Source organism: Nicotiana tabacum, chromosome 12 (assembly GCF_000715075.1).
Source record: "Nicotiana tabacum cultivar K326 chromosome 12, ASM71507v2, whole genome shotgun sequence".
Taxonomy (NCBI): domain Eukaryota; kingdom Viridiplantae; phylum Streptophyta; class Magnoliopsida; order Solanales; family Solanaceae; genus Nicotiana; species Nicotiana tabacum.
In genome coordinates, this window is record NC_134091.1 from 34662305 (window position 1) to 34734393 (window position 72089).

The window sequence follows — 72089 nt, forward strand, 5'->3', positions numbered from 1 at the left end:
GAAGCAAAATCTGGTAGAATATCCGGTCGTAACTTGGGCCGATGTGCATAACCAATATCAGTCAAAAATTAGAGTCGGAGATGATCAGCTTGGGGCCCCTTATGGGTCTGTTTATCCTGTCCGAGCTAGTGACAGACCCAAAAGAGACATTGATCGTGAACCAAGGTCAAATGGGGATCGATATTAGCCGTATAACGGGGATCGAAAGGGTAACGGATATGGACAAAACCGTGTGAGAAATGAAAGGAGAAGCGATTGGAGTCAAAATAACTGGGGACTCATGAGAAAAAACAATTTTGAGAGGCCCATCGGACCTAAGGAAGTACCATGGTTATCAGAGTATAACTTCAACGTCGATGCTGCTGCTACCGTATCTGCCATCGGACGCATCAGAGACACCAAGTGGCCTCGACCTCTACAGTCCGATCCAGTCCAAAGGGATCCTAACCTAATGTGCAAATATCATGGCACACACGGCCACAGAACAGAGGATTGCTGACAATTAAGAGAGGAAGTAGCCCGGTTGTTCAACAACGGACATCTCCGAGAGTTCCTGAGCGATTGAGCCAAGAATCATTACAGGAATAGAGATTCTAATAAACATATCGAGCAGGAGGAACCTCATCACATCATTAACATGATCATCAGTGGGTTCAACATTCCCCAGAGGCTGATGCTGAAACGCACCAAAGTATCCACCATAAGGGAAAAATGGGCTCGGGATTATGTGCCAGAGGGAACCTTGTATTTCAACGACGAGGACACTGAAGGGATCGTACAGCCTCACAATGATGCACTGGTAATATCTGTACTCGTAAATAAATCGCGAGTCAAGTATGTGTTAATTGATCCAGGTAGCTCGGCCAACATCATCAGATCGAGGGTTCTGGAATAATTCGGTCTACAAGATAAAATCATGCCTACAGTCCGAGTTCTAAACGGATTCAACATGGCATGTGAGACCACTAAATGGGAGATAACATTACCGGCAAACACCGCCGGGACCATTCAGGAAATGAAGTTCTGCGTGATCGAAGGGGGCATGTGGTACAATGCCTTGTTCGGGAGACCGTGGATTCACAACATGAGGGCAGTGCCCTCGACGCTGTACCAGGTGTTAAAGTTCCTGATGCCTGGAGGAATAAAAATAATTTGCAGAGAACAAGGAGCCATAAAAGAGATGTTCGCGGTCGACGAGGTGGTCCCGATATCCGCACTTTCTACACCAAAGGATCTGGGTTCGGTCACTAAGGAAGAAACCAAATATCAACTACTGACACCGGCCGCGTCCCAACCGGAGAAGTAGGAGATGGGTGAGGATGACGACTACGGGCTTTTCAGGTCTTTCATATCCCCCGATGATTCCGACACTACCAAATCAACAATCGAGGAACTGGAGCAAGTCGTACTGATCGAGCACTTGTCCGATCGAAAGGTGTACCTGGGCACTGGGTTGAGTTCCAAGCTCAGGAAAAAACTCATTCAATTACTTATAGCTAACATAGATTGTTTCGTTTGGTCCCACCTTGATATGACAGGGATCCCGCCGGAAATAATCGCTCACAAGCTAAGCATGGACCCGAAATTTCACCCGGACTGGTTAGCAAATATAGTAGTAGTCCCTAAAAGGGAAATAAATTAAGAATGTGTGTAGACTATAAAGACTTGAATAAAGCTTGTCTCAATGACTCTTTCCCTTTGCCTAACATCGATCGCATGATCGATGCAATAGTCGGCCATGAGATCCTCAGTTTTTTCGACGCTTATTTTGGGTACAACCAAATTCGGATGGACTAGGGTGATCATGAAAAAACTTCCTTCATCACTAAGTACGGCACTTACTGCTATAACGTGATGCCATTTTGACTAAAAATGCCGGTGCCACTTACCAACACCTAGTAAATCTAATGTTTGAAGAACAAATAGGAAAATCAATGGAGGTTTACATTGACGATATGTTGTTTAAGTCCCTACGAGCATAGGACCATTTGAAACATTTGTAGGAAACCTTCAGCATATTGAAGAAGTACAATATGAAGCTGAACCCGGAGAAATGTACATTCAGAGTTGGGTCCGGGAAATTCCTCGGGTTCATGGTATCCAACCGGGGAAACGAGATTAATCCCGATACGATCAAGGCCGTCGAAGATATCACTGTTGTGGACAATGTCAAGGTCGTTCAAAGGTTAAACAGATGCATAACCACCCTGGGGCGATTCATCTTGAGGTCCTCCGACAAGAGCCACTGGTTCTTCTCACTGTTGAAGAAAAAGAATAACTTCTCATGGACCTCGGAGTGCTAACGAGCCTTGTAAGAACTCAAGCGGTATCTATCGAGCCCACCTCTGCTTCATACTCCGAAGATAGACAAACAGTTATACCTGTACTTAGCTGTATCCGAGATAGCGGTAAATGGAGTTCTGGTCCGGGAAGAGGAATGTATGCAATTTTCAATCTATTATGTTAGCAGGACTGTAGGTGAGGCCGAAACTAGATACCCTCACCTAGAAAAACTGGCGCTCGCTCTGTTAAGCGCCTCTAGGAAGTTGAAACTATACTTTCAATGTCACCACATATGTGTTGTAACTACTTACCTATTGAGGAATGTAATGCATAAACCCGAGCTCTCGGGACTATTGTCCAAATGGGCTGTAGAGATCAGCGGGTACGATATCAAATATCACCCCTTGACCTCTATTAAATCTCAAATTTTGGCAGACTTTGTGGCCGACTTTACGCCGACCCTAAAACCCGAGGTGGAAAGAGAGTTGTTGTTAAACTCGGGGACTTCTTCGAGAATCTGGACCCTCTTTACGAACGGTGCCTCGAACGCAAATACGTCCGGACTTGGCGTCGTATTGAAGCCACTAATAGGAAATGCAGTCAGATAATCTATTATTGACTAACAACGAGGCCCAATATGAGGCCATGATTGCGCGTCTTGAACTGGCCAAAAGCTTGGGGTAGAGGTGATCGAAACTAAGTGCGACTCCCTCCTTTTGGTGAACTAAGTTAATGGGATGTTCGAGGTCGGAGAGGAACGAATGCAAAGATACCTGGATAAGCTACAAGTAACTTTACATCGGTTCAAGGAGTGGACTCTACAACATGTACCTCAGGATCAAAACAGTGAGGCCGATGCCCTTGCTAATTTGGGATCGTCGGTCGATGATGATGAGTTCAACTCGGGGGCAGTCGTTCAACTCATGAGATCGGTAGTGGAAAAAGGTCACGCCAAGATAAATTCAACAAGCCTAACTTGGGACTGGAAAACAAATATATAGAGTATCTGATGACCGGAAAGCTGATCTCGTATCCTAAAGAATCGAGGGATCTGCGTACTAAGGTGACCCGGTTCAGCTTGTCCGAAGACGGTACCCTATTCAAAAGAACATTCGATGGCCCACTCGCAATATGTCTAGGACCGGGAGATACCGAGTATGTTCTGAGGGAGGTCCATAAAGGCATCTGCGTAAATCATTCAGGCGCCGAATCATTAGTTCGAAAAATAATCAGAGCAGGCTACTACTGGATCAACATAAAAAGGATGGGAAGGAGTTCGTACGAAAATAGACGAATATCAAAGGCATGCTCCAATGATTCATCAGCCTAGGGAGCTGATGTATTTGGTCTTGTCACCCTGGTCGTTCATGAAATGGGGGATGGACATCGTCGGACCCCTTCCATGGGCACCCGGTAAGGCTCAATTTATATTTTTTATGACTGACTATTTTTCTAAGTGGGTGGAAGACCAGGCATATGAGAAAGTCAGGGAGAAGGAAGTCATCGATTTCACTTGGGACCATATAATATGCCGGTTCGAAATGCCGGCCGAGATCGTGTGCGACAATGGAAAATAGTTCATCGACAACAAAGTAAGCAAGTTTCTCGAAGAAAATAAGATGAAAAGGATCCTATCAACACCTTACCACCCTAGTGGGAACGGGCAAGCAGAGTCCACCAACAAAACCATACTCCAAAACCTCAAAAAGCGATTGACCGACGCCAAAGGAAAATGGAAAGAAGTTTTGCCCGAAATCCTATGGGCATACCGTACTACCTCAAAATCTAGTATCTGGGCCACCCTCTCGTTGGTTTACGGCTCCAAAGCTCTAATACCGGTCGAAGTAAGGGAACCGAGTCTTAGGTTTCGATATGTGACCGAGGAGTCAAACGATAAGGCCATGAATACGAGCCTGGAACTACTAGCTGAAAGACGCGAGACCGACCCTCATCCGGATGGCCGCCCAAAAGCAACGAATTGAAAGGTATTACAATCGAAGAGCCAGCCTTCGACACTTCGATAATGGGAACTTGGTATTAAGGAAGGTGACATTGAGCACCCGAAACCCAAACGAGGGGAAGTTGGGGCCGAAAGGGAAGGTCCATATCGAATTATCGAGATCACCGACAAAGGATCATACAAACTCGAAGCAATGAACGGTGAGCGACCACCGAACAACTGGAGCGTGACCCACTTAAAATGATATTACTATTGAGGTACGATGCCATTCATTTGTTTTATTTACATATTAGACTAACACTTGCAGGTAACGATCAAGGGACGATACGACTATTAGGCCCGAAAGCACGCGCTGCACTCTTTTTTCTTAGACCGATTTTATCCCAAATGGATTTTCTGGCAAGGTTTTTAACGAGGCAACAATGGATCATGCTAACTTAGAATCGAAGACCGGAGTCAAGGACCACATCAGCAGTATCTAAGGCCTCTCTATGATCGGCCTCCGATACTGGGGGGCCATCACCCTCGTATAATAGTTTTGGCAAGGAGAGAAACTTTATGCTCGAACTACCTAGGCTCGGTGGATAGGATTTATTGTAAGAGCTAAACGGTCAAATGAACCGTACCCACATAGACCACCCAAACTCTAACACGAAGCATGTACATATTTGTAACCTTGTATAGAAATGAATGAAAGTTTCTCCTTGCGGATAAATATTTTGTCCCTTAAAAATTTCTACATTCGGTCCCCTTGAAGATATCGAGCCCAAGGGCAATCTATGTCCGGATCCAAGAAGTCACCCTCACTCGGGGACTATCGTCCGAGGCAGGCTCGGGTGACTCGGGGTATCAAAGCCCAGAGACACAGAGCTTATTAGGCAGTGCCCAAACTCTAAAGGCCACGGCAATCCCCATTCGAAACTATCATTCTGGGCAAGCCCGGATAACTTGGGGTAATGATCCCATTAGGCAATACCCGAAATTAAAAGGCAACGACAATCCAAGAACGGCTCGGAGACATTCGAGATTCATAACCAAAATATAAGGCATTCAAAATTTTCTAAACCGGTTCGAAGGCTACCCTTGATAAAATTATAAAAAAAAATCCTAAATGAACATTTTGGGGAAAGTTTCCGGTTATACCAAGCCCCCCACCAGCCTTAAGCAAAATAGTATCGAAAATGAACAATGTTCGAACCTCCGAATAAGACCTAATTATTACATGCTAAGGCATCCAAAATCTTGGCAATCATAAAGAAAAAGGAAAAAGAATCAAGCTTAAAAAATTGACGAAGCAATATATTATTATTTTCTATGCTATTAGCTCTTTCTCTTGTTCATCAGTGTTGGACATAATGAGCCCGGATCGAGGGCGAACACAAAGCAAAATATTACAAGGTACCTAAGAAGCCTAATCATCATCGGAGCTCGCCTCATCACCGGGCCCGTCGGAATCTTCCCCGTCCTCGGACCCGTCCGAACCCTCGGAATCTTCCTCATCCTCGGGGTACGCCAACTTCTTAGCCTCGGCCTCGAGCCTCTTAACATTTTCAAGCTCGTTCGATAAATCGAACCCCCAGGAATGAACCTCTTTGAGAGTCTCCCTCCGGGACTGCCACTTCGCATGATCAATTATGGCCTTTAGGCGCTCCTGAGTTGCCTCAACATCAGCTTTGTACTGGGCCACCATATCATCGGCATCAGTGTTGGCTATTTCAGCCACTGACTTGGCTGCTTTAAGCTCCTTGGCGAGGGTTTCAGGATCGACAACAGCCAAGTTCAGCCGAGACTGGAGCTCCTCAATTTTCCGGGATTGTGCCTTTGCCTTTTCCTTCATCGATCGAAGTTGGGCCTCCGCTGAGGCCAATTGCTCCCGGGTTGTTTCCTTTTCAAAAGACAACCTGTCCATCTTGCCTTTCCACTCCTCGACCATGGCCTTGACTTTGTCCATCTCAGCCCGGAGTTGGTCAACCCGATCTATGTTCTGCTGGACCTGTAGATTCTGACCGTTAGACACTGTGTCTAGCTCATCATCACTAACTTCAAAAAATTCTACCTTTTCCAATAGGTCGGCATGTTCCTTCTGAGCCACATCCAACTTGGCTCGGAGGCTCTTGATTTCACCCTCGCGTTGCTCGCTGAGAAGTTTATACATGTTTCTTTTCTCAGCAAGCTCTTTGGTTTCAGCCTTGAGTTGGCTCAACTCGTCTCAGTACCGGAGAAAGGTCTCATGGTGAAGCACCGAGGCCTTCAAATATGAAGAAAGATATTAGAATTATCAAAAAATTAGTTCATTTATTAGAAGAAAATTGGAATCATCAGGGATTATCAAGAGTTACCTGGTTAAGCGCATGTTGTGCTTTGTTGAACAGACATGGTGAGTCTACCTCGTTCGTTTTGGCCTAGTCTTCCTTAGTCACCAGACGTCAGAGGTAACTGTCTATCCCTACGGGGGCTAAAAGAACCCGGGCATCCTCCGGAACGGTGATGATAATTGACCGCTTCGGACAAGAATCTGCACTCGGGGAAAGGAACTAGTTGACCAGTCTCGAGCTCGAGTTAGACCCACATGCCCCCAAGGATGGACTTTTCCTCGGTACCTCTAAGTCACCTAACCTGGTGACGTCCTCCGTGGCGGTGGAATCCACTCCATCAAAAAATAGCGGAGGGGATCATCCGCTCCGTGGGCCCCCTCGTTGGGTCGTTCTTTCACAATTTGGGCCTCGTTGTACATAGACTAGGTAAATGAGGGTCACTCGGTGACGCCTATCACACCAAGTTCCTCCTTCGGGGCACTACCCGCATCCCGGGAAGCCTCATCCCCGACCTCTTCATCGACCTCCCTAGCCTGAGGCAGATCGGCCTCAGGGGTCTCTGTTTCGACGACCCCCTGATCTACGAGGAGCGATGGCTCGCGGGCCATAAAAACAAAAGGCTCTTCCTTCTCGGGCTTTTCCCTAAGCTGATAGAGCAAGTCCGAAGTTGGTACTCAGGAGCTGGTGTTTTCCTTTGGTTTGCGGACCAACCTTCTCCTTATTTTTTTTTCTCCGAGCTGCCCTGCTCTTCTTTCTCTCTCCGGCTTGCCCCGGAGCAGGAGACTCAATAGGTAATTACAAGTAACCGCAGCTAATGTGTGAGGCTATCAATGAACCTCCTAATTGTTACACCCTATGTTTTTGTAGGTGAAAGTACGTCGTAAGTCAATTGATGTAAGCTTGAAAATGAGATCCTCTTTGAAAGTATATAAAGTGATTTAATGATGTTACGTCCCATTTTCTCAAGCCTTTAAGAGCTATCATTTGGGGAAAAATATTTCTAAGGGGACATGTTACACCCCCTACTTGAGACGTTACTGTCATTATAGGATTATCTAATGTAAGCTCAAAAAGGACGAAATCCTTCTAGAAGGATAAGAAAGGTTTACCGAAGTCTTAAGTAAGTTAAGATAAATATAAAACTTGTTAATCATAATTAAAAAAAATGAGTTTAAAGTCATGATATGACTATATATGATGTTTAAATATGAAATATAAAGTTTGGGAAAAATGGGATTTAAGTTGCGGAAACAACTGTCTAAGGATTTGCCTTATAATGAAACCTTTTGAGCAATATATTTTGTAAGTTTATAATGTCTTTTTTGGACATATTATATACCAAATTGAAGATCTTTGAGTCTAGTTTTTAATTCATTTAGCCGTTTATCGATATGATATCGGAGTAGTAAGATATTCACGTTTTCACGAGACTGCGCAAGCAGCACCCATGGGACTCACAAAGTTGGGGAAAGATTCCAGCTTGTATTAAAGTCAATTCTCCATCGTTTAACTCATTTTTCTCGTCCAAAATAGTTTCAAAATCCTCCTAAATGCTCTCAAATAGTCCCTCCATAATTCTAGGCTGAAAACCTAAGATGGAAACAAGAATCCAATGCTAGAAATCCCGTGGTGCTTGCTAGATCGTAGTTCTTCGTCTTGTGGCTATTTTGGAGGGTTCTTCAAAGGTAAGTAACCTCAGATTTCGTGTTGTTCTTGTTGAATAAGGTATAAGAATCAGTCCCTCCTTCATATATATTAGAGTCTCAAGGCGAAATACAAGTGATTACACACCAACTTGAACACAAAAGTTGATTCAAGAAGAGAATACAACTCCTATAGGGCAGTATGTTACATGTATATGTTTCTATATCATTTCGGGTCGTCCCATGCCGAGTATTCTTTTATGTTTAATTCTAGTTATCTCATGATGGCCTTTCCGGTTCATTTACCCATGATAGTATGATAAGAAGGATACATTACGTTGGTACTCGGTTGAGTTAGGAACCAGGTGCCCGTCGCAGCCTTACGGTTTGGGTCGTGACACCTGCAAAGGAAAGTAAAGGAGATAAGGACGCAATGTTAGAAGAAAAATTTCACTACGACTTGTTCGGGAAAAGAACCTTACCATGAGAACGGGCCTCCCAATGGCCTTTTGAGAGTTTGCACCATGAGCGCTCGGAGTAGAGCATTTGTGACACAATGCCCTCGACCCACTCCTTGAGTCGAGGATAGCATTCGGAACTCGAGCAAGGGCTACAACATAACAAGCACCGATAAGAAAAGTTAAGATAAGTCATAAAATCGATGCTTAAAGGGAATACTTGTGTGATGAGTTCCACCTTTCGGGGAACGGCCTCCACTCGGTAGGTACCAGGTTGACGGTCCTCATTCAAACAAATCGTCCTTGCCAACCCCGATCCCGGTCCTCGTCGATGCTCGAGAACGGGGCTTTGCTGGCCCTGCGTACTAGCTTTATCAGTCCCCCATGGAAGATTCGGGGACTATATAAGTAGAGTAGATGATCGACGATGAACGAGCACCCATCGATTTTGTTCACAAAAAATCGGAGGAGGATCACGATCCTCCACAATGATGGATGGATCTCGCCTAGGCACACGTTGTACCTCTTGCAGAAGTCTAAAATGGCTGGGTCTAGGTCCAATGTAAAGGGATAAGTATAAACACTTAGATACCCCTCAACATGGGTGGTAATGGCCTCTTCAGGGTCGGGAACCACTATGTCCTTGTCGGCCCAGTTGCAGTCTTTCAGGACTATGGGGAGGACTTCTTCGGTAATTGAGCAGATGTATCTCGAGGCCTCCTCACACCGACCCTGTACAGAAGAAGGCTTCTCAACCTTAAAGTCACCGGTGAATGAACAGTCACCGGGAATGAACATCTTTAAGGGGGGCTCTTCCGCCGGTTCATCAACAATCGTATCAGGGACGGTCTCTTTGACCTCAGTGGTCGGTCGCGAGGAAGAAGGGCATCCTTATGAGGAATAGATTTTGAGGTTTTTGCCATTGTTATGGAAGAAAAATCTTGTAAAAGATGGAGAAAGAGTGAACGTTGGAATATCAGACTTGTTGGCTTGAGTAGGAGATGAGTAAAAGTTTTGCAAAGCACTCAAGAACCTTGGGTAACGGGGGTAAAAACGATAGATTATATTGAAATCCTAAAGGTACGAGGGTAGAAGATTTGGTGTAAAGTGAAAAATGGATAGAAGAGGGGGTATTTATAGGAGTTCAGCGACGTTTCACGTCCAGCGACGGCCGACCGACGACTGACATGCAATTAATGCCATTATGACTTGACTGATGAGACGTTTCAAATGTTTTGTCATTTCTGTCGTGACGTGTCGAAGTAAGAATCGGGAGCTCATGTCATTTCTTGTCATTTACTCTCCGAGAAACGAGGAGACTATCTGTATATGGGTAAAATCGGGCTTATGGTACCACTGGTCTCCGATAAAATAAACCAAGCTCGAGACATGTGACAGGGGACCGAAATCGGGGCAAGAGTCTCATCGAGTTATGGTTCAGAATCGGTCCTAGCTTTGAACGACATCGAAGAACATGGTCGGGTAATCAAGCACGACTGACGGAGGGCCGTTATATCCTGGACTGGCCGCATATACTTCTCGTGTTAAGGCCCGAATAGAGCGCTTACCACCGGAGCTATCGAGACCACGCCCCCGGATTCGGTTCGAGCTCCAAGACCTCGAAAAAGCATTACCAAATGGTTGCACACGACTAACGAAGGGTCGTGATATCCGCGCCGAATCGGATATCACGGCTCGGATCTCGGCAACAGATCAATGATTAACGAAAAAGAAATTTTTTATCTTTTTTTAGAATTGTAGTAGGGATAAAACTCTCCTACTATATAAAAGAGATGATTTTTATTCAATGAGGAGACTGTAACACGCATTCTAAAGTAATATATTATTATTTTCTCTGTTATTAGCTCTTTCTCTTATTCATCCGTGCTGGCCGTTGCGAGTCCGGATCGAGGGCAAATATTTCACTAAGGCTAAAACTATCCTTCTTGTGTGGTTTGAATCCATTTTAACTTTATTTGTTCAATTTGACTTAATTTAATGGTTCGTATCAAATTAATCCGCGTATCCTTAAAATCACGTACAAATTTAATTGTTGATGAATCCCAAATATTGTTGAATTCATTCTACATGACTACCCCTATCATGACTAAAAACATGTGAAAAATTACTCCTCTTTATTTTACCAATAAGCTTACTTGGAGTAGTGCTTAAATTTTTCAATATATATGATTTTACACTATATTGTAGTCTAATATGTGAGCTGGTCGATTTTACATCTAGAAAAAAAAAAAAAGTCTGGTTACTAAAATAGAATGTAGGAGGACGTTTTTGTAACATCACAAAATTGTGAGTACCACCAGTCCAAGTGATCTTAAGATAAAAGAAGAAACCGTCTACCGTTATTTTCAATGACAATTTATCCCTTCTTTTACACGAGAAACATTAAGATTTGCCTAGGATAAGAAAATTATGAATTATGCCAGCGACGAAAAATTTTCCCAAAACTTTTATTAAAATTATTCTTTATTACGCTTATATTCTCTGATGCCTCCTCTTGTTGTTCTCGTTCTTTTCTATTGACTCATGGAAATAGCAATTCTAATTCTATTGAGTGTGATATTTACTCTCGTAAAAAGTGATAATTTTGCATTTTCAGGTGATTAATCCCAAATAAAAAATAACTACGCATCAGTTGAGCCTAACAGAGTCCTCTTATAATATAATACCTACCTCCTTTCTTAACTTCAACTTGCAACTAGTTATTTCTTGAAGACCGATTTCAACTCTGGCCCTGGATAACCTCTGACTTTTTCCAACTTTGCCATGACGGTTTGTCGCATGGGACTCAACCCATTTTTTTTATTTTTTGAATATATAGGCCTTTCACTTCTGATCCCTTTTTTCAATTTGTAACTTCAGAGCATTGGGGAACTTTTGGCTCCACAAGCTTTTTCAAGACGGTTAGCCACGTGGAACACAACCTTTTTCGACTTTATTTTGCCTTTGTGGGCATTTCATTTCTGGCTTCTTTCTTCCAACTTTAATTTCAAAGCATTTGGGGTACCTTGGCTTTTCAAACCTTGACGAGACGGTTAGCCACATGGGACTCAACCTTTTCAAATTCATTTGCCTTTATAGGCACTTCAATTTGATTTTCTCCTTCCAAGAGTTTTGATTTCGAAGCGTCGGCCTCCATGGCCAGTCGGGCTCGACTTGATGCCCCTGCTGAAGCTTAGTGCCTTTTTTGCATATTAGATCGCATCAAGCAAAAACACTGTAAATCAGTCTTGCCATCCCTTCTTTGTCTTAGTTTCGGAACAGAGTTAGACCGAAAGGGATTAAAAAAAACAGACAATGGAATGGATAATGAATTAGACAAGATGTGTCTCTTTTGGGAAAAGGAAAGAAGGACTTATCTGGAGTACATGCGGACTTCAATGAACATGACTTGCCTCTTGGACTAGATGCATGATCTGTGTAAACTGTCGAACTCTCAAAAATTCATCACAACTTTTGCCTCGAAACCGAGAAACCTTGCCAGGACTCTGTTGATGCCGATGGCTGTGAGGATCATCTTTTCGATCAGTGGTGCCCTTTACGGGTTTTCACCAGTTGACCTCTCTCATTTCTCTTATCAACATCGCCTCATAGTGCTCTTTGCGAGTTTTCACTAACAAGACTCTCTCATTTTCAACTTCTCTGCTTACCTTCGCCTTACGGTTCCCGTGAGGATTTTCACTGATGAGACTCTCTCATTTTACTTCTCTCAATTTGTTGTATCAGATCCAAGTATCTGTATCCTCCAATTTGGACATCTTTGCCGATCGGTCGGAAGGACTTGAAAAGGATTTGGGATAAAAATGATTTGGATTGAGTTACAACTTTGGAACCTTTCGGGCAAAACTATAGCCGAACCATTATAACTTCTGCCCCAGTTTCAACTTTCGGGAAATGTAGATTTTTGTTTTGGTGTGACTGAACCCCCAAAAAGAGGTTGCCTATGTATCCTTTCGGAATCAAGTCAAACGTAGTTCAAGAAACTTTTTTTTTCATTTTCTTTTGTTTTTTTTCTTTTGTTTTTTTCTTTTTTTCCTTTTTCATTTCATTTTCTTTTTCTCTTATTTTTTTGGTTTCCTTTTTTTTGCATTTTTTTCATAATATGTTCAAGTTCCAAAGAGGGTAATCAAAGAAAAGTAACCGGCTCAAAGGGTTGGCAAAAGGGTTAATAGTGTTTGGATAGCGAGAAAGAAAGCCTTCGTCATTCCAATCGGAGCATTTATGCTATATAGAGGATCAAACATAATATCTTTTGATTGCACCTGCGTTGACAGTTGGTCCAGGTACATTTCTTTCGATGTTTCCCAGGTACATCGCTCTTTTTTTGCAGTACTCTCATTACCATGAATGGATCTTTCCAATCTGGAGCCAATTTTCCTTTAGCTGTTCCAATTATTTGTTATATTTGCTTAAACCTATCTTCATTACATTATAATTCTTGATTCATTATTTCGAAGTCTGATAGTATTTTAGGATCGGGGCATTAAGTCCGCAAGCATGTCATGTTATTGAAATCTGCATTTAACAGAACTGAAAAAAGAATAAGAGAAGTGACAAAATTAAGAAAAGAGACATTCCTCGACAATGAAATATTAATTTCATTTGTTTTTTTTTAATTTTTATTTTATTTTTAAAGATAGAAGGGTTTATATCGGAAAGTAAGACAATAAAATAAAATATCCGGATCACATCCTGAGATAATATGAACACAGAAAGGATAGCAAGACTGGCTACCGAGACTCTCGTGACCTCGTCTTATGGGGAACTTTTAGGCTTGACGACCGTTTTTTGGCTTTTCTTCTGTCTCAGCAATGACTGCAATGGCCTCCAGTGCCAGATCAAATTCCTCATCTCTCCAATTTCTGTTCATCAAACCCTCCGAATCACTTTGAACGACCTGTGATGTGGCCTTAAAGGCAGCATGACTCAAGATTCGGCCTGTTTTTAACCCATTTTCTACCAACTCCCCAATTTTGATAACCTTAGCAAATGGCCTACCCATAGCGGACATCATGTTCTGGAAGTAGTCCGCCTCTTGGGCATATAGAAAGACCACAACCATTTCGGCTTCGTCCATCAGAGGCTTTACCCTAGCAGCTTGCTCACGCCATTTGACAGCATATTCGCGGAAGCTTTCCAGGTTTTCTTTTTCAAAATGGACAAAGAGTTCCTGTCGGGAGCGATGTCCACATTATATTGGAATTGGCGGACAAAGTCTCATGCCAAATCATCCCACACATGCCAATTGGTAATTTCTAGATCCATATACCACTCGAAATCAATTCCGATGAGGCTTTCTCCGAAATAGGCCATTAGCAACTCTTTTTTTCCACCAACACCTCTCAGCTGGTTACAATATCGTTTCAAGTGAGCAATCGAGTCTCCGTGCCCGTCATATTTTTCAAACTTTGGCATCTTGAAACCGAATAGCAGGTGAACATGTGGAAACATGCATAAATCGGAGTACGAGACACTCTTTTGACCACTTAAACCCTGCATGTTTTGTAAGCTTTGCTCTAGGCTTCTTATCTTCCGAGCCATTTCTTCTTGCTCGGGGTTTCTCATTGTTCTTTCCTGACCCATGGGAGACTCATATTGCGGGTGCTGAGGGTAAGAGTTTGGTGTAACGTGAGTTGTGTCTAGCTGAAGTTGCGAACTTTAAAAAGTGAAAGCTGAAGGCTCGAAGCATGCCCTGGGCACTGTTGGTTGTGCCGTAGTGGAGACTGGTGGTGCAGCGAACATTGCTGGCGGTACCCTTGAATCCGACGTCTGGGGGTGATCCACATAAGGCATTCTAGGGCCATTAGACGACATTAGAGGGTGCCTGCATGGGATGAGTGGGTTGGGCACAAGGATGTTGGTAAGACCACCTGATCTCGGGATCAACTCAGGGAACCCAAGAATTTCACTTGGCGGTTCCCTACCATTAGACCAGGCGTCCCACATTTTCAACATGCGGAGACGCAACATTCTATTTTCTTCAGCAGTTGCTGATTCTGGCTGCAGCATAGTCGATGCCGGGCTATCCTCCAGATCGATGATTGATAGATTAATTGCAGAGGCCATCTCTGCCTTTGGATCTTGTGAAGGATGGGAGGCTAGACTACCAACAAAACCAACCAACAAAACCTGGCTAATTTGCACACCCAACAACCTTGTTAGTTTTGAGACATTTAACATATAGAAAATCGCATGTTGGGATGCAATGCACCTAACAGTTAAACGCTTCTACTATGTGTTTGAACGGTTGCGTGTTTCATCTCGACCTTTAAATGTCCCTTTCCATTCTCTACCTCTAGCATTTACATTTCGTATCTCTCTTTTTCTTCTGTTTTTTGAATTTTTCATATCTCGATTTCTTTTCCTTTCTCTTTTTGTTATTTTTGCTCTTTGTTTTTCTTAGTTAGTTTTGTCACTCTTTTTTTTCTTTTCTTTTTTTACTTTCTTTTCTCTCTCACTTTTTTAATTCTATGGCTATGATCGAATTCTATGGGGATTACCTACGTATCATGACGCCGCATGAATCAGATCTCGCTTAGTTTGGGATGATCGAGAATGGAGTAAATAAGCTAACCTTTCTTCTTCTTCTTTGTTTACTTTTATAAAACTCAAACCATGAAAACTTTTAGAAAAAGAAAAACATATATTATTTTTTTTTTAATTTCGTTTTTTTTGTTTTTTTTTGAATTTTTTGAAAGAAAGGCTTTAAAAGAAGAGAGAAAATATTTTTGGCTTTTTTTTTTTTTTTTTAAAATGTTTGAAAGAAAGACTTCTAAAGAATCAAAAAATAGTTTTTTGGATTTTGATTTGTATTATTTTTATTTTTTTTGAATTTCTAGGAGGAAGATTTCTAAAGAGCAGATTTTTTGGATTTTGATTGATTTTTATTTTTTGAATGAAAGACTTCTAAAAAAAAAATTCTTTTGTTTTGAACTTTGGGAATTTCAAAAGTAAAAAGAAAATATTTTTGTTGAATTTTCATTCGTTTTTTTTTAAGAAGAAAGATAATATTTTTGGATTTTGAATGTTGCCTCTAAATTTCTAAAGAGAAACTTTAAAGAAAGACTTTTAAAGAAGAAAAAGAATATTTTTTGGATTTTTGTTTCTGATTATTTTGGAATTTTTGGGAAATACCAGTTCAAAAGAAAGGAAACCCATATTTTGGATTTTGATTAATTTTTTTAATATATGAAAGACTTTGGAAAGAGGAAAAATATTATTTGGGTTTAAACTCTTTTTTTTTTGAATTTTCTAAAGAAAGATTTCTAAAGAGAAATTAAAGGATTTTTTTTTTTTTGGATTTTAAAAATTGGGGCCGGAACCTATGAGGTTTGCCTAGGTATCTCACATCCGGTGAGAATTAGACCCGCGTAGTTCGATCAGTTTTGACGAAACAGGGGAAGAAGCATGACTTTTGAAAACATTGGCTTATTTGTTTTCTCTTTTTTTTTTTTTCAAACTTTCGGTAGAGTTTCGGAATTTTTCAAATACCTACCTTTCACTCTTGTTTTTTTTTTGGATTGTTTCTTTTTTGATTTTCTTTCCCTATTCTAGAAACTGGTCAACATGCAAGCCGAAACAAATATATGCACAAGTAGCATGTAAAAATGCATAAGGATGGTCTTTTATATTGGGTACACCTGTCCTAGAAGGACCCAGCCCTTGTGTTGAGTCCCCAAAGTCAAATGCACGTGATCCAAACAAACGTTCCTACTAGGGATCCGACATGAGGCTATGTTATTCTAGGTTTAAATTCCGGATGTGTTGTTCTATACCTGGGTTACCCGAGCGGACAACTCGAGCCGGGGGGGCAGCGTACCGGGAATACAGAAGCTTCATCGGCTTTGCAACTTGTCCGATACTCGTTCTAAAATTAGGGGTATGACTCTAACAGAAAAGAAGTCACGCGAAGCGCACGCTTCCCAAAAGAGTTAGAAGACTCAGAGAGAAGAAGGGTGTCATAAAAATTTTATAAACAGTTCACGGCAATATCAAAGCGGTAAAAAGAGGCATTTAGCACATTAGGCTCAAATATGTAAAAACAGATAATAAACAAAAGCCAAGTATAATAGTTATTCTAAGCTCGAATTCTGAACCCTGAACCAGAGATTCTAGGTTCTTGTCCTCAGCAGAGTCGCCAGAGCTGTCACACCTCCTTTATCCCGAGGGAATAGGGGATAGGGAGTTTTTTCAATTTAAGTGACATTATTCGAAATGAGATTATTAATTTATTCAGAGTCGCCACTTGGAATAATTTATGGTATCCCAAGTCACCGATTTATTTTAGAATCCCAAATCGAGGAAATTTGACTCTTATTTATGGTCTGCGAACACAGAAGACCGGGTAAGGAATTCTGTTAACCCGAGAGAAGATGTGAGGCACTCCCGAGTTTCGTGATTTTAGCACGGTCGCTCAACTATTAATAATTGGCCTAGTTATCTGATTTAATACATCTTTTAAACCTATATGTGCATTTTTATTCCTTTTAACCGCTTTTAATTATTTATGGAACTTATTTGAACAAGTCGCGATGTCGCAAACTCATTTGTTTTTTTACATATTGTGAATCGCGTCACGTGAAACGCACCCGCGATTTACAATATGTTTATTTTTTTATTATTCGAAGTTGAAGTCAAGTCGCGTGAAACGCGCACTTAAGTTGGGATTTACGTATCGTGACCATGCCACGAGAACCATACCCATAGTCACGATGATTTATTAATCACGCCTGAAGCAACTAACACGTGTTCATGCTTTGTTTTTCCTTACAGGTTTGAGATATGTGTAAGGTCAAGAGCTATGGAAATCAATTGTGAAAAATGGGTCAGCTTTTGTACTTACTAAATTGGGCATGACAGAAACTATTTTGGACCAGATAAATTAAATTGGATCGTAGTATAATTGGCTCTTTAAAGTCAATTAATGAGTATGCCCAGTTACTAGTTCATCAAGCTATTCCCCTATCAATTAGTCAATTGCAGTAGTACATGTTTCATTAAGCAAAGCCCAAACACCGGGCCCAATCATTATTTTTTTTAAGTCCAAACCTTATTTTCCAATTTCAACTAGCAGACATAGATTTTATCCCCAAAGTTCAAACATTCACTACGTGCCCAAAAATCATATTTTCATCAATCTTCATGTTAATCAAATCGAGAAAGTAGCAAAATTTAACAAAGCTAATGAGACATAACAATTAATACAGAAAAAAAATTCAATCTTCATGAATCTAAATAAGATCAAATTATATATTCAAGCATAATATCTTAATAAAACAATGATGAGAGAAATGGACCTTTACAAGACTGTTTTGAAGCTTGGACAATGGACAAGGATGTAAATGGAGGCTCGACCAAAATCGATAAATGGAGCTTGAACTCGACAACTCAACTTTGGAGCTGTTGTTTTCTATACAAAAGGGGACTGTTTCGTTGGGTTTTCGGCTCGTTTTTGTGGTGCTTTTTAGCTTGGTTTCCAGTTGGTTCGGGGCTGGAGTTTAGGTGATGAATTGCTGGATTTTTCGAAAGAAAGCCGAAGAAAGAATGACACGAGTAGAAATTTTCTTATCCTAGAAGAAGAAAAATAAATTTCTCTCAATTCCTTCCTCCCTCTTTTTTTTTCTCCTTCTCTCCTCTCTTATTTTTGTGCCGAGAAACTCCTCGTTACTGCTATCTCTTTCCCTCTTTTCCTCTTTGTGCATATATCCATTTGCTTGAAAAGAAAGAGAATTTCCGAGAAAAATCGTGTGGTGGTGGTGGGGGTTTGGGGGGGGGGGGGATGGCTTAAAAAAACGTGAGTGGGAATTAAAATAGGGTGCATGTGAGTGAATTGTGAGATTGTGCAAAAGAGTTTTATCCCATTTTATTTTTTTGTAAGGGGTCCACACATAAAGAGTGAAAAAAATCTTTCTTATAAATCAATTTTTCTTTTTCTTAAATACTAAATGTCAAGATCTTTTTTGCTCTTTTTTCGTCCTTTTCTCTCTTTCTCTTTTTTTTTTTGTTTTCTTTTAAAAGATAATAAATACCCAAACAAAATACTATTCTAACTAAATTACTAATAAACTAAAAAAGTATTGTTGAAATTACTAACCTAAGAACTAAACTATATTAAACTAAAGAAAGACATATATTTACAAAAGCTAAAATATCAAGATTAAACCTAAAATTATTTAAATACTAAAAAGTGGTGAAAATCTAAAAATATGATCAAAAATTAGGTGCTCACAAGGCTGACACGGGAAGAAGAAGAAGAACGAAGAAGGGGGGGGGGGAAGGGAAGGGGGCTAACTGGTGAAAAGTAATTTTCAGGTTATGTATAACCTGGGCTACACTGGGAAAGGGCTTCAAACGTGAGCCATTTTCTGATGGGTTGTTGGGCCAAGTGATAAGGGATGTAATTCTCCTTTTTTAGAATTGTAGTAGGAATGAAACTCTCATACTATTTAAAGGAGATATTTTTTATTCAATGGGGAGACTGTAACACGCATTCTAAAGTAATATATTATTATTTTCTCTGTTATTAGCTCTTTCTCTTGTTCATCCGTGCTGGCCGTTGCGAGCCCGGGTCGAGGGCGAATATTTCACTAAGGCTGAAACTATCATTCTTGTGTGTTTTGAATCCATCTTATCTTTGTTTGTTCAATTTGACTTAATTTATCAATTTGTATCAAATTAATCCGCATATCTTTAAAATGTATAACCTGGGCTACACTGGGAAAGGGCTTCAAACGTGAGCCATTTTCTGATGGGTTGTTGGGCCAAGTGATAAGGGATGTAATTCTCCTTTTTTAGAATTGTAGTAGGAATGAAACTCTCATACTATTTAAAGGAGATGTTTTTTATTCAATGGGGAGACTGTAACACGCATTCTAAAGTAATATATTATTATTTTCTCTGTTATTAGCTCTTTCTCTTGTTCATCCGTGCTGGCCGTTGCGAGCCCGGGTCGAGGGCGAATATTTCACTAAGGCTGAAACTATCATTCTTGTGTGGTTTGAATCCATCTTATCTTTGTTTGTTCAATTTGACTTAATTTATCAATTTGTATCAAATTAATCCGCATATCCTTAAAACCACGTACAAATTTAATTATTGTTGAATCCTAAATATTGTTGAATTCATTCTACATGACTACCCCTATCATGACTAAAAACATGTGAAAAACTACTCCTCTTTATTTTAACAATAAGCTTACTTGGAGTAGTGCTTAAATTTTTCAATATATATGATTTTACACTATATTGTAGTCTAATATGTGAGTTGGTCGATTTTACATCTAGAAAAAAAAAAAAAAGTAAATCTGGTTACTAAAATAGAATGTAGGAGGACGTTTTTGTAATATCACAAAATTGCGAGTGCCACCGGTCCAAATGATCTTAAGATAAAAGAAGAAACCGTCTACCGTTATTTTCAATGACAATTTATACCTTCTTTTACACAGAGAAACATTAAGATTTGCCTAGGATAAGAAAATTGAGAATTATGCCAGCGACGAAAAAATTTCCCAAAATTTTTATTAAAATTATTCTTTATTACGGTTATATTCTCTGATGCCACCTCTTGTTGTTCTCGTTCTTTTCTATTGACTCATGGACATAGCAATTCTAATTCTATTGAGTGTGATATTTACTATCGTAAAAAGTGATAATTTTGCAGTTTCAGGTGATTAATCCCAAATAAAAAATAATTAACTACGCATCAGATGCGCCTAACAGAGTCCTCTTATATAATATAATACCTACTTTCTTAAAACAACACCCCCCCAACCCCCACAATCAAGGTGAAATGACCGAAAAGCTTAGACAAACTCAAAATGTAGAGACGACTTTGTCAAAGCCACGTGTGATGTGGCCTCTTCTGTAACAAAAATCCAACTCTCACACTTCAACGCGTTACCTGGTATATTCTATTACATTTTAAATATCCAATTTCCTAAGTCAATTGCCTGAATGACTGAATTTGGAAGACACTGATTGTGTCAATTGTGGGATTTGTTTTGTGTGTGTGGCAATATCACGAGCGATTCTTCGAAGAAGAGCAAGTTTAGACCCTTTCAACTTGCACCAAAATTCTTTATTCACATATTCTTTTGGGCAAAATATATAAAATTAATCGGTGGGTCGAAACTAATTGTATTTATTAATAAAAAAATTCATAAAATATGTATATAATACACTTTTATACAAAATATAGATTTTGTTGGTTATTATTTTTGGAAGTGACTCAAAATATATATTTCTACTATTTTTGCATGTATCTTTTTACTCCTATTAACTAACTCGTAAGGGGTCGTTTGGTTGAGAAACAAGTTATCTCATGATTAATTATCACGGGATTAGTTATCACACCCTCTCATAGGGATAAAAAAGCAAATCTCAGAATTAATTATACCACGATTTTATCCCAACCAAATATAAAATAAACTTATCTCAAATTTAATCCCAAAATTAATTATCTCTTATCTCTCGTACAATTCGAGCCCTCAAGAGTTGTAGCCAAAACCTCCTTAATGGTCTAGACTACTTTCGTAGGGGAAGTGCATGGCACGTTATTGTGCTACGTGGCATAAGATAAAGAAAATAGTCGAAAAACACAAATACCATTGTCAAAATTTTTCCTTATTTCTCACCCTCCAATCTCCATCCACCAACTCGAATAATCATTCATTCAGCCAATCTACTTCTGCAGATTTAGGCGGGCGTATAAGAGAGAAATTAGACAGTATGAGTTGCGAGGCGAGTAACATGAACACGTCAGAGTAATGAAGACCAATAACAGTCACCTAAAGAAATAATAAGAGAAATTAGGTTAACAATGCAATTACCAAAAGACCCACCAACAGAAATGGTGATGGCTATTAGTATCCCATTTTCAGTTCCTCGTCTATTAGTTACCTGAAATTCGTGCCGAAAACCTCCGGAAAAAAGAAGAAAATAAATGATGCCATAAATTGAAAAACAAAAATATCAAAAGAAGGTGCCAAGAGTGTAACACCAAATCCACAAGAGCAAACTGATCAACCTAGTGACCCAACGATTTGTTCTAGAAGCACATGCCACGTGTCGTTTTGGGGTTGGGGTAATAGTTCAACTTTTAATAAGTTAGGGAGTGTAAAAACCGCCTGACAAAAAAAGGTCAATCAAATTTTCAGACAAGTTTTAGGGGTAAAGTATGTTTCAAGCAAAAAGAAAAACAACAAACAAATATGTGCATTGAAGTAGAGAAGTTGTTCACTTGAAAATAAGTATACTTAGAGAAAGACAAAAAAATTGCAAAATAAATTGATGTTTTAGCAGTTAATTAATTACGGATAAAAGTTTAATTATGCACTGGATTATGGATATCCTCATACCATGAGCATTAAGCTAATTTCCAACCCTCCGATAATCGCCCAATGGACACATTATAACAACTTCAGCAAAACTTGTGGAGATGTCAAGATATTAATGGAGAAAAGAGATATATGCCTCATTTGTTTTTATTAAGATTAAGACGTATGAATCTGAATACACGTTTGAATATTAATATGTGTATTAAGATTAAAATATCTGAATCTAAATATTAAAATATTGTATTAAGATCTAAATACTGAATAATTAAGACTATTTGTTTTCTCTACATCTGAATATGTAAAGCTTATATTATTTTAAAATTAATAAGTATAAATTCAAATCAAATAGTATTAACTAATCTAATACTATATTAATAAAATATTTTTTAAAAATTATATGGTAGTTGGTAGTGATGATGGTTAACAGTGGTGGTTGTAGGTGCCGACTGATAGTGTTGTTGGTTGATAGTGGTGATTATGGATAGTAGATGGTCGATGACAACAGTAGTTAACGGTGGTGGTTGATGATAGTGGTGACTGATATATAGTGGTGGTTGATAGTGGTGATTGGTGATTGTTGTGGTAATGATGGTTAATAGTGATAGTTGTAAATAATGGCTAGTTGTAGTGACAACTAACGTTCGTGCTTGTGATGGTAGGCTATAATTGTGTATTTTGGCCACTAATTGCACTCTAATTCGCTGCACTTTACTAATGTTTGAGCTTTAAATGGTATTAATTTGCACTGATTGTGTATTTTATGCTTCACAATAGCGATTCCGGGCTACAATGAGGTTATGGAGCGTATTTGAGCTAGTAGGGAGCTTTGAAGGCTGAGTAAAAGCTTATGGAGTAATTTAGGATTGTGTTCGAGGATCAAAGTATGTTAGCACACTCAAAAAGAAGAAAGAAGAAGAGAGCAGGAAGTTGCCCAGGTGCGCGGTCGTGCACTGGGCACGCATGACAAGCAGAAACGGGCCAAAGTGCGTGGCCGCGCACGTCTGTCCGAAATTTTTTTTCAAGGCTAATTTGTTAATTTCGGAGGCGATTTCCCATGACATATAAGAAGCCCAGCTCGTCTAAAATGGGGGGAGGCGGAGGATTTTGGGATTTTTTGATCTAGATAAGATTGGAGAGCCACCAAGGAAGAAGACTCAAAAATTCTTCAAGATTTCAACCCACAATCGGTGCAATACGAGAGTTTGTATCAATCTTTAGAGTTGATGTCTTCTTTATTCTTAAACTTATTTGAAATATCATACTCCATTGTTATGGAGTAATTCTCAATTGGGTGTTGATAGATATGATGTTTCAATAGCTGGACTAGGAAGTCGGTTCTTGATACTAGCTAGAATTAATTAATGGAGCTTGAATTGTATTGTGGAGTTATTTAGTATTTTGCTTAATCGAAGGAAAAGTTTGATATTAATTTTCTGCACATCTTATGCTCTAGTTTAAATTCACGATTCAAATAGGTAATCGAAGGAGTCTCTTGAATTGTTGATTGAGCGAGAAAAGAGGGAATATTCGTGAGAAGTTACCCTTTAGATCATAAATATCATTTCTATTCTTGCAACTGTTTACCATGCTTCAATTGGGTTAATTACTGAACTAGTGTTTAATCGAGAGAGGAATATTAGCTTCAAGAGTAATCTGATAATCGATTGAATTCGTGAGAATCGATCATATTATAGAGTGAATTAATTCAAGAATTGGATCCTGAGTCAGTTATCGTGCACCTATATAGTCAATTACCCTTATTTTCCTCATAAATATCTCTTCGTGCTTACTTGCGCTTTTCAGTGATCAATTGTTATTTGCTTGAATTTCACTCGATCCCCTTCAAGGGAAATGATACCATACGAACCAGAATTGGAAAAACACCTGCGACATCTGAGAAAGGAAAGAGAAGTAACAGAAAAATATTTGGGACAAACTTCAACTCAAGGAACCATAGCAAACGAGGACAATGAAGGAGTAGACTTAGCTGCAAGGGAGGCAGCACAACAAGAAGCTGCACGGAGAATTGCTGACGAAACAATCTAACTAAATGGGGGTCGAAGGTTAAATCTAAACTGACCTTTGGTTGAAAACCAGTCCGAGAATGCAGTACCCTGACCGGGAAGATCACTAGGTGACTATGCTAGGCCTGTATATAATCAAGAAATGTCAATGTCACGACCCAAAATCCCACCACAGGCGTTGTGATGGCACCTAGTCTCTAAGACTAGGTAAGCCGATTTCAATTACATTTTGAAGCCATTTTTGTTTTAAATAATTAATCAAAACTAACATCGGAACAAATATGAATATACAACCTCCCAAGACTGGTAGTACTAAGTCTCGAACTCTAACTGAATACATGGAATGATCACGAGGACCGAATATACAATACTGTTTGATTACACCATGGTCGGTATTCAGTAAGTATCAAGACTAACCTTAGTGGAGTAGAGACGAGGTACAGTCAAGACACTCACTAGTCTAATAACCTGTGCAATATAATATACAAATAATAGAACACAAATAACAATAATAGCAACATCAAACAACCAGTGATATGCACAGTAACACACAAGAACACCATCAATATCGCTCAATAATTAATAATTACAATTATACCCACTTAAATCAAATCCTTCAAATAATTGTCTTTCACATAAAATTATTCCAAATAAATATTTTTCAAATATAATTTCTTCAAATAAATATTTGTCAAATATACTTTCTTTGAATAAATTTGTCTCAAATATAATTTTTTTAAATAAATATCTTTCGAATGTAATCCTTTCCAATAAATCTTTTTGCATAAAACTCCTTCCAATACTTTGCACAAGGTATAAAAATAAACACAAAAAAATCACAACATCATATGAAAATCACCAACACCACAACTCTACATCATCACATATCGTCCCTGACAATAGCCACCCTTATCGCTCCTATTGCCACCCTTATCGCTCCTATAGCCACCCTTATCGCTTATATTGCCACCCTTATCGCTCCTATAGCCGCCCTTATCACTCCTATAGCCGCCCTTATCACTCCGCCCAGACAATATTCCAACAAACCCAACAACAGTAAAATACCACCCTTATACACACATAATACCAACGGTGAAATGCCCCTTATCTCCTCAAAATAATAACTCACACAACACAATAATTTACACGAAAAATTATCCCTGCAACATAACAAAATCAATTCATATCACAAATTGTCCAATGGCCACAACCAAAATTCCAAAGATACAACCAAATCAATTAATTTCACAACAGATAGCCGAAGGCTCCACAAAATATGTATAACACCACAAAAATAATCAGCAGAGATAGAAATTACTCAGCATAAAGCAAAACCTTCATTAATCCAAATTTAGATAATTATATTAACCCTTCTTTTTAAACTTGCTTAATTAATTAATTGCATAGGGAGAATTCATATTGAAATTAATTTCCAAGAAATATTAAACCAACAATACTCACGAAATTTCATAAATATTTCAAGTAACAATCATATCAAATTGTCATATAACAACATATTCAACAACAAAGATTTAGGCATGACAAATAGATGATTAAATATATGCCAACAATTATTCAATTTACTACACAATATGCCTAAGACTTTAACTCAATAAATTTTGCACATATAAGTTCGAATACATACTTGTAACCTCGCGTACAGGGTTTTTCACATTTCACAAATGGCACATAAGACTCGATGCCTAAGGGGTAATTCCCCCACTCGAGGTTCAGCAAGACACTTACCTTTTTGAAGTTATACCGATATTCCAAAATCGCCTTCTTGCTTGAATTGACCTCCGGACCGCTCAAATCTATTTAAATTAATTGTATAACTTCATTAAAATTCATCGAAAACAATTCCGAATAATAATACGTTGACTTAAAAATTTATTCCAAAAAGTCAACGCGGGGCCCGCCCCTCGGAACTCGACATAATTTTCATGAAATCCGAATACCCATTCCGATACGAGTTCAACCATACCAATTTTATCGAATTCCAATAACAACTCAACCTTCAAATCTCAAATTTTCATTTTTGAAAGATTTTACAAAAATCTTGATTTTTCTCCATTTAATTCCGAATTAAATGATGGATTCAAAGGCATAATCATGAAAATAAATCAAAACTGGATAAGAATCAATTACCCCAAACACCCACGCAAGAATCTCTACAAAAATCGCCTTATACCGAGCTCTCAATTTCATTTTTGTGTTATGAACTCAAACCCCCATTTTTGGGACTTTTAATTCTGCCCAATAAGGCCTTCTTCGCGACACTTGCCACGTGAACGCGATGAAGGATTGAGGCACCAGATATCATCAAAATACAGCAGTGGAAAAAGAAGGGAAAATGGTCCGAAATCAATTCGAAACACACCCGAGCCCCTCGGGACCTCAACCAAACCTACAAACAAGTCTTAACACATCATACGAACTTAGTCGAATTCTCAAAAAACATCAAACCACATCAAAATGACAAATCATACCTCAAATCAAAATCTATGAACTTTGAACTTTAAAATTCTATATCTTGTACTGAAACACATCAAATTAATCTGGAATGACTTCAAATTTTGTACACAAGTCATAATTGACATTACGGACCTACTCCAACTTCCGGAATCGGATTCCGACCCCGATATCAAAAAGTCCACTTCTAGTCGAATTCTCCAAAAATTCGACTTTCGCCATTTCAAGCCTAAATCAGCTACAGACCTCAGATTCACATCCGGCCATGCTCCCAAGTCCAAAATCACCCAACGGAGTTAACGAAACTGATGGAACTCCATTCTAGAGTCGTCTTCACACAGTTCCGACTACGGTCAAAATACTAAGACTTAAGCTTCCGTTTTAGGGACTAAGTGTCCCAAATCACTATGAATCATCCGTAAATCAAACTCGACCACACCTGCGGATCATAATACATATTGCGAGGCTTCTTGAGACCTTAAGTCACTAAATGGGACATTAATTCTTAAAACGACAAGTCAGGTCATTACATTCTCCACCTCTTAAACAAACGTTCGTCCTCGAACGTGCTAAGAATTTTTCTGAGGTTACCAAATTGATAATTTTACTTTTACACATATAATCACAGTTGATCCCATGTTACCACATTTGAGATAAGCCCGACAACACCGTCTCATATGAGATTATTTCTTTTATTTACACTTATAAGCCTTAAAACCAATTTCTTACATTCCAAACATTTCCAAAAGACCTGATTTTCACATCAACGCATGGTATTAGTCTCAACTCGCTATAGCAACTTGTGCCTACACATACATCAACTTTCTTGATAGTGTTGAAGTACTTCAAAAATTTTTCAGGGGTGTTTCATTCTTCCCCGCTTAGAATCATTCGCCCTTGATCACATAACATAAATTTTCTCTTCTTTTGCACATATCGATCTACCAAATCTTTCTAACTCCCAAATTTTTCAGAAATTTCGGCAGAGTCTCCCCTGTAAACGGGCCTATCCACCTACCAGAGTAACACCAAAATAACTCCTAACAAGGTATATATCAATAATATTAATCTTGGCATTACGAGCATTGTATTATCATAATGATATCAGGACATGAAGCACATCATATGTATGCCCATCACCACATCTCTGGCCTTAAAAGCTGTTCATAATTAATTCCAACATCATCAATTAATCTCATATTAACCACCACCTCCTTTCAAATTTTCACAATACTGACAACAGAATATGAGGCATAAAGACCTCATGATTACTTACTCGAATTAATGAGTCACATTTAACGCCACCTTGGCACTCATCATATAGGTTAAAACTCAATGTTTACAGCACGAAAATGGCTGAATATGCACAGAATATATACAAGAATTATCAGATAAGCCTAACAGGTATGACTCCCTATTAATATTATTGTACAAATTAAATTTCACACAGGGAGAATTTTAAACTCATAATTATTTCACCACAAGGACCTCGTCCTTATATAACTTCCACCACGGCTCGTAGCCCAGTTTAAATATTTCATCTTATATAAAAATGCGAGGATCTCGTCCTCAACTCCGAATCACAAGTATTTTGCACATTGTGCTAACTGATATTTCAATTTCCTTCCTTTCTTCTTTTCAATATACTTCATAAACAGTTTTAACAACACATAATGAACCCTCATACCGGTAAGGCATCTAATTCATAAAATTTGGAATTAATTATTCCAAAACACATTAAACCCACTGTAATGAATAATAAAAATTACTTTTGAACTTATAGCCCTCAATGGTGTACAAAAATAAAATAACAGACACGGGCCCACATCTTCAAATCTCCCAACAGGGATAAACATATAAGTGGGTCAGAAAATTTACGAAGCTCACCCTTAAGCGAAGCATAATAGGAGGACTCACCTCATATTTAGAATCGAATCAAATTAAGGAAAAATATCCTTTTATAACAAATATCAGGATCGTACCTATAACGTCACCATCTGGTGTATTGGCTTCAGCCAAATCATAGCGATCATAATCAACGGGTCGGGCGTCCACCTCTTAGGCGCCCACTACCCGCCTGTCCTCCACCTTTAGCTAACTGTGCACGTGGAGTATCAACTGGAATAAAGCTTATAGTTGGAGTGTTATGATGAAATCCACCCCTCCCAAGTCTGGGACAATCTCTCATGATGTGCCTAGTATAACCACACTCATAATAACCCCTTTGAGGTCGCGGCTTCTCATACTGAGTCTGTGCCGGATAACTAGAATAATCACTATAAGAATCTCATGTCGATGGTGCACTATAAACTGGAGCACCCGGAGTAATCTGATGTGCGGACTGAGCTGACAGACTGCTCGAGCCTCAGCTATAATGGGTCCTAGATGAAGAGTAAAATCCACTGAACCCTCCAGATCTTCGAGACCTTTTGGCCTCCTTAGACTCCCTTTCCTCGCCTAAAACACCCTTAATCTTTCTCGCAATCTCCACTACTTGTTGAAATGGAGTATCAGTTTGTAATTCTCGAGCCATACATATTTTAATATCATATTCGAGCCCCTCAATAAATCTGCGGACCCGCTCTCTGATTGTAGAAACCAAGATAGGTGCATGACGGGCTAACTCACTGAACCTGATAGCATATTCTAACACTGTCGTAGTGCCCTGATACAACCGTTCAAACTCTATGCGCCACGCATCTCGGAGAGTCGGAGGAACAAACTCTTTCAAGAACATTTTGGAAAATTGAGCCCAAGTTGGTAGTGTTGCATCGCCTGGTCTACCTTTTTCATAGATTTGCCACCACCGATACGCTGTGCCTGACAATTAAAATGTAGTAAAGGCAACTCCGCTCACTTCCACAATACCCATGGTGCGAAGAATACGGTGACAATTTTCTAGAAATTCTTGGGCATCCTTTATAGCTGTGCCACTGAAAGTAGGTGGATTATACCTCTTAAATCTTTCGAGTCTCTTTTGTTCTTCTTCTGATGCCTCTGGCCTGACCTCTGGCCGAACCGGAATAACAGGTTGTACCAGTATTGCACCCGGAACCTGACCTACGTGAACCTGCTGCTCTGGAGTTGTGGTAGGAGTCTGAGCTACTCCACCAATCTGCGAAATATTTGGTGCAACAGAGATCAATCCCGCATGAGTTAATGTACCAAACATACTCAGGAACTGTTCTAAGGTCTCCTGAAGTCCAGGGGTAACAGCAGGTGTTTCTGGTACTTGTCCCCCAACTGGAGCTACTATCGGCTCCTCAACTGTTGCCCTGATAGGTACTCCAGTCGTGGAACTTGCCCTTCCTCGACCTCTGCCTCGGCCTCTACCTCGGCCCCAGCCTCTTGCAGCCCTAGCAGTATGTGCGGATGCCTGCTCAGCTAACCCGGTAGCACATGTCCTCACCATCTATGATAGAATAGAGATACAAAGGCTCAAATTCCAAATTCAACAAACTCCGCACGACAGGAATGAAAGAAGTGAAAATTTCCTAACAGTTCTCTAGCCTTTCGAAAATAAGTACAGGCGTCTCCGTATCGATCCGCAAGACTCTACTAGACTCGTTCATGACTCTTAGAACCTAAGAACCTAGAGATCTGATACCAACTTGTCACGACCCAAAATCCCGCCACAGGCGTCGTGATGACACCTAGTCTCTAAGACTAGGTAAGCCGATTTCAATTACATTTTGAAACTTTTTTTTTTGTAATTAAATAAGTAATCAAAACTAACAGCGGAACTAATATGAATATACAACCTCCCAAGACTGGTAGTACCGAGTCTCGAACTCTAACTGAATACATGGAATGATCACGAGGACCGAATATACAATACTGTTTGATTATAAATTAACAGAACAATGAAATAAAAGACTCCAAGGGACTGCGACGATCAGGCAACTCTACCTTGAATCCTTACGATCCCGCTTTAACTCTGCTCAAGTCCGATATCTCCAATACTTGGATCTGCACAAAAATATTCAGAAGTTTAGTATGAATACACCACGGTCGGTACCCTGTAAGTATCAAGACTAAACTCAGTGGAGTAGAGACGAGGTACAGTCAAGACACTCACTAGTCTAATAATCTGTGCAATATAATATACAAATAATAGAATACAAATAACAATAATAGCAACATCAAACAACCAGTGATATGCACAGTAACACACAAGAACATCATCAATATCGCTTAATAATTAATAATTATAATTACACCCACTTAAATCAAATCCTTCAAATAATTGTCTTTCACATAAAATTCTTCCAAATAACTATTTTTCAAATATAATTTCTTCAAATAAATATTTTTCAAATATACTTCCTTTGAATAAATTTCTCTCAAATATAATTTCTTTAAATAAATATCTTTCGAATGTAATTCTTTCCAATAAATCTTTTTGCATAAAAATCCTTCCAATTAAATATTTTGAATATAATTCTTTCAATTAAAAAGTCACTATGTGACACTTCATTTTATAATCATTCAACCACGGGTCTTAGCCCATTTTTATATTTTTCATAAACACGGATCTTAGCCCATTTTTCATATTTCCACGGTACTTCGTACCCATAATTAAATCACTATATTTCCCTGGCACCTCGTGCTCTCATTTCATATTACAACTGCACGGATAAATTCACGTGCCAATATCCTCATTATTTGCTCACGGCACCTTGTGCCCACATTTTATTTTATAATCCGCCTGGCAATAGCCATAGGCTCCCAATTTTAACATAAATCAGATTATTATCAATTTATCAACAACAAGACACTTTGCACGAGGTATAAAAATAAACACAAGAAAATCACAACATCACATGAAAATCACCAACACCACAACTCTACATCATCACATATCGTCCCTAACAATAGCCACCTTTATCGTTCCTATTGCCACCCTTATCGCTCCTATAGCCACCCTTATCGCTCCGTCCAGACAATATCAATAGCCACCCTTATCGCTCCTATTGCCACCCTTATCACTCCTATAGCCGCCCTTATCACTCCGCCCAGACAATATTCCAACAAACCCAACAACAGTGAAATGCCACCCTTATACCCACATAATACCAACGGTGAAATGCCCCCTTATCTTCTCAAAATAATAACTCACACAACACAACAATTTACACAGGAAATTATTACGGCAATATAACAAAATCAATTCATATCACAAATTGTCCAATGGCCACAAATACAACCAAATCAATTAATTTCACAACAAATAGCCGAAGGCTCCACAAAATGTGCATAACACCACAAAAATAATCAGCATAAATAGAAATTACTCAGCATAAAGAAAAACCTTCATTAATCCAAATTTAGACAATTGTATTAACACTTCTTTTTAAACTTGCTTAATTAATTATTTGTATAGGGAAAATTCATATTGAAATTAATTTCCAAGAAATATTAAACCAACAATACTCACGAAATTTCATAAATATTTCAAGTAACAATCAAATCAAATTGTCATATAACAATATATTCAACAACAAAGATTTAGGCACGACAAATAGATGATTAAATATATGCCAACAATTATCCAGTTTGCTACACAATATGCCTAAGACTTTAACTCAATAAATTTTGCACATATAAGTTCGAATACGTACTTGTAACCTCGCGTACAGAGCTTTTCACATTTCACAAATGGTACATAAGACTCGATGCCTAAGGGGTAATTCCCTCACTCGAGGTTAAGCAAGACACTTACCTTTTTGAAGTTATGCCGATATTCCAAAATCGCCTTCTTGCTTGAATTGACCTCCGGACCGCTCAAATCTATTTAAATTAATTGTATAACTTCATTAAAATTCATCGAAAATAATTCCGAATAATAATACGTCGACTTAAAAATTTATTCTAAAAAGTCAACAAAAGTAAAGTGGGGCCCGCCCCTCGGAACCCGACATAATTTTTATGAAATCCGAACACCCATTCTGATACGAGTTCAACCATACCAATTTTATCGAATTCCAATAACAACTCGACCGCCAAATCTCAAAATTTTATTTTTGGAAGATTTTACAAAAATCTTGATTTTTCTCCATTTAATTCCGAATTAAATGATGGATTCAAAGGCATAATTATGGAAATTAATCAAAACTGGATAAGAATCACTTACCCCAAACACCCACGCAAGAATCTCTCCAAAAATCGCCTTATACCGAGCTCCCAATTTCATTTTTGTGTTATGAACTCAAACCCCCGTTTTTGGGACTTTTAATTTTGCCCAATTAGACCTTCTTCGCGTTCGCGACCAATACTTCGCGTTCGCGAAGCAAAAACTTGACTTCCCAGATTGTAACCCTTCGCGAACGCGACACAAGCCTCGCGAATGTGAAGGTTTGCTTTTCCCTCACTTCGCAAATGCGACACACACCCCGCGAACGTGAAGGCCAAACGCCTATGGTCCCCAGCTGCTTCCTTTCTTCTTTGCGAACGCGTAACACTTCTCGCGCTCGCGATGCGCACCCTATCCACCCTTCGCGAACGCGTCCTCATCTTCGCAAACGCGAAGAGTAAATTTTTGCCAACTTCCCAGTTCCATTTTCGCGAACGCAATCACTCATACGCGAATGCGATGAAGAAAATATTACTGCCATCCAAATGCACTACGCGTTCACGACACTTGCCACGTGAACGCGATGAAGGATTGAGGCACCAGATATCAGCAAAATACAGTAGTGGAAAAAGAAGGGAAAATGGTCCGAAATCAATCCGAAACATGCCCGAGCCCTGCGGGACCTCAACCAAACCTACAAACAAGTCTTAACACATCATACGAACTTAGTCGAATTCTCAAATCATATCAAACCACATCAAAATGACGAATCGCACCTCAAATCAAAATCTATGAACTTTGAACTTCCAAATTCTATATCTTGTGCCGAAACATATCAAATCAATCTGGAATGACTTCAAATTTTGTACACAAGTCATAATTGGCATTACGGACCAACTCCAACTTCCGGAATTGGATTCCAACCCCGATATCAAAAAGTCAACTTCCGATCCAATTCTCCAAAAATTTGACTTTCGCCATTTCAAGCCTAAATCAGCTACAGACCTCAGATTCATAGTCCGATCATGCTCCCAAGTCCAAAATCACCCAACGGAGTTAACGAAACCGACGAAACTCCATTCTAGAGTCGTCTTCACACAGTTCCGACTACGGTCAAAATCTTAAGACTTAAGCTTCCGTTTTAGGGACCAAGTGTCCCAAATCACTCTGAATCATCCGTAAATCAAATTCGACCACATCCGCAGGTCATAATACATATTGAGAGGCTGCTCGAGACCTTAAGTCACTGAACGGGGCGTTAATTCTTAAAATGACAAGTCGGGTCATTACATTCTCCACCTCTTAAACAAATGTCTGTCCTCGAACGCGCCAAAAATTATTCTAAGGTTACCAAATTGATGATTTTACTTTTACACATATACTCACAGGTGATCCCATGTTACCGCATTTGAGATAAGCCCGACAACAACGTCTCATCTGAGATTATTTCTTTTATTTACACTTATAAGCCTTAAAACCAATTTCTTACATTCCAAACATTTCCAAAAGACCTGATTTTCACATTAACGCACGGTATTAGTCTCAACTGGCTATAGCAACTCGTGCCTACACATACATCAACTTTCTTGATAGTGTTGAAGTACTTCAAAATTTTTCTGGGGTGTTTCATTCGTCCTCGCTTCGAATCATTCGCCCTTGATCACATAACATAACTTTTCTCTTATTTCGCTCATATCGATCTCCCAAATCTTTCTAACTCCCAAATTTTTCAGAAATTTCGGCAGCGTCTCCCCTGTAAACGGGCCTATCCACCTGCCAGAGTAACACCAAAACAACTCCTAACAAGGTATATATCAATAACACTAATCTTGGCATTACGAGCATTGCATTATCATAATGATATCAGGACATGAAGTACATAATATGTATGCCTATCACCACATCTCTGGCCTTAAAAGCTGTTCATAATTAATTCCAACATCATCAATTAGTCTCATATTAACCACCACCTCCTTTCAAATTTTCATAACACTGACAACAGAATGTGAGGCATGAAGACCTCGTGATTACTTACTCGGATTAATGAGTCACATTTAACGCCACCTTGGCACTCATCTCATAGGTTAAAACTCAATGTTTACAGCACGAAAATGGCTGAATATGCATAGAAAATATACAAGAATTATCAAATAAGCCTAACAGGTATGACTCCCTATTAATATTATTGTACAAATTAAATTTCACACAAGGAGAATTTTAAACTCATAATTATTTCACCACAAGGACCTCGTCCTTATATAACTTCCACTGCGCTCGTAGCCCAGTTTAAATATTTCATCTTATATAAAAATGCGAGGATCTCGTCCTCAACTCCGAATCACAAGTATTTTGCACATTGTGCCAACTGATATTTCAATTTCCTTTCTTTCTTCTCTTCAATATACTTCATAAACAGTTTTCACAACACATAATGAACCCTCATATCGGTAGGGCATGTAATTCATAAAATTTGGAATTAATTATTCCAAAACACATTAAACCCACCGTAATGAATAATAAAAATTACTTTTGAACTTATAGCCCTCAATGGTGTACAAAAATAAAATAACAGACACGGGCTCACATCTTCAAATCTCCCAACAGGGATAAACATATAAGTGTGTCACAAAATTTATGAAGCTCACCCTTAAGCGGAGCATAATAGGAGGACTCACCTCAATATTCAGAATCGAATCAAATTAAGGGAAAATATCCTTTTTATAACAAAAATCAGGATCGTACCTGTAACGTCACCATCTGGTGTATTAGCTTCAGCCAAATCATAGCAATCATAATCAACGGGTCGGGCCTCCACCTCTTAATCGCCCACTACCCGCCTGTCCTCCACCTCTAGCTAACTGTGCACGTGGAGTATCAACTGGAATAAAGCTTGTAGCTGGAGTGTTATGATGAAATCCACCCCTCCCAAGTCTGGGACAATCTCTCATGATGTGCCTAGTATCACCACACTCATAACAACCCCTCTGAGGTCGCGGCTTCTCATACTGAGTCTGTGCCGGATAACTAGAATAATCACTGTAAGAATCTCGTGTCGATGGTGTACTATAAACTAGAGCACCCCGAGTAATCTGATGTGCGGACTGAGCTGACCGACTGCTCGAGCCTCTGTTATAATGGGTCCTAGTTGAAGAGTAAAATCCACTGAACCCTTCATATCTTCGAGACCTTTTGGCCTCCTTAGACTCCCTTTCCTCGCCTAAAACACCCTTAATCTTTTTTGCAATCTCCACTACTTGTTGTAATGGAGTACCAGTTTGTAATTCTCGAGCCATGCATATTTTAATATCATATTCGAGCCCCTCAATAAATATGCGGACCCGCTCTCTGATTGTAGAAACCAAGATAGGTGCATAACGGGCTAACTCACTGAACCTGATAGCATATTCTGACACTATCATAGTGCCCTGATGCAACCGTTCAAACTCTGTGCGCCACGCATCTCGAAGAGTCTGAGGAACAAACTCTTTCAAGAACATTTTTGAAAATTGAGCCCAAGTTGGTAGTGTTGCATCGTCTGGTCTACCTTCTTCATAGATTTGCCACCACCGATATGCTGCGCCTGACAGTTGAAATGTAGTAAAGGTAACTCCGCTCACTTCCACAATACCCATGGTGCATAGAATACGGTGACAATTTTCTAGAAATTCTTGGACTATACCTCTTAAATCTTTCAAGTCTCTTTTGTTCTTCTTCTGATGCCTCTTGCCTGACCTCTGGTCGAACCGGAATAACAGGTTGTATCGGTATTGCACCCGGAACCTGACCAACGTGAACCTGCTGCTCTGGAGTTGTGGTAGGAGTCTGAGCTACTCCCCCAATCTGCGAAAAATTTGGTGCAACAGAGATCAATCCCGCCTGAGTTAATGTACCAAACATACTCAGGAACTGTGCTAAGGTCTCCTGAAGTCCGGGGGTAACAGCAGGTGTTTCTGGTACTTGTCCCCCAATTGGAGCTACAGGCGGCTCCTCAACTATTGCCCTGATAGGTACTCCAGTCACGGAACTTGCCCTTCCTCGACCTCTGCCTCGGCCTCTACCTCGGCCCCAGCCTCTTGCAGCCCTAGCAGTATGTGCGGATGCCTGCTCAGCTAACCCGGTAGCACGTGTCCTCACCATCTATGAGAGAATAGATATACAAAGGCTCAAATTCCAAATTCAACAAACTCCGCACGACAGGAATGAAAGAAGTGGAAATTTCCTAACAGTTCTGTAGCCTTTCGAAGATAAGTACAGACGTCTCCGTACCGATCCGCAAGACTATACTAGACTCGTTTATGACTCGTAGAACCTATGAACCTAGAGCTCTGATACCAACTTGTCACGACCCAAAATCCCGCCACAGGCATCGTGATGACACCTAGTCTCTAAGATTAGGTAAGCCGATTTCAATTACATTTTGAAGCTTTTGTTTTGTAATTAAATAAGTAATCAAAACTAACAGCGGAATGAATATGAATATACAACCTCCCAAGACTGGTGGTACTGAGTCTCGAACTCTAACTGAATACATGGAATGATCACGAGGACCGAATATACAATACTGTTTGATTACAAATTAACAGAACAATGAAATAAAAGACTCCAAGGGACTGCGACGATCAGGCAACTCTACCTTGAATCTTTACTATCCCGCTTTAACTCTGCTCAAGTCCGATATCCAATACCTGGATCTGCACAAAAATATGCAGAAGTGTAGTATGAATACACCACGGTCGGTACCCAGTAAGTATCAAGACTAAACTCAGTAGAGTAGAGACGAGGTACAGACAAGACACTCACTAGTCTAATAACCTGTGCAATATAATATACAAATAATAGAACACAAATAACAATAATAGCAACATCAAACAACCAGTGATATGCACAGTAACACACAAGAACACCATCAATATCGCTTAATAATTAATAATTACAATTATACCCACTTAAATCAAATCCTTCAAATAATTGTCTTTCACATAAAATTCTTCCAAATAACTATTTTTCAAAAATAATTTCTTCAAATAAAAATTTTTCAAATATACTTCCTTTGAATAAATTTCTCTCAAATATAATTTCTTTAAATAAATATCTTTCGAATGTAATCCTTTCCAATAAATCTTTTTGCATAAAAATCCTTCCAATTAAATATTTTGAATATAATTCTTTCAATTAAAAAGTCACTATGTGACATTTCATTTCATAATCATTCAACCACGAGTCGCAGCTCGTTTTTATATTTTTCATAAACACGGGTCTCAGCCCATTTTTCATATTTTCACGGCACTTCGTGCCCATAATTAAATCATTATATTTTCCTGGCACCTCGTGCCCTCATTTCATATCACAACTGTACGGATAAATTCACGTGCCAATATGCTCATTATTTACTCACAGCATCTCGTGCCCACATTTTATTTTATAATCCGCCTGGCAATAGCCACAAGCTCCCAATTTCAACATAAATCAGATTATTATCAATTTACCAACAACAAGACATTTTGCACGAGGTATAAAAATAAACACAAGAAAATCACAACAACGCATGAAAATCACCAACACCACAACTCTACATCATCACATATCGTCCATGACAATAGTCACCCTTATCGCTCCTAATGCCACCCTTATCGCTCCTATTGCCACCCTTATCGCTCCTACAACCACCCTTATCGCTCTGCCCAGACAATATCAATAGCCACCCTTATCGCTCCGCCCAGACAATATCAATAGCCACCCTTATCGCTCCTATTGCCACCCTTATCGCTCCTATAGCCGCCCTTATCACTCCGCTCAGACAATATTCCATCAAACCCAACAGCAGTGAAATACCACCCTTATACCCACATAATACCAATTGTGAAATGCCCCCTTATCTCCTCAAAATAATAACTCACACTACACAACAATTTACACAGGAAATTATTACGGCAACATAACAAAATCAATTCATATCACAAATTACCCAATAGCCACAACCAAAATTCCAAAGATACAACCAAATCAATTAATTTTACAATATATAGATGAAGGCTCCACAAAATGTATATAACACCCCAAAAACAATCAACAGAGATAGAAATTACTGAGCATAAAAGCAAAACCTTCATTAATCCAAATTTAGACAATTATATTAACCCTTCTTTTTAAACTTGCTTAATTAATTATTTACATAGGAAAAATTCATATTGAAATTAATTTCCAAGAAATATTAAACCAACAATACTCACGAAATTTCATAAATATTTCAAATAACAATCACATCAAATTGTCATATAACAACATATTCAACAACAAGGATTTAGGCACGACAAATAGATGATTAAATATATGCCAACAATTATCCAATTTAATATACAATATGCATAAGACTTTAACTCAATAAATTTTGCACATATAAGTTCGATTACGTACTCCTCACCTCGCGTACATGGCTTTTCACATTTTACAAATGGCACATAAGACTCGATGCCTAAGGGGTAATTCCCCCACTCGAGGTTAAGCAAGACACTTACATTTTTGAAGTTATGCCGATTTTCCAAAATCGCCGTCTTGCTTGAATTGACCTCCGAACCATTCAAATCTATCCAAATTAATTGTATAACTTTACTAAAATTCATCAGAAATAATTTCGAATAATAATACGTCGACTTAAATATTTATTCCAAAAAGTCAACAAAATCCAACGCGGGTCCCGCCTCTCGGAACCTGACATAATTTTTATGAAATCCTAACACCCATTCCGATACAAGTTCAATCATACCAATTTTATCGAATTCCAATAATAACTCGACCTCCAAATCTCAAATTTTCGTTTTTGGAAGATCTTACAAAAATCTTGATTTTTCTCCATTTAATTCCGAATTAAATGATGGATTCAATGGCATAATCATGAAAATTAATCAAAACTGGATAATAATCACTTACCCCAAACACCCACGCAAGAATCTTTCCAAATATCACCTTCTACCGAGCTCCCAATTTCCTTTTTGTGTTATGAACTCAAACCCCCATTTTTGGGACTTTTAATTCTGCACAGTTAGGCCTTCTTTGCGTTCGCGACCAATATTTCGCGTTCGCGAAGCACAAACTTGACTTCCCAGATTTTAACCCTTCGCGAACGCGACACAAGCCTCGCGAACGCAAAGGTTTGTTGTTCCCTCACTTCGCGAACGCGACACACAGCCCGCGAACGCGAAGGCCAAATGCCTATGGTCCCAGTTGCTTTCTTTCTTCTTCACGAACGCGTAACACTTCTCGCGTTCGCGATGCGCACCCTTTCCACCCTTCACGAACGCGTCCTCATCTTCGCGAACGTGAAGAGTAAATGTTTGCCAGTTTCTCAGTTCCTCTTTGCGAACGCGATCACTTGTACGCGAACGCGATGAAGAAAATGTTACTACCATCCAAATGCACTACGCGTTCGCGACACTTTCCACGCAAACGCAATGAAGGATTGAGGTATCATATATCAGCAGAATACAACAGTGGAAAAAGAAGGGAAAATGGTCCGAAATCAATCTAAAACACGCCCGAGCCCCTCGGGACCTCAACCAATCCTACAAACAAGTCTTAACACATCATACGAACTTAGTCGAATTCTCAAATCATATCAAACCACATCAAAATGATGAATTGCACCTCAAATCAAAATATATGAACTTTAAACTTTCAAATTATATATCTTGTGCCGAAACACATCAAATCAATATGTAATGACTTCAAATTTTGCACACAAGTCGTAATTGACATTACAGACCTACTCCAATTTCCGAAATCGGATTCCGACCCTGATATCAAAAAGTCCACTTCCGGTTCAATCCTCCAAAAATTCGACTTTCGCCATTTCAAGCCTAAATCAGCTACAAACCTCAGATTCACAGTTCGGTCATGCTCCTATGTCCAAAATCACCCAATGGAGCTAACGAAACCAACAGAACTCCATTCTAGAGTCATCTTCACACAGTTCCGACTACGGTCAAAATCCGAAGACTTTAGCTTCCGTTTTAGGGACTAAGTGTCCCAAATCACTCCGAATCATCCGTAAATCAAACTCGACCACACCGCGGGACATAATACATATTGCGAGGCTGCTCGAAACCTTAAGTCACTGAATGGGGCGTTAATTCTTAAAACAACAAGTCAGGTCATTACAGTAAAGTGTCAGACCTACACCTATAACAGCAAACAACTTCGAATTGAAGCAAGGCTTGCTTCAAACTATCAAAAATAACTGCACTTTTAGAGGGAAGATGAATGAAGATCCTAACATTCACTTGATGGACTTCGACAATATCATGAACACCTTCCGATACAATGGAGCATCAAAGGGTGATATCTACTTAAGGACATTCCCTTTTTCACTGAAAGATGACGCGAAGCAATGGCTTCACAGCTTGCCCGCAGGTTCTATAAGGACATGGGAAGATATGACCAAGAAGTTTCTTGACAAATACTTTTCGGCTGCAAAAACAGGAAAGTTCAGAAGGGAAATTCACAATTTCTGCCAGAAGGAGACACAAACAGGTTTTGAAGCTTGGGAACGATTCAAGGAGATAGTCAGGAAATGTCAGCACAATCGAATTGAATTGTGGATGCAACTTCAGGATTTTTGGGATGGATTGACACCGACCTCGCGACGAACTCTGAATACTGCATGTGGAGGTCCAATAATGAAGAAGACGTTAGAGGAGGTTGTCTTAACCCTTGATGAATTATCTGAGGATGCTAACCAGTGGCTAGCTGAGAGTAATGACAAAAGAAAATTAGTTGGGGTTCACCAAGTGGATTCTAACACATCTATGCAAGCCCAGCTAGACATTATGGCTAAGTAAATAAGAAAGCTGACATTAGCTAAAGTACAAAGTGAGCCGCAATTAGCATGTGTCTTCTGTGGATCGGGACACCCTACTCACGAGTGCCAAGCATCCACTGAATAAGGCAACGCAGTGGGAAACCTTAATAGAGAAAACTAACAAGGTGGAAACAACTTTAATGCTATGGGTCAAAGACATCTAGGTTTTTCGTGGAGTTCACCCAGCGGAAGCCTGAATTCATGGCAGCAAAATAATCCCAGACCCCAGAGTCAAGGACCACTAGGTTTTCAGAACCAGCAGAGGCTGTAATACCAGCCACCACAGCCAAATCAGTCAAATATGGAAGATCTCATGAAGGCATTTATCAAAAAAGTAGATGAAAAATTTGAGACTCAGGGCACGGCTATCCGGAATTTAGAAAGGCAAATGGGACAGATTGCAAATTTGTTGTCTGAGAGGGCTCCTGGGACTCTTCCCTCCGACACTGAAAAGAACCCGAAGGAAACAATCAAAGTTGTATCTCTGAGAAGTGGAAACACATTGACTGACCCAATAGTGAAGGCTAAATCTGAGGTGGTTAACAAGTAGACTGAGACACCAGCAAAGAAAAAGAATAAAGTGCAAAAAGGCTAGGGTAGTGGGGTACAAAAGGTGATTGAAGAAAGTAGGCACCTGGCAGATCTACCTTTCCCTCAAAAGATGAAGCGGGAGAAACTTGACAAATATTTTGGACGATTCTTGGAGATGCTCAAGCAACTTTATGTAAACATTCCCTTCACAGAGGTACTCACTCAGATGCCTGCTTATGCAAAGTTTTTGAAGGAAATTCTGTCTAGCAAGAGAAAATTAGAGGAAACAACTATGGTCAAGCTAAATGCCCACTGTAGTGCGATATTGAAAAATAAAATTCCCCAAAAGTGTGGGGATCCTGGAAGCTTCACCATACATGCTCGTTAGGGAGTGAAAAGTTTGACAAGGCCCTCTATGATTCTGGGGCGTCTATAAATCTAATGCCTTTATCTGTATTCAGCAAACTGGAAGGTGAGCTTGGAGTGATCAAATCAGTACAAGTATGCCTATAACTGGCCGACCAGACCACTATTCTACCTGGGGGAATCATTGAAGATATTCTAGTGCGGGTGGACAAGTTTGTGTTCACCGTAGATTTTATTGTGGTAGATATGGAGGTGAACAAGGAGGTGCCTCTAATTCTGGAGAGGCCATGTTTATGTACATGAAGAGCTATCCTTGATATCTATGTGGGACAGCTTATGCTTAGAGTGGGCAATGAAAAAGTGGTGTTTCAGATAAAGAGGATGGTGAAATACCCCAACGATGAGGTGTCCGCCTACTCATGTTTCAAGCTAGATATTGTAGGGGAATTAGCTAAAAAATACAAGTTATACAAGCTTGTGGGAGATACTCTAGAGAGGTGTATTACTCAGTCTAGCAAAGTAGAGGATGAAGATCCTGAAATAAAGAAAGATGCTGAAGCTCTTGAAAATGAGAATCAAGTGGTTGATGAGGAGGAACTAAAAGAGGAGGCGTCTAAGTCTAATGTGGAATTGAAAGTCCTACCCACTCACTTGAAATATGCCTTTCTTGAAACTAACAATTTTTTCGTGATTATTTCTGCTGACTTGACAGGTACACAGGAGCAAAAGCTGGTGGAGCTGCTGAAAAAGCATAAGAAGGCCATTGGCTAGGGCATAACTGATATTCAAGGAATCAGTCCAGCCATTTGCATGCACAAAACATTGTTGGAAGAATATAGCAAGCCAGTGGTGCAGCCCCAACACAAGTTGAACAACAATTTGGAGGAGGTAGTACACAAGGAGATCCTCAAATTGCTAGATGCGGGAGTGACTTTGACAGCCAGTGGATTAATCCAGTACAAGTTGTACCTAAGAAGGGAGGCATGACAGTGGTGAAAAATGAAGACAATGAGTTAATCCCTACAAGAACTATCACTGGATGGAGAATGTGCATTGATTATAGAAGGCTGAATGATGCAACAAGGAAAGACCACTTCCCTCTCCCTTTTATTGATCAAATGCTCGAGAAGGTGGCTGGACATGGATTCTACTACTTCCTGGATGGGTATTCAGGCTACAATCAGATACCTATTGCCCCAGAAGATGTTGAGAAGACCACATTCACTTGCTTGTCAGGTATTTTTGTTTACAGGAGGATGCCGTTTGGGCTGTGTAATGCACCTGCCGCTTTTCAGAGGTGCATGATGTCTATATTCTCCAATTTGAACGGGAAGTGTCTAGAGGTGTTCATGGATGATTTCACCCTTTTTGGTGATGACTTTGAGAATTGCTTGATGAATTTGAAGCTCGTGCTTGAACGTTGTGAAGCCACTCACTTGGTTCTTAACTGGGAGAAGTGTCACTTCATGGTGAATGAGGGAATTGTCCTAGGCCACAAAGTAACTGCTCATGGAATTGAAGTTGACAGAGCTAAGGTTGATGTTATTTCTAGGCTCTCTACCCCGACTTTGGTGAAGAGCATAAGAAGTTTCTTGAAACATGCTGGTTTCTATAGGAGGTTCATCAAAAACTTTTCTAGCATTACCAAGCCGGTGACAACATTGCTAGCAAAAGATGCCAAGTTTATTTTCAATGTGGATTGCTTAAGAGCATTCGAATTGATAAAGGAAAAGCTTGTTAGTGCTCCTATTATGGTGACACCTGATTGGAGCCAGCCATTTGAGATAATGTGTGATGCTAGTGATGTAGCTGTGGGAGCAGTTCTAGGGCAACGAAGAGATAAAACGTTTAGGCCCATCTACTATGCAAGAAGGACATTGAATGATGCTCAAGTCAATTATGCCACTACTCAGAAGGAGTTTTTTGCTGTGGTCTTCGATTTTGACAAGTTTAGATCATACCTTGTGGGAAGTAGGGTGATTGTACACACTGATCACTCAGCATTGAAATACCTATTGAGTAAGAAGGAATCCAAGCCGCGTCTGATGCGGTGGGTGTTGTTGCTCCAAGAGTTTGACTTGGAGATAAAAGAAAGGAAGGGCACAAAAAATCAAGTCGCAGATCATCTATCTCGAGTTGAGAAACCTCCAGTTGAAATAGTCGAAATAAGGGAAGAGTTCCCTGATGAGCAGATTTTCTCCATAGCTGCGGTCTCCAAAATGCCGCCTTGGTATGCGGATGTAGCCAACTTTTTGGCTAGTGGATGTTTGCCTCGTGACCTCACTCGTGATCAAAGACGGAAGTTTCAAGGTGATGTAAAAAGTTATTTTTGGGATGACCCTATCTTGCTTAAACTGTGTGCAGATGGTGTGATTCGAAAATGTGTGCCTGAAGGAGAAATGGCAAACATTCTGTCTCATTGCCATGTTGGAGCAGCTGGAGGACACTATGGTGGAAATCACAATGCAGCAAAGGTCATGGAAGCCGGTTTCTTTTGGCTTACTCTGTACAAAGATGCAAGGGCGTATGTAGCTGCATGTGACAAGTGTCAGAGAGCAGGTAATATTAGCAAGAAGGACGAAATGCCTCTCAACTACATTCTGGTATGTGAAATTTTTGACGTTTGGGGCATTGACTTCATGGGTCTGTTCCCAATGTCACAGTCTCATGAGTATATCCTAGCAGCCGTTGACTACGTCTCTAAATGGGTCGAAGCAATTCCTACTAGGACCAATGATGCTCGGGTAGTGTGTGAGTTTTTGTGGAAAAATATCTTTACCCATTTTGGGACACCTGGAGTGATTATCAGTGACAATGGGTCACACTATGTGAATAAGCAGTTTGTTGTACTGCTGTCCAAGTATGGGGTCACACACAAAACAGGAACCCCGTACCATGCCCAAACTAGTGGGCAAGTCAAAGTGGCCAACCGGAAACTAAAATGAATTCTTGAAAAGACGGTTAGTGCTTCTCGTAAAGATTGGTCTGTCAAGTTGGATGAAGCACTATGGGCATATAGAACTACGTTCAAAATGACCATAGGGACTTCGCCATTCAAATTAGTGTATAGAAAGTCGTGTCACCTACCTGTTGAGATAGAACATAAGGCTTATTGGAAAATTAAGATGCTTAATTTTGATCTTAGTCTTGCAGGTGATCACATGTTGGCGCAAATGAATGAATTAGAAGAGTTCAAACTGGACACGTATGAAAGTGCGCGTAATTTCAAAGAAAAGACTAAAAGGTGTCATGATCTTCTGATTAAGCCAAAGGAGTTTCATAAAGGGGACAGAGTCTTACTGTACAATAGTAGACTCAGATTATTTCCCAGAAAGTTCAAGTCTAGATGGACGGGACCATATGTGGTGAAACATGTATCACCATATGGGACAATTGAGATCTAGAACCAAGACGGAACAGAAAGGTTCAAAGTAAATGGGCACAGACTAAAACCGTATCTTGTTGGGGGATTTGCACTGCAATCCTCGAGCATCAAAATCAATTGAGGATGCCCGATTGAGTCAAGCTGACGACTATAACTCAGAACTACCTCTAACCCTTCTGCTAGTTAGATTTTTTGTTCACTGTATAGAATAGATAGAAATTAGTGTATACTATGATGTAGTAGGCAGGAAGGCACATGTCGTGAAAGGTAGGAAGTGCTGCTAAAAAAAAAAACCATACGCGGCCGCACATATGGCCGCGCATTTTCAGACCCTCATTGCCTCACATGCGTGCAGCCGCGCATATGGCCGCAAATTTTAAAAAACGACCTCACGTGCTACCTTTTTTTTTAATATTCATATTTATATCCTCTGCAACAATTGTTGGGACGGACTTTCGTGGAAAAGAAAAAAGCCCTTTATCGGATTGGAAGCGATGACTTAAGCCTCTTTCTTCTTCTTTTCTTATAGGGCGTTTAAAGAGCGTGACTCTTTAGTTTAATTAAGTTCAAATTAGTTAAATTAAAAGGCCCCATTTGATTCAATTCATGAATTAGCCAGATCTTTTCTCATCCTGAAGTTGATCTCCTATCCTCTACTGACCCACCCCAATCAGCATTACTATAGATTTTAACTCTCCCATGGCCATGATTAATATAGATCATACCTTTGCCAAGATAACCTTTGAGGTACCTCAAGATCCTGTATACTACATGTAGGTGTGCTTGACAAGGAGCATGCATATACTGGCTTACCAACCCCACAGCATAGGTAATGTCAGGTCTAGTGATAGTAAGATATCTAAGTTTTCCCACAAGCCTGCCGTGCACTGATCGCGCACAGTTGAGTCTTCCGTATTTTTTTAATTTACTTTCGGACCCCCACCACCACCACTTTTTTTTCTAAACACACCAAATTTCAAAATCCCCCATTTTCCTTATTCTAAACAACCCTAACCCTACCCACTTCGCTCATCTCTTCTCTTAAGCATATAATCCTACCATCAATTGACAGTGCCCTCTTCCCTCTTCTCCTCTCCCCACAGCCTCACAAGTTTCCCCTCAGGTAAGTGAGATGCTTTCTCCCTCTTAGTTTAGTTTATTTTCTTTTTTTTTCCTTGTGTTGTAGTAGATATTTGTTAGTGTTTTCTTTCTAGTTATACTCGTTTTCTTATGAGGTGGAAGTTGAATTTCACCATGGATGGGCTAGATGTGATATTGGTGTATCCTTCATCTAATTGGGGCTAAAAATTGTTTTGTGTGGGGGTTCGACAGAACGGTGCATATCAGGTGTTCGTATAAATGCCACAAATAGTTTGAGAGTGTAATTTTGTGACCAAGTGTGATGGTGAAGTCTGAGTAACCTCTCTTGGGTCACCGCTTGTGCTTTTAACTGATATTTGGTGTTGGTTACAGGTATTATGATGCCATCCAAGAAGTGAAAAACCACAGGTGCCTCCTCAAGTGGTCGCGCTGGCTCGTCTCGGTCGCGAGCTTCTGCTACTGCTCGCCCATATGATTATAACAAGTTTGTCTCTAGTGTAGCCCATGAACGATTCTGTAATAAGGCATGCAAGAAGCCCATCTGGAGAGAGTAATTGATATGGGGTCCCTCCAAAATGACTGCCCCAATATGTATCATGAATTGGTCAGCGAGGCTTGGGGATATTTTTTGAAGAACCTGAAGAGGCCAACTTAATGGTTGTTCGGGAGTTTTATGTGAACTGCCCGAAACATGTCAACCATGTCTGCACAGTTCGGAAAAAGAGTGTGGACATATCCATAAAGGACATTCGAAGGGCCTACCGTTTGCTAGTGTTTGGGGAAAATCCTGAAGAAGAAGACTACTATGTCACGTATAGTAGAGAACCACCCACTTGGCAACTGTTCTTTAGGACCATTTGTGCCCAACAAGGAGGTAGTGTGGGTCAGGAAAGTGCGAAAGTTTCATTCCGCATAGTTTACCTTTGAAGGGAAGTGCTGGCTCTACATTATAAATAGCCGCCTGCTGCCTTCCTCAAACACCACTGAGGTGAATGGTCCTCGGGCCGCACTGATCTGGTGCTTTATTAATGGCCATGATTTTGATGCGGCTAAGGTTATTCACGGCAAGATGTTCATTCGTTGTCTTGTGCAGAGGTATATGTTCTTTTTTCTATCCTTAATTACTCGGTTATGCTGTGAGGCACGTGTACCAGAAAACAGGGACATGGATGGGAAAGTAAAAAAGGAACTAAAATTCTGGGCTGATAAAAGTAGTAATTGGGAAGGACCCTGTTGGGCCTATTGAGGTAGATAGTGATGAGTTTGATGCGCCCGACAATGGTAATGAGGTGCAAGCTGAGGATGTGGCTGTTTCCCAGCCGCACGAGTAGGTTGTTGTGGGAACCTAAGGTGGCAAATGGGAAACAAGAATGAGCATCTTAGAGCAAGAGATGGCGGGGATGCGTATCTCTGTCACAGACTTGGGAGCTCGAGTGGATGCCCTTGTTGCACAAAATGCCAAATCTGAGAGGAAGATCATGGCATGGCTATGTGCACTTGGCCGGGCTTGCCATCTAGACCTCGACACTGTCTCCGACACGGACTGACTCTATTAGGGAAGTTTTCTTTACCTTGTATTTTTTTTGTGTGACATGGGGACATGCCACCATTTAAAGTGTGGGGTCAGAGCTATGTGTGTGTTGTATGTACATGTAGTTGTAGTTTGCCTTGTCTTTGCTAGCTGCAATAGGTAGCGATTAGTTAAATCCATAAAAAATTTAAAATTTTCGTCTTTTCCCGACGATGGATATCATTCGACGGGTTTCTTGAGGGAATTAAGTCGAAAGAAAAAAGACAAAAAGATTTTCTTTTGTAGTTAGTGTATTAATTACCTATTGGTTTTTATTTGTGCCGCAGTTCTTTTCCATGGGTTTTGTTTAAACCGGGTGTAGTTAGTTTTTATTTTTAGGAGTAGGGAAACCTTGTGCTATGAATTGAATTGAAGACAGTGTCTCTTGACTTTATTATATCTTCAGAATAGTGAGTGCTTTGGTTGTGACGCTTAGGCTCAGTTTTTGACTCGTGCATAAATACCTTAAATCGTATGATCTTAACTTTGCTAAACTGCTTTGAGTAGAGCGTTGTGATGATCCAATCTTGAGTGAGTTATGTGCCATGTGTGTGTGAGGTTTTGGTGTATTCTGTGGATTGCTTTTGATGTCTAGAACTTGTCCCGTGTTTGCAAATCGAAATAGTAGTTTAGTCAGTCTTGGAAGTGATATAGGCATTTCTTTGTTGAGCCAGATATATGTGTTATACCCATCTAATTGTTATGTATCTTAGTTAACCCCTTTGAGCCTATAATCTTGTTTCTTTGGCAACCACATTACAAGCCTTACCTATTTGTTTGAAGTGGCCATTTATTTGAACCATTTACCTCTCGTGAGCACTTGAATCATTATGAACTTTGTAAAAGTTGAAGTATGGGGTGGTTGGTTTGGCTTTTAAGTGGAACTAATGAATTAAGGAAAAAAGGTACACTGTTTTGAAAAAACGTAAGAGCCACTTGAATTGTAAAAGAAAAAAAAATAGTTGTATTGTTATGAACGAGATTCATTGATAAGTGGTAACTCTTGATGTAATTGTGCTTAAAGAAGTTGGGACTTAATATAAATTGATGTGAAGGTTGAGTCTTGGTTTGACATAAGTGTGGGGTTTTGAATGAAATATATGTATTAAAGTGCTTAGGGAGGTGTAGTCACTCTTATAACTAAATGTATCCTACCCGTCCCGCAACTTACATTACAACCATAAAAGTCCCACTTGATCCTTGACTGAATGAACTCAATTAGTAGAGTAGTACACTACAAGCAAGCTTATGGTTCATCTTTTGTGGCACATGAATATCGTTTCTGAGAGTGAGTGAATTCTTTCTATCTTGAGTTCTAAATTATTCTTGAATTTTATTGTTTGTGGCACTACTCTTTATGTTGTGGGAGGGGTACTTGATTCATGAAGGAAAGGTAATTATTGACCTCTATGTTAGAGAAAGTGAGCTGGTTATAGATAATGCGTGGTGTTGTTGAGTCAAACTTTGAGATTAAGATGTCACAATATCGTACTTAATCTGTTTTAAAGAGTCTTGGTGTGATGAGTCTTGAGTGTTGTTGAAAAATAGTGTATTTAGGTGAAGTGTAGTTGGATTGCTCGGGGATGAGCAATAGTTTAAGTGTGGGGTGTTGATGGTAGGCTATAATTGTGTATTTTGGCCACTAATTGCACTCTAATTCGCTGCACTTTACTAATATTTGAGCTTTAAATGGTACTAATTTGCACTGATTGTATATTTTATGCTTTGCAGGAGCGATTTTGGGATACGATGAGGTTATGGGGCGTATTTGAGCTAGTATGGAGCTTTGAAGGTTGAGTAGAAGCTTATGGAGTAATTTGGGATTGTGTTCGAGGATCAAAGTATGTTAGCGCACTCAAAAAGAAGAACGAAGAAGAGAGCAGGAAGTTGCCCAGGTGCGCGGCCACGCACTGGGCGTGCATGATAGGCAGAAACTGGCCAAAGTGCGCGGCCATATGCGCGGTCACCTGCCCAGGTGCGCGGCAATGCACGTCTGTCCGGAAAATTTTTTCAAGGCTAAAATTGTAATTCTAGAGTCAACTTTCCTTGACATATATGAAGCCTAGATCCCCCAAAAAGAGGGTATCAGAGTTTGGAGAAGAATTTTGAAGGTAAGAACATAGAGAAGATTGGAGAGCCACCAAGAAAGAAGACTCAAGAATTCTTCAAGATTTCAACCCACAATCGGTGCAATACGAAAGTTTGTATCAATCTTTAGAATTGATGTTTTCTTTGTTCTTAAACTTATTTGAAATATCCTACTCCATTGTTATGGAGTAATTCCCAATTGGGTGTTGATAAATATGGTGTTTCAATAGCTGGATTAGGGAGTCGATTCTTGATACTTGCTAGAATTAATTGATGGACCTTGAATTGTATTGTGGAGTTATTTAGTATTTTACTTAATCGAAGGAGAAGTTTGATATTAATTTTCTGCACATCTTATGCTCTAGTTTAAATTCACGATTCAAATAGGTAATCGAAAGAGTCTCTTGAATTGTTGATTGAATGAGAAAATAGGGAATATTCTTGAGAAGTTACCCTTTAGATCATAAACATCATTTCTATTCTTACAACTGTTTACCATGCTTCAATTGGGTTAATTACTGAACTAGTGGTTAATCGAGAGAGGAATATTAGCTTCAAGAGTAATCTGATAATCGGTTGAATTCGTGAGAATCAATCATATTATAGAGTGAATTAATTCAAGAATTGGATCCTGAGTCAGTTATCGTGTACCTATCTAGTCAATTACCCTTATTTTCCTAATAAATATCTGTTCATGCTTACTTGCGCTTTTCAGTGATCAATTGTTATTTGCTTGAACTTCAATAGTAAATCGTAGTAATAGATATCCAACCAAGTGTTAATTTTCCTAGATAGTACTCAACTGAAGATTATTCAAATATTATTTAATTCCAATCCCTGTAGAGACGATAATTATTCTATATTATAATTTGACTAGCGAGCATAATTTAAATGTGTGTTTTGCATTTGTTAGCTTGGCAATGGTGGCGGTTGTGACTGAGGATTGTGGTAATGAGTGGTGGGTGGTGGGTGATGGTAGTCTATATTGGTCGGGGACAACGATAGTATCAGTGATGGTAATTAATGATAAAAGTGTATGAGTAATAATGAAATATTATTTTTAATAAATTATTGAATGTATAACATCTTAATGATATTAAGACTCTGTTATAGATCTTAATCATCATTAATATCTACTCAGACTCATTAAATGGTTGTAAAATTAAAAAAATAAATAGACTTAATAGTTAAGATCTGAATGATTAATTAAGATTCAGATCTAAAAAATTAAACGCACTTAATAACTAAGATCTGAATAATTAAAATTCATACCTCTCTATTAAGTGCAAACAAATGAGGAATAGTTGCTCTTCTGCTTTGCAGCCCATATCAATGTTATGAAATTGGAGTATTATCAGTTTTAGACCGCATCAGAAACTATTTACATCTGGTAGCCGAAAAAGTGTATAAAACTTGTATAATTTTTGTATATAACATATCATAATATATATATATATATATATATATATATATATATATATATATATATATATATATATAAATCTTATACATTTTATCGATTATTATTTTTACAGCGGCTATACATCGTCATTTCTCCCAAAAAATTTGGGATTTCCATGCCCAAAATCATATACTTGACGCTTTGTTCCTAAAGCATTTATTCGGCTGCCAGCTAGAATATACCACATGAGCGTTTGCATGATTCAAGAGTTGGAAATGAATAAGCATTATATTTATTTATATCTCTTTTTTAACTAACTAGTCTCTATTTTACGTGCTTCGCACATGTAGCCTTAGCAATTATTCTAAAAATTTCATTTGAAGATTATTCTAAAATTTTCATTTGAAGATAATAAACTTTAAGTAAATATCAGTGTCACTTTTTTTATAGTTGTATTATATTTTTTTTATATATTTTCAAGCTATTACTATATTAAAATTGATAAATACAATAACTTGATAACGATATTAGATAGGAGTATTAATTTTTCATGTCAATGTAAACTTTAGTTTTATATCAAAATCGTAGTTAATTTCAAAGTCCTTGGATAATAACTTAATGATAATTTATTCAATATAAAATTTTATTTTAAATGATAATTCATGCTGGATATTTGTTTCAAGTTTCCTTGCAAACTCGCAACATTTTTAGCTTCATCTTCCCCAATTCGATAACCTGAAGTTGTCAGAAAATAAAATTTTCTTTCATCAGATCAGAGTTGAATTTGGTATTATCGATGAGATCATCTTCACAATTTCACATCTTCTATGACAAACATCTACTTCTAACTTGAAATGGTGAAATAATTTTGTTTGCGGTGGAAATTCCTTTACAAACTTAGATGACAAAAATTGAATTAATTAGTAACAGCATAAAGATATAGTTTTCGCCATAATCCTTTCGTCACTTCCTACTTTTCCTAGATAAGGAAAGAAGAAATTAGCCCTCTATATACTCCTAGTAGTTTTTTTAATTATTCACTAACTATCTTTCTCTAATCCATTTACTCAAATTAACTCGCCATTAACATTAAATCACCATAAAAATTCTATTGTTCAACTATTGATATAATTATATGTAAATCAAATGAATATATTACATCTCCAATATAAAATTCAAAATTCTAAACTCATTAAATTCCTTGCTCAAATATAACACTATCGTAAATTTGTGTCCGACCAATATTTTACTTTTTGTAACGATCCGGCCGGTCGTTTTAAGAGTAATAGCCCTGATTCCCTATTTACTATTTCCCGAGTATCTCTTTCTGCTTATGTGACTTGTGGGGAGGTTTTGTTTTTGGTTTCGGAGTATTTTGGGACACTTAGTCCCTAAAACGGAAGCTAAAGTCTTAGGATCTTGACCGTAGTCGGAACTGTGTGAAGACGACTCCAGAATGGAGTTTCGTCGGTTTCGTTAACTCCGTTGAGTGATTTTGGACTTAGGAGCGTGTCCGGACTGTGAATTTGAGGTCTGGAGCTGATTTAGGCTTGAATTGGCGAAAGTTGAATTTTTGGAGATTTTGACCGGTAGTGGACTTTTTGATATCGGAGCCGGATTCTGATTCCGAAAGTTGAAGTAGGTCCGTAATGTTGAATACGATTTGTGTGCAAAATTTGGGGTCAATCGGACGTGGTTTGATAGGTTTCGGCATCGGTTGTGGAAATTTAAAGTTTCAAGTTCACTAAGTTTGAATTGGAGGGTGATTCGTGATTTTAGCATTGTTTGATATAATTTGAGGGCTCGACTAAGTTCGTATGGTGATTTAGGACTGGTTGGTATATTTGGTTGAGGTCCCGGGGGTCTCGAGTGTGTTTCGGATGCCCAACGGATCGATTTTTGGACTTAGGAGGTTGCTGAAATTTTCTGGTGTCTGAGTTCTGGTTTTCTTATACGCGATCGCGTGGGGTGATCCGCGATCGCGTAAGCTAGCTGGGCGAGAGGATGGAATTGTTCTTCGCGTTCACGGACAGGGGCATGCGAAGGCGTAGTGAAGTGAGGTGGTGCTTCGCGAACGCAGAGACAAGGTCGCGTTCGCATAGGGTTAAGTGGACAAAAGTTGGGCCACGCACTTTGCTCATCGCGAACGCGTGAGGACGTTCGCGATCGCGTGAGTCTGATAGCCAGAGCATCGTATTCGCGTGGTGTTTTACGCGTTCGCGTAAAGTTAATTTCTGGGGCAGCAAAGTTGTTCTTCGCAATCGCGAGACTATTTCCGCTATCACGATTAAGGAATCACTAGGCAGACTTATATCGTTTCCAAAAACGGAGGTTTTGCCATTTTATCAAATCTTGGGTTGGGAGCTCGGATTTGGACGAGATTTTGAGGGAGTTTTAGAGATATCGATTGGGTAATGATTCTACACTCCATTTTGATTATATTTCACTAATCTATCATTAATTTCCTCTTTAATTTCGAATTTTTAGGGTTGAAATTGGGAAAAATTTGGAAGAACTTCTTTAACAAAGATTTTGAGTTTTGAAAGAGGATTTGTGGTTGGATTTGAGTAAATTTTATATGGTTGGACTCGTGAGTAAATGTGTGTTCATATTTTGTGACTTTTACCCGATTCCGAGACGTGTGCCCGGGTCGACGTTTTAGGGCGAATTTCGAAATTTTTGTTAAAGTATTGATTTTATTAATTAGATGAGTATATTATGGTTGTATTTATGATATGTAATTGTTGTTGGCTAGATTTGGGCCATTTGGAGCCGGATATTCGTGGGAAAGGCATTGTGACCGATTGATTGAGCTTGGTTCGAGGTAAGTGGCTTGCCTAACCTAGTGTGGGGGAAACTCCCCTTAGGATTTGGTACCGTTTTGATATGTGGGCGCCGTGTATGTAAGGTTACGAGTACGTACACGGGCTATTTGTTGTAAAACTCAGTTCTTCACTAAGTAATAACATGTTTCTCCTTATTTGAGCTACACTAGCATATGTAACTATCCTGTTTAGTTTAGGATAGCATGACTATGTGTCCTAACTGCCTATCTGAACTCTGTGCAACATGTTTAGCGAAATTTCCTGTTTTTCCTTGACTTGAACTTAGTCTCAATTGTAGGTTTTCTTGCTGTAACTGTTATTTCCGTTGGTTGAGCTGCATATTTACTTTGGGACTACGGAACAGTATTTCAGGAGATCCCACTGTACTGCATATTTACTTTGGGACTACAGAACGGTATTCCGAGAGATCCCCATATACTGCATATTTAATTTTGGACTACGGAACGGTATGCCGAGAGATCCCCCTGTACTGTACATTTACATTTGGGATTACGAGACGGTATCTTGGGAGATTCCCTGTTGTATTTCTGTGTACTGCGGCGTTACCTTCTATGAATTATTTCTTGTTAAATTTTAGTCTTTATTTTACTGCGATATTTCATTCTTGCCTCGACTTATTATTATTTATACCAGTAGGATCCTGACCTGACCTCGTCACTACTCGTCCGAGGTTAGGCTTGGCACTTACTAGGTACCGATTGTGGTGTACTCATGCTACTCTATGCATATGTTTTTCGTGTGCAGATCTAAGTGCTCCTTATCAGCCGCACTATTAGTGAGTCGGGACAGCTTTGGAGACTTCAAGGTATATCTGTCGCGCCCGCAGACCTCGGAGTCCCCTTCTACTCTTTCCCATGTCCATTATCTTCTGTATTTTTCTTTTGTTAGACTCTGATGTTTAGAGACACTAGACTTTCCTTCTGTAGTTTGTGTTTCACGATGTTCCGGATTTTGGGATTACTGTGTATTTTTGAATAGTTGGTTATTGTACATGCCAGGCGGCAAGGTACCCAGTTATGTCGTTACTGCTACAGTTAGTTGTTAAATTTATGCTTTCATTTCATTATTCCGCAAATGTTAGGCTTACCTAGTCGTAGAGACTAGGTGCCGTCACGACGTCATATGGAAGGGGAAATTGGGTCGTGACAAGTTGGTATCAGAACTCTAGGTTCATAGGTGTCGTGAGTCACAAGCCGGTTTATTAGAGTCTCGCGGATCGGTACGGAGACGTCTGTACTTATCTTTGGGAGGCTATGGAACTGTTAGGAAAAATTATGCTTCTTTGATTCCTTGTCGTGCGAAATTTTTTGGCATAAAAAATTCTAAACTTCTGTAATCAATTCGTTCTTACAGATGGTGAGGACCCGTACCGGAGGATCTGATGACCAGGCACTCGCGCCCCCTGCTAGAGCCGCCAGAGGCTGAAGCCGAGGTAGAGGACGACCACGCGGTGCAGCCAGAGCACCCACACGAGCTGCGATAGAGGAGCCCCAGCAGCTCCAGCTGGAGGGCAGGCACCAGAGTTTCCTATTGCTGCACCAGCCCTCCAGGAGACTCTAGCCCAGTTTCTGAGCATGTTCAGCACCTTAGCTCAGGCTGGATTGATTCCACTTGCTCCTGCAACATCTCAGGCCGAGGGAGGAGCACAGACTCCCGTCGCCGGTACTCTAGAGCAACAGGTTCAGGTCGACCAGGTTCCAGAGATTGTACCAATGCAGCCGGTAGCCCCAGCTCAGCTCGAGGTTAGGGCAGCAGTTTTCGAGGTGGAGCAGCTCAGACTTGAGAGGTACAAGAAGTACCACCCACCTACCTTCAGCGGATTGGCTACAAATGATGCTCAGGGTTTTCTGGAGAATTGTCATCATATTCTCCGTACTATGGGCGTAGCGGAGACGAGTGAGGTTTCTTTCACTACATTCCAGCTTAGAGGAGCAGCCTATCAGTAGTGGCGTGCTTATGAGTTGAGTAGTCCGGCTGAGACAGTTTCACTTACATGGACTCAATTCTCGGACATGTTTTTGAGAGAGTATGCCCCTCAGAGCCTCAGGGACTCATGGCGCATGAATTTTGAGCAGATGCACTAGGGTGCTATGACTGTGTCAGAGTATACAGTTCGCTTCAATGATTTGGCCCGTCATGCACCGGCCTTGGCTGCCATAGTTCGAGAGAGGGTTCGCCGGTTTATTGAGGGACTCCCCCCAGTATCCGGATTAGTATGGCCAGGGAGTTGGAGATGGATATTTCTTATCAACAGGTTGTGAGTATTGCCAGGAGATTGAAGGGCATGCTTGCCCGGGATAGAGGGGAGAAGGAGGCCAAGAGGTCTCAAGAGACTGGTTCTTATTCTGGTGCTCGTGCCCCAGCAGCTCACTATGGTAGAGGTTATGTGAGCCGCCCCGTCCATTCAGCTCTTCCAACCGCCAGCGGTGTTCTAGCCCCTTTTTAGCCCCAGGAGCCTTATTATGCACCGCCAATATCTAGTGTGCCTCCTGCATGGGGTGTTCATAGCGGCCAATCCAGCAGATCTGGCCCGAGCCAGCCACAATAGCCACGCCCTCCCATAACTTGTTTTGAGTATGGCGACACTTGCCATATGGTGAGGGATTGCCCCAGATTTAGGAGGGGTGTACCTCCACAGATTTCTCAGGCACAGCGTGCTCCACTGGGTCCTCAGGCTATGATTACAGCACCAACTGCCACCCCACCTACTCAGCCAGCTCAAGGTGGAGGTCGAGGAGGTAGAGGTCGCCCTAGAGGGGGAGGCCAGACCAGATATTATGCCCTTCCTGCTCGTACAGAGGCAGTCGCTTCTGATTCTATCATTACAGGTATTGTTCCAGTCTGTCATAGAGATGTGTCGGTATTATTTGACCCAGGCTCTACATATTCCTATGTGTCCTTTTATTTTGCCCCGTATTTGGGCGTATCGTGGGATTCTTTGAGTTCCCATGTTTATGTGTCTACTCCTGTGGGAGATTCTCTTATTGTGGGCCGCGTGTATCGGTCGTGTTTGATTTCTCTTAGTGGTTTTGAGACCAGAGTCGATTTATTATTGCTCAGCATGGTGGACTTTGATATTATTTTGGGCATGGACTGGTTGTCGCCCCATTATGCTATTCTTGATTGTCGCGCTAAGACCGTGACACTGGCTATGCCAGGTTTACTGCGATTAGAGTGGAGAGGTACCTTAGAGTATACTTCCAGGAGAGTTATTTCATTTCTTAAAGCTCAACGAATGGTTGAGAAGGGGTGTGTGACGCGTATCTAGCTTATGTGAGAGATGCCAGTATTGATACCCCTACAGTTGAGTCATTTCTAGTAGTGAGGGACGTTCCAGATGTGTTTCCAGCTGATCTTCCGGGCATGCCGCCCGACAGAGATATTGATTTTGGCATTGATTTGTTGCCGGGCACTCAGCCCATCTCTATTCTTCCATATCGTATGGCTCCTCCTGAATTGAAGGAGTTGAAGGAGCAGTTACAGGAGTTGCTTGATAAGGGCTTCATTCGGCCTAGTGTGTCACCTTGGGGTGCTCCGGTCTTGTTTGTAAAGAAGAAGGATGGTTCTATGCGTATGTTTATTGATTATTGCCAGCTGAACAAATTTACAGTGAATAACAGGTATCCATTGACTCATATTGATGACTAATTTGATCAGTTACAGGGTGCCGGAGTGTTCTCCAAGATTGACTTACGTTCATGCTATCATCAGTTAAAGATTCGGGAGCCAGATATCCCGAAGACTGCTTTCAGGACCCGATATGGTCACTATGAGTTTCTTGTCATGTCTTTCGGGCTGACCAATGCCCCAACAGCCTTTATGCATTTGATGCACAGTGTGTTCCGGCCCTATCTTGACTCCTTCCCTTCGTTATGATGTTCATTGACGACATCCTAGTGTATTCCCGGACTCAGGTGGATCATGAGCAGCACCTGAGGACTGTGCTTCAGACCTTGAGAGAAAAGAAGTTATATGCAAAATTTTCTAAGTGTGAGTTTTGGCTAGACTCAGTGGCATTCTTGGGCCATGTAATATCGAGTGATGGGATCAAGGTGGATCCAAAGAAGGTGGAATCAGTGTAAAGTTGGCCTAGACCATCATCGGCTACGGAGATCCGTAGTTTTCTTGGGTTGGCGGGGTATTACCGTCGCTTTGTAGAGGGATTCTCATCTATTGCAGCACCTATGACTAGGCTGACCCATAAGGGTGCTCCGTTCAGGTGGATAGAGGAAAGTGAGGAGAGCTTTCAGAAGCTCAAGACAACTTTGACTACAACCCAGTTTTGGTATTGCCTACAAGTTGAGTGTCTTACAATGTATATTGTGATGCGTCGCGGATTGGTCTTGGCGCAGTGTTGATGCAAGACGGTAGGTTGATTGCCTACGCGTCCAGACAGCTGAAGGTGCATGAGAAGAACTATCATGTCCACGACCTTGAGTTAGCAGCTATTGTTCATGCCCTGAAGATTTGGCGCCATTATTTGTACGGAGTTCCTTGTGAGATTTACATTGATCATCGGAATTTGCAGCATCTGTTCAAGCAAAAATATCTTAATTTGCATCAGCGGAGGTGGTTGGAGCTACTTAAGGATTATGAAATCACCATTTTGTTCCACTCGGGGAAGGCCAATGTGGTGGTTGATGCTTTGAGTCGCTGGGCGGAGAGTTTGAGGAGCTTAGCATATCTTCCAGCAGCAGAGAGACCCTTAGCATTGGATGTTCAGGCCTTAGCCGGCTAGTTTGTGAGATTGGATATTTCCGAGCCGAGTCGAGTGTTGGCTTGTATGGTCTCTTGGTCTTCTCTTTATGATCGCATCAGGGAGCGTCAGTATGATGACCCCCCACCTACTTGTCCTTAAGGGCACGGTTCAGCACGGTGATGCGAAAGAGGTCACTATTGGGGATGATGGTGTATTGAGGATGCAGGGCAGGGGTATGTGTGCCTAATGTAGATGGTTTGCATGAGTTGATTCTTCAGGAGGCTCATAGCTCATGGTACTCTATTCATCTGGGTGCCGCGAAGATGTATCATGACTTGAGGCAATATTACTGGTGGAGGAGGATGAAGAAGGACATAGTGGAGTATGTGGTTCGGTGCCTAAATTGCCAGCAGATGAAGTATGAGCATCAGCGGTCGGGTGGGTTGCTTCAGAAGTTAGAGAGTCTGGAGTGGAAATGAGAGCGGATCACTATGGATTTCGTTGTTGGACTCCCACGGACTCAGCGGAGGTTTGATGTAGTTTGGGTGATTGGGGATAGGCTGACCAAGTCTGCTCATTTCATTCCTGTGATGACTACTTATTCTTCTGAGCACCTGGCTCGAATTTACATCCGCGAGATCATTAGGCTTCATGGCATATCGATATCTATCATCTCTGATCGGGGTACGCAGTTTACATCATGGTTCTGGAGGGCTGTACAGCAGGAGTTGGGTACTCGGGTTGAGTTGAGCACATCATTTCACTCTCAGACGGACGGACAGTCCGAGCGCACTATTCAAATACTGGAGGATATGCTCCGTGCTTGTGTGATAGATTTTGGGGGTGCTTGGGACCAGTTCTTACCACTTGAGGAGTTTGCTTACAACAATAGTTATCAGTCTAGCATTCAGATGGCACCGTATGAGGCTTTGTATGGTAGGCGGTGTCGGTCTCCAGTGGGATGGTTTGAGCCGGGCGAGGCTAGATTATTGGGTACAGACTTGGTTCAGGATGCCTTAGAGAAGGTTAAGGTGATTCAGGATCGACTACGTACAGCCCAGTCCAGAAAGAAGAGTTATGCGTACCGGAAGGTTCGCGATTTTGCATTCATGGTTGGAGAGCGGGTCTTGCTCCGGGTTTCGCCCATGAAGGGCGTTATGAGGTTCGGAAAGAAGGGCGGGCTGAGCCCAAGGTTCATTGGTCCTTTTGAGATGTTGCAGCGTGTTGGGGAGGTTGCTTATGAGCTTGCCTTACCTCCCAGCCTAGTAGGAGTTATCCGGTATTTCATGTTTCGATGCTCCGAGAGTATCACGGCGATCCGTCTCATGTCTTGGATTTCAGCTCAGTCCAATTGGACAAGGATCTATCTTATGTTGAGGAACAAGTGGCTATTTTAGACAGGCAGGTCAGAAAGCTAAGGTCAAAGAACATTGCTTCCGTGAAGGTTCAGTGGAGGGGAAAGCCGGTCGAGGAGGCGACTTAGGAGACCGAGAAGGATATGCGCAGCCGTTATCCTTATCTTTTCACTACTTCAAGTATGTCTCTATACTTGTTCGAGGACGAACGATTGTTTTAAGAGAGGGAGGATGTGACGACCTGGTCGATCATTTTGAGAGTAATAGCCCTGATTCCCTATTTACTGTTTTTCCCGTATCTTTTCTACTTATGTGACTTGTCGGGATGTTTTGTTTTTGGTTTCAGAGTATTTTGGGATACTTAGTCCCTAAAATGGAAGTTTAAGTCTTAGCATTTTGACCGTAATCGAAACTGTGTGAAGACGACTTGAGAATGGAGTTCTGTCGGTTCTGTTAGCTCCGTTGGGTGTTTTTGGACTTAGGAGCGTGTCCGGACTGTGAATTTGAGGTCTATAGCTGATTTAGGCTTGAATTGGCGAAAGTCGAATTTTTGGAGATTTTGACCGGTAGTGGACTTTTTGATATCGGGGTCGGATTCTGATTCCGGAAGTTGGAATAGGTCCGTAATGTTGAATACGACTTGTGTGCATAATTTGGGATCAATCGGACGTGGTTTGATAGGTTTCGGCATCGGTTATGGAAATTTGAAGTTTCAAGTTCATTAAGTTTGAATTGGAGGGTGATTCGTGATTTTAGCGTTGTTTGATGTGATTTGAGGGCTCGACTAAGTTCGTATGGTGATTTAGGACTGGTTGGTATATTTGTTTGAGGTCCCGGGGGGCCTCGAGTGTGTTTCGGATGCCCAATGGATCGATTTTTGGACTTAGGAGGTTGCTGAAGTTTTCTGGTGTCTGAGTTCTGGTTTCCTTATATGCGATCACGTGGGGTGATCCGCGATCGCGTAAGCTAGCTGGGGAGGATGGAAGTTTTCTTCGCATTCGCAGACAGGGGCATGCGAACGCGTAGTGAAGTGAGGTGGTGCTTCATGAATGCAGAGACAAGGTCGCATTCACGTAGGGTTAAGTGGACCAAAGTTGGGCCACGCACTTTGCTCATCGCGAACGCATGATCGCGTGAGTCTGAGAACCAGAGCATCGCGTTGGCAAGGTGTTTTACGCGTTCGCATAGAGTTAATTTCTGGGGCAGCAAAGTTGTTCTTCGCGATCGCGAGGCTATTTCAGCGATCGCGATTAAGGAATCACTGGGTAGACTTATATCGTTTCCAAAAATGGGGATTTTGCCATTTTATCAAAACTTGGGTTGGGAGCTCGGATTTGGCCGAGATTTTGAGGAAGTTTCAGAGATATCGGTTGGGTAATAATTCTACACTCCATTTTGGTTATATTCCACTAATCTATCATTAATTTCCTCTTTAATTTCGGTTTTTGTGGGTTGAAATTGGAAAACATTTGGAAGAACTTCTTCAACAAAGATTTCGAGTTTTGAAAGGGAATTTGTGGTCGGATTTGAGTAAATTTTATATGGTTGGACGTATGAGTGAATGGGTGTTCATATTTTGTGAACCCGATTCCGAGACGTGGGTCCGGGTCGACTTTTTAGGGTGAATTTCGGAATTTTTGTTAAAATATTAATTTCATCAATTAGATGAGTCTATTATGATTGTATTTATGATATGTAATTGCTTTTGGCTAGATTTGGGCCATTCGGAGCCGGATATTCATGGGAAAGGCATTGTGACCGATTGATTGAGCTTGGTTCGAGGTAAGTGGCTTGCCTAACCTTGGGGGAGGGGGGGAGAACTCCCCTTAGGATTTGGCACTGTTTTGATATGTGAGCGCCGTGTACGTCAGGTTACGAGTACGTACACGGGCTATTTGTTGTAAAACTCCGTTCTTCACTAAGTAATAACATGTTTCTCCTTATTTGAGCTACACTAGCATATGTAACTATCCTGTTTAGTTTAGGATAGCATACCTATGTGTCTTAACTGCCTATCTGAACTCTATGCAGCATGTTTAGTAAAATTTCTTGTTTTTCCTTGACTTGAACTAAGTTTCAATTGTAGGTTTTCTTGTTGTAACTGTTATTTCCGTTGGTTGAGCTGCATATTTACTTTTGGATTACGAAACGGTATTCCGGGAGATTCTCTTGTACTGCATATTTACTTTGGGACAGGAGATCCCCCTGTACTGCATATTTACTTTGGGACTACAGAATGGTATTCCGGGAGATCCCCCTGTACTGCACATTTACGTTTGGGACTACGAGACGGTATCTCAGGAGATCCCCTATTGTATTTCTGTGCACTATGCTGTTACCTTCTATGAATTCTTTCTTGTTAAATTTCAGTCTTTATTTTACTACGATATTTCATTCTTGCCTCGCCTTATTATTATTTATACCAGTAGGGTCCTGGCCTGACCTCGTCACTACTCGACCGAGGTTAGGCTTGGCACTTACTGGGTACCGATTGTGGTGTACTCATGCTACTCTCTGCACATGTATTTCGTGTGTAGATCCAGGTGCTCCTTATCAGCCGCACTATCAATGAGCCGTGACAGCTTTGGAGACTTCAAGGTATATATGCTGCGTCCGCAAACCTCGGAGTTCCCTTCTACTCTTTCCCATGTCCATTATCTTCTGTATTTTTCTTTTGTTAGACTCTGATGTATAGAGACACTAGACTTTCCTTTTTTAGTTTGTGATTCACGATATTTCGGATTTTGGGATTACTGTATATTTTTGAATAGTTGGTTATTGTACATGCTAGGCGGCATGGTACCCAGTTATGTGGTTACTGCTATAGTTAGTTGTTAAATTTATGTTTTCATTTCATTATTCCGCAAATGTTAGGCTTACTTAATCGTAGAGACTAGGTGCCGTCACTATTGTAAATTTATTTCTACCGATATTTTACTTTTCTACCGTAATTTCACAAGCTTCACTATTACGACATCATCAAAGAGATTAACATACTCCCTATGGATGCAATCTCTTATTTTAAGAACATCAAACAATAAGTAACTTTATATATATATATATATATATATATATATATATATATATATATATAAGTAACATATATTATGTCACAAGATTTTTTTTTATTTTTTATTTTTGCAAAAACAAGATAAAAAACTATTAAAAAATTAACATACCAAGGTTCAAAGAACATTCTTGACTCTTCAATTTACTTTTCTCCAACAAATAAAATGTCACTAAAGTAGCATCTCTGCAACAATATGATTCATTAATGAAAAATTTTGGAGATACTTTGTAACAATCTTATACGTGGTCTTGATCCATGACATTAGAACTTGAACTTCAAGAATAAATAAGATTTTTTTTATAAGAATAATTTTTCAATTCTCCTAATTCTGTTGGAAAATGAGTAACTGGTAATTAGGAACTTTTTTCCCAAGATAAGACTTTTGTTCTCCTAGTTCTGTTGGTTTCTATTGGGAAGTAAGCAACTTGTTCTCTTTGCAAACTTTTACTCGGAGAATTCCTATTATAATAGGTCTATTATAATAGTTCCAGAACTCTTCAGTCTAATGACAATTAGGGGTGTACATAGGTCGGGTTGGATCAAATTTTTTAATTACCAAACCAAATATATTATATCGGGTTATTAAATCTAAAGACCAAACCAAACCAATAAAAATCGAGTTTTTAAATCTCGGGTTTTCTGGTTGTTTCGATTATTTTCTTCATAAAGTCTTCATAGCACACAACATAGAATTTGTACTCCAAATATTTCTTTAATCCTAATAAGGAAGAACTATATAAGGTGTTTTTAATAAAATAACATAAATATGAGATGATTCATGGCATTGTACTAAAATATTTAACAATAAAGATGAGAAAATTACATAAAATAAATATAATTAATAAGCCATAATGAAAAAAATATAATTAAAAATTACTAATAAGTTGCTAAAATAAGTACGACTAATAAGTATTATTATTTACATGACTAAACACTAAAAGAAAAATAAGTTATGCATTTTATCTAAACCATGGAAAAACTAAAATATAGATATCCAACACTATTTTTATTCATAGTACAATTGAATTGAATGCATTTTATTATCATTAGTATTGATTTGATTTTGGTTTAGGATTTATTTGAGTTACTAATATTTATGGACTATAAATTTATTGGAGCATCCAAAAATTATAAGTTCAAGCTTGAAATAATACGTTAAAAGATAAAATTATGAAAAAGCTTAACAAATATTTATTAACTACCGTACAATAAATATTTTCATGTATTAAATATATTTAAAACTTCTATACATATAACGTCTGATTTGGTTTCGGTTTGACTTTTTTTAGTTAAAACCAAACCAAATCAAATATCGTCGGTTTTTTTTCTTCCAACACCAAACCAATCAAATCGAACCATAATCGGATTTTTTTTCTCGGTTTGACTCGGATTATCGGGTTGGTATCGTTTGTCGGTTTTATTTGTACACCCTTAATGACAATCATTGTCACGACCCAAAATCCATAAAGGTCGTGATGGCGCCGGACACCACTGGCAGGCAAGCCAAAAATAAGTACTTAATTGGGTTCTCATTTTGTTACTTTTGAAAATATATTTTTCCTTCAATTTAAATCATAAAAGATGAAGTTTACAAGATAAATAATAATATCTTTAAAATTTCCAATACAGCACAACCCATAATCCTCCCAAAACCCGGTGTCACAAGTGCATGAGCATTAACTAGGAATGTAAAATAAAATACAATAGTTGTCCGGAATATAAATTGGACAGGAAAAATGTAAGTACTCTGAGGGAGACTCTGTTGGCTGCGGATCGTCGTATAGAATGCAGCTCACCTAAGTCCCGCCATAATCGCGCCTTTGTGCCCAAAAGGCTGCTAAACATATGTGTACCTGCACAAAAATGTGCAGCAAGTGTAGCATGAGTACATAAATCAACACGTACCCAGTAAGCATTCTGCCTAACCTCGAAGAAGTAGTGACCAGGGGTCGATCAGACACTTACTATGGGCTATAATTAATATACCAATGATGAAATTAAGTATGGATTTCATAGAACGTCTGTAAGCCAATATCATGAAATGAGTAAACAATTCTTTTATAATTAAGACATCTCCAAATTTATTTTCATCTTTTAACAAGTTATATCTCCGGCCTGTGAGGCCATATCAATTATCATAAATTTCAAGGCAAGCAATACAAGCATGCGCAAATCATACCGAGGTCGTACGACCCAATCCAACATAATATTTAAACTGTGCACTGCCAGAGGGTCGAATGGCGCAGACCATAGATGCATCTATTTAATCTACCTAGACGTTCAGCCCGTTCCACAAAAGATAACACACTCAAACAATCAATAAAGAATTCCTCAAGGGGCAATTATCCAAGGAGAAGGCAATTTCTCTTTTAAATGTCAAGTAAACGATGTCTAGCCTTTTAGAAATTTATTAACAAAGTTCGACATGATTTAAGCATTTTAAATTGACAACAAGATTGTAAATATTACAAGTAAAGCATGCCTTTGGGTCCTAGACTACCCGAACTTAAGCATAATAGTAGCTACGCACGGACTCTCGTCACCTCGTGCGTACGTAGCCCCCACAAATAGGAGCACACATTGATTTATTTCACCTATGGGGTAAATTCCCTCTTACAAGGTTAGAAAGGAGACTTACCTCGCTCCGAAGTTCCCTAACCGGCTTCCGAGCACTTCAAACAACTCGAATCGATGCCCAACACCCCAAAACTAGCCAATAATTATGCAAACCCATTAATATACACTCAAATTCTCAATATAATCCAATTTATAATAATTTCTAACCCCGATCGAAAAGTCGATAAAAATCACCCTCGGGACCGCTTGCTCGGATTCCGAAATTTTTCGAAAATAAAGTTTACCCATAGCCTCACGAACTCATATATATAATTTCCATCCAATTCCAATACCATTTTCGTAGTTAAAATCTTATTTTTATAAAAAAAAAATCTAGGTTTTTCATCTAAACCTTTGATTTTCAAGATTTATAAGTTATAATCCACCAAAAATTTATGTATTTAACTCAAAGTGTGTAGAATTAACTTACCTTCAAGTTGCTAGTTGAAATCCCCTCTCAAAATGCTCCACAATCGCCCAGAACATGAAGAAATAATGGCTAAAAATACTCAACTCCGGACTTAAATGAAGGTTCTGCCTTCTGCGATTTTCGCGCCTACGGAGTTACACTCGCACATGCGGAACATTCCTCGCAGGTGCACATTTCCCCATTTGGCCTGGCACCGCACCTGCGAAAAATTGCTCGCTTCTGCGCAAACGCAGGTGCACCCATCCCTTCGCACCTGCGCGTTCGCAGGTGCGCCAATATACTTCGCATCTGCGGTTGCGGGGCAGCTCCCTTCCTTCGCACCTGCGGCTTGTGGCTCGCACCTGCAGCTGCCCATGCACAGGTGCGATCATACCAGAAGCTGGAAGCTTCAGCTCTTCTTCAAAATTCCAAAATTGGTCTGAGCCTCGTCCGGTTAACACTCGGGGCCCCCGGGGTCCCGCCCGAACATACCGATAAGTTTGAAATCATAAAACGGACTCGCTCGAACTCTCGGAACATGTAAAACAACATCAAAACTAAAAATCATACCCCAAAATAAATTGATTCAACTTAGAAATTTCAAATTCTTCAAACTTACTCCGAACGCGCCGAAATATACTTAAACTACTCGGAATGATACCAAATTTTACGTGCAAGTCTTGAATCACCATACAGACCTAATCCAACTTCCGGAATCAAATTCCGACCCTGATATCAAAAAGTCCACTTCCGGTCAAACTTCTCAAAACCTTCTAATTTCTAGCTTTAGCCAAATGACTCCAAAAATGACCTACGGACCTCCGAATCCACTTCCGGACGCGCTCCCAATACCAGAATTACCATACTGAGCTATTCTTAGACTCAGAATCCCAAACAGACATTGATATCATTGAAATGCTCTTCAACCCAAATTTATGAAATACTTCCAAAGTGCTAACTTCCACAATAGGCACTGAAACGCTTCCGGGTCATCCAAAACCCGATCTGAATATACGCTCAAGTCCGAAATCATCATACGAACCTGCTAAAACCTTCAAATCCCGATTCCGAGGTTGTTTACTCAAAAATATTCCCTTGCTCATGGCCTCAAACTATTGAACGACGCGCTAGAGCTCAAAACAACCGGTCGGGTCGTTACATTCTCTCCCACTTAAACATACGTTCGTCTTCGAACGTGCTAAGAATTGTGCTAGAGTTGTCCGAAATTACTGTTTAACACCTCGTGCACCTACCCGTGCTACCATAACTCAGTTGATCACATTAGCTCGATCAAATCTGAAGATCTTCTCTTTTATTTAGGCAAATAAGCCTTAGAGCCCAGTTCCAACATCCGGAATTCTCTGCCAGGCCTGCTTCCAACATACGAACACCGTATCAATCACCACATGATGTACCGAAATACGACTGCATACCTTTGCCGAATTCACACCATGCACCGTAACATTCACATGAGCATAATAACATTCTCTGATCATAATAGCTGATATTCCCAGAATCTGATGCTCACCCACCTCATGACATATGTAAGTCTGGTTCCAACTCTTGCAATACCGCCACGATGGAAGAGACGTGCAGAAATTCATAACCAATTGCCGAGTCAACAAATCATTGAGTCTCTTCTCCTGACTAGAATCATCACCCTATTATAACCAAATAATGGTATTTGCTCTTTACTATGCTTCGTGTAATCCGATTGCACTGATCCCAGATCCATTAATCTCACCTCACCCAATATAAGTTGTTCAGGCAATAAGCCACCTCAGACTCTACCAAAAGTCTCATGTGATGCCACAATGCACCAACAAGCTACCAACTCGAAAATGATACCTAAGGAAAAATGAACTCTAGAAAGGATTACTCAACCCACGTAACTAATTAGACAACCGAAAATGTGTCATGAACCTTCCTCAGAAAATGGGACACAAAACACACAAAATAGAATATAGGGGACTGTACTCAACATCACACTGTTGCAGCACGCAAGCCTATCCAAACAACATACATGTGGCGGCGTGCCACCCGATCTACACATAAAAACCTAAATAAGGAGATATTTACCGAGCTAGAATGCTCATTATTACAAAATATCCGAATATCGGACACAAGCACACCAAGTGCATAATACCATCCCTGGGAGAACCGACAACGCCATACGCTACAAAACTCAAGCACAACTAAGGTGCGATATATGATCTGAATCTCGAGAGCCATCTGCTCACATAATACCATCGCTACGCGGAACCTCAACACATAAGAAATTTATCAAGCCGTTTCACAGCTCACACGTCACAATATAGTATTGCATTAAATAGTCGTCGACGAAACGACGTCCAACGTCTGAATACTCTTCCTTAAGGAGCGCTATGCTGAAATGAACTCATCCGGCCTGATATAGAGCCCATATTCATATTTAAACCTATCCACAGACCACAAGTCGATTTTGATCGCACCGTACTAGGCTAATAACCTTTCTGGATCCATAATAACCCTTTTTCCCATAACACACAAGAACAGCCATCATAATCGGAACAAACTTCCATAGTCCATAACCAAATGAATCGAGCGCCCTCCGGGCATAAATTCTCGAATTAGTGATACCGCCACAATCTTCACACTTGGTTTCAACATTCACTCAATCAAGTGACTACATGTCACACTTATACCATCTTCCCGTGGGATACGCTCCCACGACCTTCCGCCCAAGTAACAAGGCTGCACATCCATACCACCGACCATATAAATGCTGAAAAGCAAATCAAGGATCTGCAAATCAATACACAAGGCCTCTTACACATGACATTGACCTTAGGTGACGCCGAAAACAATACCATCTTACTTTAAACATCTGAATACTTTTTCCTGCTCATCCGAGCTCATGACATCCTTGTCAACACCGAACCGAAATCTCGAATCCTCAACTTTTAAATCCCATGCTACTTGATGCACTTAATCACGCAAATGCGCAAGAGTAAAAGAATTTCATCATAACTCCTGAACCACTAATAGGGTAAACACTTCATCATATAGAAACCTTCTACTTAACTCATTTCAAGGGAACCATTGCAACACGTGACTAAATTCTCATATTCGCAGAAAATACCAACCTCAAGTAGTGGTCTAAACCAACATAACTCTTTCGGGATCCATCTGTACATAACAGGCCATAATACTTGAAAGCCTCCAAATAAGATCAGTTACGGCGACCGTCAAACCTCGCACGTACCATCACCAATCACATGAGTAACCCAACACACTGAAGGAGCTAATCATTGCCATCATATGCCGATTCAACCATTGCTAACCGATCTGACTCCTTCTAATTTACCCTAGACTTGCCTTAGCTATAATAATAGCTCCATTCAAAACTTAGCGAACTCAATCCGTACTAGTCCTGAGTGATCCCATTTCACAAGACCACATTGACTCAAAACCCACGAACTATTTCATACCCTCCTTGTGCGTATGATCGCGTCTTCAACTGATACACCCATTCTGATAATTCTTATAAAAATCCCAAGTTACATGCTCCCATTTCTCTCATGACACCCCGTAGATCAAAGATAACACGGAACACTCCAAGCTCCTTTATCATAATCTGCTGCAAAAGCTCGATACTTAACCATACTACAAGCTCGAAATCCTTAGGCACCGCACTTTACATTTGAATCCATTAGGACCGTTGTTGAGAGTCACCCATTCCGACCTGGTCCCGAATATAATCAACCCCAACGATCTACTAGCATATGAACACTCTCTCAATAAGCACCCGGCTGAATCACTTTCTTTGTACATCACATCTACACGAAATATAGACTCTGAGTCTTTCCAAATACCTGATCATAAATTGATAAGGCCAAATACAACACACATTCCTCAAATCCTTTGCTCAAATTGCCACTGATGTTTTCTTTCCTTAGTCGCAATAACCTACCAATACACCGATAACCAGAAATCGCACAAGTTGACAATGACGTAATCCAATCATAAACGGTGGGGCTCTCCCACTTAGCCTGAAGCTACCATTGTATAACTCTAGAACTCGCCAAGATTCCTTCTTTGAACTGATCTTGCACAACCAACTTGCCAAATTCCTCAAAATCTTTCTGTTAAACCTTTCATGAACACTCCGAACCACTAGCCATATTTACATATTCGATCTCTTACCGGGTAGCCAGTAGAATTCTTCGCAGAAGCTTCGTCAACACCACACGACCGCTAACCTACTCGTAGGAGATAACCCATCTGAGCCTGTGCTTATTCACCAGTTGTACAAATTCTTCCACCCCTCACGGACATCAACTAAAGGTGCGACAATACCTTCAAATCCAAAGTCACATTGTATCCTCCTTCATATCAAGCAGCTCCTTTCTATTGTATCCAAATCCCGCTGTATAATAGCCAATATTTCGTATTAAGTCCGTAGACCTCGTCACTGTCCTCCATGAATCCCAATTCACTCTAACCTCTTCTCCAGGAGTGTAGTCACCCTACCACAAAACCCACATGCTACTCTGCCACTCTCCCACTTTGGTAAAACTCACTCCTTTAAGCAACTACCCGACTCTTGTTTCTCACACTTGGCCTTCTATAAGTTTATCCACCGCAAGGCACCTCCCATATGTCCTTCATCATCCTTCGCTGCCCAATTGTTGCCTTAAGTCAAAATCTATCTCTGTAGCACTTGAACCGAAAGATCGCTACCAACTTTAAACCTTTTCGGAATTCATCTTTCTCGAGCCATCAATACCAGGAATGCAGAATCGATCCTGGACCACTGCACACTACGACCTCTGACAGCCGCTTTCCCGGCACCATTTATAATACTCTGCCCCAAGGCGAATTGAAGGAAACCATAACACCAGCGAACTTAACACATTATCACCAATCAAGGACGATGACGCCACATCACAAGCAAAGATTCCACCACGCTCGAAAATACCAAGTCCCGCTACTCCATCAACCCAAGTCTGAACATTCTTAGTTCAATTGCCTTTCCTCCATCGGAAGTAAAATACTGAATCTCTGAATCATGCACTGAGTAAACCTCCTTTCAAGTCATTCAATGCCCCGACACATAGGCAAACATCCTACCATCACATCAGTACTGTGCGATAACAACTCATGATCATCATAGCAACATGTGCATAGCCTCAAAGCTCTCAGAAGTACAACTACTGAGCTGAAATGACAGAATATC